The 61781-nt window shown below is 50.4% G+C and overlaps 2 protein-coding genes across 2 annotated transcripts in view; one reads left to right on the top strand and one right to left on the bottom strand.

Annotated features, from left to right (window-relative positions):
* Window positions 1–2075: 2075 nt before the first annotated feature.
* LOC143693231 (uncharacterized) lies at window positions 2076–47574 on the top strand (the record flags this gene model as incomplete). The annotated part of the gene is given in 21 exon segments (XM_077173220.1): window positions 2076–2163; window positions 2166–2252; window positions 5462–5625; window positions 7883–8028; window positions 13154–13164; window positions 14268–14503; window positions 21861–22034; window positions 22036–22072; window positions 25661–25875; window positions 27102–27399; window positions 28725–28816; window positions 28818–28888; window positions 30513–30705; window positions 33104–33274; window positions 34854–34984; window positions 37530–37647; window positions 41658–42058; window positions 42123–43273; window positions 43305–43915; window positions 44150–44659; window positions 44728–47574. Coding segments are annotated over 21 exon segments (7752 nt in total), but the record flags the coding sequence as incomplete, so codon positions are not given.
* Window positions 47575–55769: 8195 nt separating this feature from the next.
* The window catches only part of LOC143693230 (lipolysis-stimulated lipoprotein receptor-like), a gene marked incomplete at its 5' end in the record, with an annotated part of 8181 nt that continues 2169 nt past the window's right edge, over window positions 55770–61781 (bottom strand). The window contains 3 exons of the mRNA XM_077173219.1: window positions 55770–55828; window positions 55956–56036; window positions 57371–57517. Coding sequence (XP_077029334.1) covers window positions 55770–55828; window positions 55956–56036; window positions 57371–57517 — 287 coding nt within the window. The remainder of the gene's footprint in view (window positions 55829–55955; window positions 56037–57370; window positions 57518–61781) is intronic.

Below are 61781 nucleotides of genomic sequence, written 5' to 3'. Positions count from 1 at the left end.
AAATTCCCCCAAAATTCACCTGGAACGCATCCGAAATTCACCCAAATTCCCCCAAATTAAACCCGAAATTCACCCAAAATTCCCCCCCAAATTAAACCGAAATTCCCCCAAAATTCACCCCAAATTCACCTGAAATTCCCCCAAAATTCACCCCAAATTCACCTGAAATTCCCCCAAAATTCACCCCAAATTCACCTGAAATTCCCCCCCAAATCCCATTTCTTGGGGTCCCAACCCCACAAATTTTGGTCTCCTGATCTCAGTTTTTGGGGGGTCCCCATCCCAAATTTCAGCCCAAGACCCCCAAATTTCAGCCCTAACCCCAAATTTGGGTGTTTTAACCCCAAATTTTGAGGTCCTGATCCTGAATTTGGGTATTTTAACCCCAAATTGGGGGTCCTGATCCCATTTCTTGGGGTCCCAATCCTAAATTTCAGCCCCTTACCCCAAATTTTGGGCTCCTGATCCCGAATTTGGGTTTTTTAACCCCAAATTTGGGTGTTTTAACCCTGAATTTTGGGGGCTCCTGATCCCGAATTTGAGTGTTTTTAACCCGAATTTGGGTGTTTTAACCCTGAATTTTGGGGGTCCAGATCCCATTTCTTGGGCTCCCGATCCCAAATTTGGGTGTTTTAACCCCAAAATTTTGGGCTCCTGATCCTGGATTTGGGTGTTTTAACCCCAAATTTTGGGGTCCTGATCCCAAATTTTGGTGCTTTGAACCCTGAATTTGGGTGTTTTAAACCCCACATTTTGGGGGTCCCGATCCCGAATTTCAGCGTTTTAACCCCAAATTTTGGGGTCCCGATCCCAAATTTGAGGGTCCCAATCCCAAATTTCAGCCCCAAGACCCCCAAATTTCAGCCCCAAGACCCCCAAATTTCAGCCCCTAACCCCAAATTTGGGGGTCCCGATCCCATTTCTTGGGGTCCCGATCCCGAATTTGGGTCTTTTAACCCCAAATTTGGGGTGTTTTAACCCCTGAATTTTGGGGGTCCCGATCCCATTTCTTGGGTTCCAATCGCGAATTTGGGTGTTTTAACCCTGAATTTGGTGTTTTAACCCCAAATTTTGGGGGTCCCGATCCCGAATTCAGCGTTTTAACCCAAATTTTGTGGTCCTGATCCTGAATTTGGGTATTTTAACCCCAAAATTGGGGGTCCTGATCCATTTCTTGGGGTCCCAACCCTCTAAATTTTGGTCTCCTGATCTCAATTTTGGGGTCCCAATCCCAAATTTCAGCCCCTAACTCCAAATTTTGGGGGTCCTGATCCCATTTCTTGGGCTCCCGATCCCGAATTTGGGTTTTTTAACCCCGAATTTGGGTGTTTTAACCCCAAATTTGGGGGTCCCGATCCCATTTCTTGGGCTCCGATCCCAAATTTCAGGGGTTTTAACCCCGAATTTTGGGCTCCCGATCCCGAATTTGGGGGTCCTGATCCCAAATTTGAGGGTCCCAATCCCGAATTTCAGCCCCAAGACCCCCAAATTTCAGCCCCTAATCCCAAATTTGGGGGTCCCAATCCCAAATTTTGGGGTCTCGATCCCAAATTTGAGGGTCTCAATCCCAAATTTGAGGGTCTCAATCCCAAATTTCAGCCCCAAGACCCCCAAATTTCAGCCCCAAGACCCCCAAATTTCAGCCCCTAACCCCAAATTTGGGGGTCCCGATCCCATTTTTTGGGCTCCCGATCCGAATTTGGGTGTTTTAACCCCAAATTTTGGGTGTTTTAACCCTGAATTTTGGGGGTCCAGATCCCATTTCTTGGGGTCTCAACCCCGAATTTGGGTCTTTTAACCCCAAATTTGGGGGTCCCAATCCCATTTCTTGGGCTCCGATCCCAAATTTCAGGGGTTTTAACCCCGAATTTTGGGCTCCCGATCCCGAATTTGGGGGTCCTGATCCCAAATTTGAGGGTCCCAATCCCAAATTTCAGCCCCAAGATCCCGAAATTTCAGCCCCAAGACACCCAAATTTCAGCCCCTGACCCCCAAATTTCAGCCCCTGACCCCAAATTTTGAGGTCCTGATCCCCAAATTTGGGTGTTTTAACCCCGAATTTGGGTTTCTCCCCCTTGCAGGCCCCGCAGGTGCCGGCCCTGGCCGGGCACTCGCTGACCCCAGGGGGGTCCCGGGGGGTTTTTCTGGTCGGGGGCTTCTCCCCCAGGACGGCTTCAACACCGAAGTTCTCATCTTCAACCCGGCCTCGGAAACCTGGGCAGCGGCAGCCACCTCGGGGACACCCCCCACAGGTCAGGGGGGGAAATTTGGGGGAAATTTGGGGGGAAATATTGGCAAATATTGGGGGAAAATCGGGGGAAAATTGGGAGGGAAATTTGGGGAGAGATCGGGGGAAAATCGGGGAAAAATTGGGGGGAAATTGAGGGAAATTGGGGGAAAATTGGGGAAAATCGGGGGAAATTGGGGGAAATTTGGGGAAAGATCGGGGGAAAATCGGGGAAAAATTGGGGGGAAATTGAGGGAAATTGGGGGAAATTTGGGGAAAATTGGGGGAAAATTGGGGAAAAATTGGGGAAAGATCGGGGGAAAATCGGGGAAAAATTGGGGAAATATTGGGGGGAAATTGGGGAAAAATTGGGGAAAAATTGGGGGTAAATGGGGAAAAAATGGGGAAAGTATCGGGGAAATATTGGGGAAAAATATTGGGGAAAAATCGGGGGAAAATTGGGGGGAAATTGGGGAAATAAATTGGGGGAAAATTGGGAAAAGAATGGGAAACAAAGGAGGTAAAATGGGAGGAAATTGGGCTGTGGCAGCCACCTCGGGGACACCCCCCACAGGTCAGAGGGGGAAATTGGGGGGGGAAAATGGGGGAAAATACGGAAAAAATTGGGGAAAATCGGGGGAAAATTGGGGGAAATATCGGTAAAAAATCGGGATAACATTGGGGGAAAGTTGGGAAGAATTGGGGAAAATTGGGGGAAAGATCGGGGGAAAAATCGGGGAAAAATTGGGGGGAAATTGAGGGAAATTGGGGGAAAGATTGGGGGAAATTGGGGGGAAAGTGGGGAAAAAATGGGGGGAAATTGGGGAAAATCGAGGGAAAATTGGGGGGAAATCAGGGGAAAAATTGGGGAAAAATCGGGGGAAAATTGGGGAATATTGGGGAATAATTGGGGGAAAAGCGGGGGAAAATTGGGGGAAAGTGAGGAAAAAATATAGAAATTATCGGGGAAATATTGGGGAAAAATCAGGGGAAAATTGGGGGAAAATCGGGGGAAAATTGGGGGGGAAAGCAGGGAAAAATTGGGGAAGAATTGAGGAAAAGAGGGGGAAAATTGGGGGAAAAAATTGGGGGAAAATTGGGGGGAAAGCGGGGAAAAATTGGGGGAAAAGCGGGGGAAAATTGGGGGAAAAAATTGGGGGGAAATTGGGGAAGAATTGGGGGGAAAATCAGGGGGAAAATGGGGGAAATTGAGGGAAATTGGGGAAAAGATTGGGGGGAAAGTGGGGAAATTATCGGGGAAATATTGGGGAAAAATCAGGGGAAAATTGGGAAAAAATCAGGGGAAAATTGTGGGGAAATTGGGGGAAATCGGGCGGAAATCGGGCGAAAATTGGGGACCCAAAATATCCCCAAATCCTCCAAATTCACCCCAAAATGACCCCAAACCTCCCTGAGATGACCCCGAACCTCCCTGAGGCGATCTTGAACCCCCACCTAAAATGGCGCCAAATCCTCCAAAAATCACCAAAAATCACCAAAAAATCACCTAAAATAACCCAAAATGACCCAAAATCCCAAATTCACCCCAAAATCACTCAAATTCCCCAAAACTCACCCCAAAATGACCCCAAATCTGCCTGAAATGACCCCAAACCTTCCTGAGGTGACCCCAAACCTCCCTGAGGCGATCTTGAACCCCCACCTAAAATGGCCGCCAAACCCTTCAAAAAACGACCGGAAATGCCCCAAAATCAACCGGAAATGCTCAAAATTGACTGGAAATGCCCCAAAATCCTCCAAATTCACCCCAAAATCACTCAAATTCCCCAAAACTCACCCCAAAATAACCCCAAATCTGCCTGAAATGACCCCACACTTCCTGAGGTGATCCCAAACCTCCCCTGAGGCGATCCTGAACCCCCCCAAAATGGCCGCCAAATCCTCCAAAAAATCACCAAAAATCCCCAAAAAATCACCAAAAAATGCCCCAAAAACGCCGGAATTGAGCCCAATTTTTTTCCCCCCAGGTCTGTACGGGCACTCGGCGTCGCTGCACGAGGCCTCGGGGTCGCTGTTCGTGTTTGGGGGGCAGAGGGTTCCACGTGGAGCCCCCTCCCAAAATCCCCCTAAAACCTCCTCAGGATCACCCAAAATGAGCCAAAATTCACCCAAAATGACCCCAAATCCCCTCAATCACCCCAAATGACCCAAATTCCCAAACTCACCCCAAAATGACCCCAAATCTGCCTGAAATGAACCCAAACCTCCCTGAGATGATCCCAAACCTCCCTGAGATGACCCCAAACCTCCCTGAGGCGATCCTGAACCCCCACCTAAAATGGCCGCCAAACCCTTCAAAAAACGACCGGAAATGCCCAAAATTGACTGGAAATGCCTCAAAATTGACTGGAAATGCCCCAAAATCCTCCAAATTCACCCCAAAATCACTCAAATTCCCCAAAACTCACCCCAAAAATGACCCCAAACCTGTCTGAAATGACCCCAAACCTCCCTGAGGCGATCTTGAACCCCCACCTAAAATGGCCGCCAAATCCTCCAAAAACAACCCAAAAATGACCCAAAATCCCCTCAAATCACCCCAAAATCACCCTAAATGTCCCAAATTCCTCCAAATTCACCCCAAAATGACCCCAAACCTCCCCAAATGATCAGAAATCCACAAAATTTACCACAAACCTTCCTGAGATGATCCCAAACCTCCCTGAGGCGATCTTGAACCCCCACCTAAAATGGCCGCCAAATCCTCCAAAAAACAACCCAAAAATGACCCAAAATCCCCTCAAATCACCCCAAAATCACCCTAAATGTCCCAAATTCCTCCAAATTCACCCCAAAATGACCCCAAACCTCCCCAAAATGATCAGAAATCCACAAAATTTACCACAAACCTTCCTGAGATGATCCCAAACCTCCCTGAGGCGATCTTGAACCCCCACCTAAAATGGCCGCCAAATCCTCCAAAAAACAACCCAAAAATGACCCAAAATCACCCTAAATGACCCAAATTCCTCCAAATTCACCCCAAAATGACCCCAAACCTCCCCAAAATGATCAGAAATCCACAAAATTCACCACAAACCTTCCTGAGATGACCCCAAACCTCCCTGAGATGACCCCAAACCTCCCTGAGGCGATCCTGAACCCCCCCCAAAATGGCCGCCAAATCCTCCAAAAAATCACCAAAAATCCCCAAAAAATCACCAAAAAATGCCCCAAAAACGCCGGAATTGAGCCCAGATTTTTTCCCCCCAGGTCTGTACGGGCACTCGGCGTCGCTGCACGAGGCCTCGGGGTCGCTGTTCGTTTTTGGGGGGCAGAGGTTCCACGTGGAGCGCGTGGGCCCCAGCGCGGAGCTCTACAGCCTCAGCCTGGCCCAGCTCCGCTGGAGCCTCCTGGCACCCGCCCGCGGCAGCAAGGTGGGAAACAAGGGGTTAATGGGGATTTTTGGGGATTTTTGGGAATTTTTGGGGATTTTTGAGATTTTTTGGGGAGTTTGGGGGGGTTTAAAGGGGATTTTTTTTGGGAATTTGGGGGGTTTAAATGGGATTTTTGGGGGGTTTTAAATGGGATTTTTGGTGGATTTAAATTGGATTTTGGTGGATTTAAATTGGATTTTTGGGGAATTTTTGGGGGTTCAGATAGGATTTTTTTGGGGAATTTGGGGGGTTTAAAGGGGATTTGGGGGGCAATTTTAAATTTTCGGGGTTTTTTGGGGAGGGGTCTCCTCAAATATGGGGGGGGTCTTGAGCATCTTTGGGTGAGTCTCTGGAGCCCTTTTTGGGGTCATTTAATGGGATTTTATTCCATTTTTTTCCAATTTTGGGCAGGTTTTTTTGAGTTTTTTCAGGGTTTTTTTGGGTCTGGGGTCTCAGGATTTTGGGGAGGGGTCTCTGTGGGGTCTCTCTAAATTTTGGGGTCATTTTTGGCTCATTTTTGTGTCATTTTGGGGTCATTTTGCGCTCATTTTGATTCATTTAATGGGATTTTTTTTCAATTTTTGGGGGTTTTTTCGGGGGTTTTTTGGGTCTGGGGTCTCGGGGATTTTGGGGAGGGGTCTCTGTGGGGTCTCTCTAAATTTTGGGGTCATTTTTGGGTCATTTTGGGGCTCATTTTGGCTCATTTTATTCAATTTTTTTGCAATTTTTTTGGGGTTTTTTTTTTTATTTTTTCGGGGTTTTTTGGCTCTGGGCTCTGGGGATTTTTTGGGGAGGGATCTCTCTAAATTTGGGGTCATTTTTGGCTCATTTTGGGGCTCATTTTGGGCTCATTTATTGAGATTTTCTTCCATTTTTTTGCAATTTTGGCCGGGTTTTTTGGGTTTTTTCGGGGTTTTTTGGGGCTGAGCTTTCAGGATTTTTTGGGGAGGGGTCTCTAAGGTTCCTCCCCTCCCCCCCCAGCCCCGCCCCCACCATTTCCACGCCGCCGCCGTCCTCGGGGACACCCTGGGGGTCCTGGGGCGGCTTTTTGGGGTCACTTCATGCGGTTTTGTGCCATTTTTGGGGTTTTTGGGGTTTTTTGGGTCTGGGGTCTCGGGAATTTTGGGGAGGGGTCTCTGGGGGGATCTCTAAATTTTGGGGTCATTTTGGCTCATTTTGGGGCTCATTTTGGGGTCATTTTTGGGTCATTTGGGCTCATTTTGGGGTCATTTTTGGGGTCATTTTTGGGTCATTTAATGGGATTTTATTCCATTTTTGGGGTTTTTTGGGTCTGGGGTCTTGGGGATTTTTTGGGGAGGGGTCTCTGGGGGCGTCTCTCTAAATTTTGGGGTCATTTTGGGCTCATTTTGGGGTCATTTTGGGGCTCATTTTTGGGTCATTTTGGGGTCATTTTTGGGGTCATTTTTGGGGTCATTTTGGGGTCATTTTATTCCATTTTTGGGGTTTTTTTTGGGGTTTTTTGGGTCTGGGCTCTCGGGGTTTTTTGGGGAGGGGTCTCTCTAAATTTTGGGGTCATTTTTGGCTCATTTTTGGGGTCATTTTTGGCTCATTTTTGGGCTCATTTAATGGGATTTTATTCCTTTTTTTGTGGGTGTTTTTTTGTTTTTTTGGGTCTGGGGTCTCGGGGATTTTGGGGAGGGTTCTCTCTAAATTTTGGGCTCATTTTTGGCTCATTTTGGGCTCATTTTGGGCTCATTTTTGACTCATTTAATGGGATTTTTTTTAATTTTTGGGGGATTTTTCGGTGTTTTTTGGCTCTGGGCTCTCGGGGATTTTTGGGGAGGGGTCTCTCTAAATTTTGGGCTCATTTTTGGCTCTTTTTGGGGCAATTTTGGGCTCATTTTTTGACTCATTTAATGGGATTTTTTTTCAATTTTGGGGGGTTTTTTTCGGGGTTTTTGGGTCTGGGGTCTTGGGGATTTTGGGGAGGGTTCTCTCTAAATTTTGGGCTCATTTTTGACTCATTTAATGAGATTTTCTTCCATTTTTTTGCAATTTTTGGGGTTTTTTTTGGGGTTCTTGGGTCTGGGGTCTCGGGGATTTTGGGGAGGGGTCTCTGGGGGGATCTCTCCAAATTTGGGCTCATTTTTGCCTCATTTTTGAGCCATTTAATGAGATTTTCTTCCATTTTTTTTCCAATTTTGGGCGGGTTTTTTGGGTTTTTTGGGGTTTTTTGGGGCTGAGCTTTCGGGATTTTTTGGGGAGGGGTCTCTAAGGTTCCTCCCCTCCCCCCCAGCCCCGCCCCCACTATTTCCACGCCGCCGCCGTCCTCGGGGACACCCTGGTGGTGGTCGGGGGCCGCAGCGACCGCAGCGATTTCAGCAACGAGGTCCTGCTCTACCAGATCCGCTGCAACACCTGGATCCTGCCCCCCCCACAGCGGTGAGATTTGGGGTCCCCCCAATTCGGGGAGGGGGTCCCACGGGTCGGGGGGGGTCGGAAATGGGGGGGTGGGCGAAAATTGGGGGAAAATCGGGCGAAATTTGGGTGAAAATCGGGGGAAAATTGGGTGAAAAATGAGGGAAAATGGGGAAATTGAGGCAAGAAATGGGGCTGGGGGATTGGGGGAGGGAGGATTTGGGGTGCCCCCGATTTGGGGAGGGGTCTCAGGGATTGGGGGGTCCCAAAATGGGGGGTGGGCGAAAATTGGGGGAAAATTGGGCAAAATTTGTGGGAAAATCGGGCAAAATTTGGGTGAAAAATGAGGAAAAATGGGAAAATAAGGGGGGAAATGGGGCTGGGGGCTTTGAGGGTGAGGATTGGGGTCCCCCCAATTTGGGGAGGGGTCTCAGGGATTGGGGGGGGTCGGAAATGGGGAGTGGGAGAAAATTGGGGGAAAATTGGGGGAAATTTGGGTGAAATTTGGGCGAAATTTGGGGTGAAAAATGAGGGAAAATGGGGAAATTGAGGCAAGAAATGGGGCTGGGGGCTTCAGGCCTGGGCAAGATTTGGGGTCCCGAAATTGAGGAGGGGTCTGTGGAAATCAGGGGGTTAAAAATGGGGGGTGGGAGAAAATTGGTGGAAATTTGGGTGAAAAATGAGGAAAAATGGGAAAATAAAGGGGGGAAATAAGGGGGGAAATGGGGCTGGGGGATTGGGGGAGGGGAGGGGTTTGGGGTCCCCCCAATTTGGGGAGGGGTCTCAGGGAAATTTGGGGGTTCCAAAATGGGAAGTGGGCGAAATTTGGTGAAAATTGGGTGAAAATCGGGGGAAAATTTGGGTGAAAAATGAGGGAAAAATGGGGAAATAAGGGGGAATATGGGGGCTGGGGGATTGGGGGAGGGAGGGGTTTGGGGTTCCCCCAATTTGGGGAGGGGTCTGTGGAAATCAGGGGGTAAAAATGGGGTGTGGGCGAAAATTGGGTGAAAATTTGGTGAAAATTGGCGGAATTTGGGTGAAAAATGAGGAAAAATGGGAAAATAAGGGGGGAAATGGGGCTGGGGGCTTGAGGGAGGGAGGGGATTTGGGGTCCCCCCAATTTGGGGAGGGGTCTCACAGAAATTTGGGGGTTCCAAAATGGGGAGTGGGAGAAATTGGGGGAAAATTGGGCAAAAATTTGGGTGAAAAATGAGGAAAAATGGGGAAAATAGGGGGGGAAATGGGCTGGGGGATTGAGGGAGGGGAGGGGTTTGGGGTCCCCGAAATTTGGGGAGGGGTCTCAGGGAAATTTGGGGGTTCCAAAATGGGGGTGGGCGAAATTTGGGTGAAAATTGGGTGAAAATTGGGTGAAATTTGGGTGAAATTTGGGTGAAATTTGGTGTGAAAAATGAGGAAAAATGGGAAAATTAGGGAGGAAAATAAGGGGGAAATTTTGGGGTTTTTTGAAGGGGATTTGGGGGAATTTTGAGGGGATTTTGGGGGAATTTTGGGGGATTTTTAGGGGGAATTTTGAGGTTTTTTTAGGGGATTTTGGGTTTTTTTGAGGGAATTATTAGGGGATTTTTAGGGATTTTGGGAGAATTTTGGGGGAATTTTGAGACGATTTTGGGGGATTTTTAGGGCGATTTTGTGGGAATTTTGAGGGGATTTTTAGGAAGATTTTGGGGGGGATTTTAGGGGGATTTTTAGGGAGAATTTTGGGGTTTTTTGAGGGGGATTTTTAGGGGAATTTTAGGGGAATTTTGGGGGGATTTTGGGGGAATTTTGAGACGATTTTGGGGGGATTTTGGGGGAATTTTAGGGGGATTTTTAGGGGGAATTTTGAGGCGATTTTAGGAGGGATTTTTAGGGTTTTTTTAGGGAATTTTTAGGGGAATTTAGGGGGATTTTTAGGGGAATTTTGCGGGAATTTTGAGACGATTTTAGGGGATTTTGGGGGGATTTTGAGGCGATTTTAGGGGAATTTTTTTGTGGAATTTTACGCCCAATTTTTGGTGGAATTTTAGGGGGATTTTGGGTTTTTTTAGGGCGATTTTGGGGGGATTTTTTGGAATTTTAGGGGAATTTTTTGTGGAATTTAGGGCAATTTTTGGTGCAATTTTAGGGGAATTTTGAGTCGATTTTAGGGGGGATTTGGTGCAATCCTAGGGGAATTTTGGCGGAATTTTATGGAATTTTTGGTGCCATTTTAGGGAATTCTGGAGGAATTTTGGGGGGATTTTTAGGGGATTTTGGGGGAATTTTGAGGCGATTTTGGGGGATTTTTTGAGAAGAATTTTTGGAATCTTAGGGGAATTTTGGCAAAATTTTATGGGAATTTTAGGGCAATTTTGGTGGATTTTTAGGGGAATTTTTGGTGGAATTTTGGGGGAATTTTGGGGGGAATTTTGGGGGGATTTTTGGGGAACTTTGAGGGGATTCTGGGGTTTTTTGGGGGGATTTTTAGGGCAATTTTGGGGGGATTTTTAGGGCGATTTTGGGAGAATTTTCAGGCGATTTTAGGGAGAATTTTTGGTGCCATTTGAGGGAATTTTGAGACGATTTTGGGGGGATTTTTAGGGGATTTTGGGGGGATTTTTAGGGGAATTTAGGGGTATTTTTTGGGGTTTTTTAGGGGAATTTTGAGACGATTTTGGGGGGATTTTGAGGCGATTTTAGGGGAATTTTTTGCGGAATTTTAGGGCAATTTTCGGCGTAATTTTATGGGAATTTTAGGGCAATTTTTGGTGGAGTTTTGGGGGGATTTTGAGACGATTTTGGGGGATTTTTTGAGGACAATTTTTAGACTCTTAGGGAAAATTTGGCAGAATTTTTGGGCAATTCTTGGCTGAATTTTAGGGGAATTTTGAGGCGATTTTGGGGGAATTTTAGGGGATTTTTAGGGGGAAATTTGAGGCGATTTTAGGGGGATTTTTAGGGAATTTTAGGGGACTTTTGAGGGGATTTTGGGGGAATTTTGGGGCAGTTTTGAGACGATTTTAGGCGGAATTTTGAGGGGATTTGGGGGGAATTTTGAGGCGATTTTAGAGGGATTTTTAGGGATTTTGGTGGAATTTTAGGGGAATTTTTGGCTGAATTTTAGCGGAACTTTGGGGGATTTTGGGGGATTTTAGGGGGAATTTTGAGGCGATTTTGAGGAATTTTTGGGCAGAATTTTTGGAATCTTAGGGGAATTTTGTCAGAATTTTATGGGAATTTTTGGTGGAATTTTAGGGGAATTTTTGGTGGAATTTTAGTGCAATTTTTGTCTGAATTTTAGGGCAATTTTGGTGGAATTTTGGGGGAGTTTTGGGGGGAATTTTGGGGGATTTTTGGGGAACTTTGAGGGGATTTTGGGGTTTTTTGGGGGGATTTTTAGGGCAATTTTTGGGGATTTTTAGGGGGATTTTGGGAGAATTTTGAGGCGATTTTAGGGAGATTTTTGGGGTTTTTTTAGGGCAATTTTGGGGGGATTTTTTGGGGAATTTTGAGGCAATTTTAAGGGATTTTGAGGGAATTTTGGGGAGATTTTGAGGCGCTTTTGAAGGAATTTTGGGGGAATTTTGGGGGGATTTTGAGGCAATTTTAGGGGATTTTTTGGGGGAGAATTTTTAGAATCTTAGGGAAATTCTATGGGAATTTTGGCGAAATTTTATGGGAATTTTATGGGAATTTTTGGCTGAATTTTAGGGCAATTTTGGGCGGATTTTTGGGGAGATTTGAGGGAATTTTGACGGAATTTTGGGGGGATTTTTAGGGCAATTTTTGGGGGATTTTTAGGGGGATTTTGGGAGAATTTTGAGGCGATTTTGGGAGAATTTTGAGGTGATTTTAGGGAGCATTTTGAGGTGATTTTAGGGAGAATTTTTGGTGGAATTTTGAGGGAATTTTGGGGGGATTTTTTGGGAGGATTTTTAGGGAATTTTGGGAGGATTTTGGGGGAATTTTGAGGCGATTTTAGGGGGGATTTTTAGGGGATTTTGGGAGAATTTTGAGGCGATTTTGGGGGGATTTTGAGGGGATTTTGGGTTTTTTAGGGGAATTTCAGGGGGATTTTTAGGGGGATTTGGGGGGAATTTTAGGGGGGACTTTGAGGTGATTTTAGGGGGATTTTGAGGCGATTTTGGGGGATTTCTTGGGGGGATTTGGTGGAATCTTAGAGGAATTTTGGCAGAATTTTGGGGGAATTTTTGGTGGGAATTTTAGGGGAATTTTTGAGGGATTTGGGGGGGATTTTAGGGGGGATTTCGAGGGAATTTTTGGGGGATTTTTAGGGTGATTTTGTGTGAAAATTCGAGTGGATTTTGGGGGGAATTTTGAGACGATTTTGGGGGATTTTTAGGGGAGAATTTTTGGAATCTTAGGGGAATTTTGGCAGAATTTTGGCTGAATTTTATGGGAATTTTTTGTCTGAATTTTATGGGAATTTTTGGTGGAATTTTAGGGCAATTTTGGGGGGAATTTTAGCATTTTTTTACTCACCAAAAATCCTCTTTTTTTCCCCCCAGACCCATCAGTGCTGGGCCCCCCATGCCGGGCTCCATTGGCCACGCCCTGGCCGAGCTCGGGGGGTCCTGGGGGGGCTCTGGGGGTCCCCAATGCCCTGGGGGGATTTGGAGGCGATTTTGGGGCAATTTTAGGGGGATTTTGAGGGAATTTTGAGGTGATTTTGAAGGAATTTTGGGGGAATTTTAGGGGGATTTTGGGGGAATTTTGAGGTGATTTTAGGGGGAATTTTGAGACGATTTTGGGGGAATTTTGAGGCGATTTTAGGAGGGATTTTTAGGATATTTTGGGGGAATTTTGAGGCGATTTTAGGGGGGATTTTGAGGCGATTTTAGGAGGGATTTTTAGGGGATTTTGGGGGAATTTTGAGGCAATTTTAGGAGGGATTTTTAGGATATTTTGGGGGAATTTTGAGGCGATTTTAGGAGGGATTTTTAGGGGATTTTAGGGGGATTTTGGGGGGATTTTGGGAGGGATTTTTAGGGGATTTTGGGAGGACTTTTAGGGGATTTTGGGGGAATTTTAGTGCAATTTTTGTCTGAATTTTATGGGAATTTTTGGTGCCATTTTAGGGCAATTTTAGGGCAATTTTGGGGGAATTTAGGGCATTTTTTACTCACCAAAATCCGATTTTTCTCCCCAGATCCATCAGTGGTGGGCCCCCCCATGCCGGGTTCCATTGGCCACGCCCTGGCCGAGCTCGGGGGGTCCTGGGGGGGCTCTGGGGTCCCCAATGCCCTGGGGGGATTTGAGGCGATTTTGGGGCAATTTTAGGGGAATTTTGAGGAATTTTGAGGCGATTTTGAAGGAATTTTGGGGGAATTTTGGGGGGATTTGAAGGTGATTTTAGGGGGGATTTTTAGCGGGATTTGGGGGGAATTTTGAGACAATTTTGGGGGATTTTGAGGCGATTTTAGGGAAATTTTGAGGCGATTTTGAAGAAATTTTGGGGGATTTTTAGGGGAATTTTGAGACGATTTTGGGGGAATTTTGAGGCAATTTTAGCAGGGATTTTTAGGGGAATTTAGGGGGAATTTTTAGGGGATTTTGGGGGGATTTTTAGGGGAATTTTTGGCGAATTTGAGACGATTTTAGGGGGAATTTTTTGTGGAATTTTAGGGCAATTTTTGGTGGGATTTTATGGGAATTTTTGGCTGAATTTCATGGGAATTTTTGGTGGAATTTTGAGGGAATTTTGGGGGGATTTTTAGCGGGAATTTAGGAGAATTTTGGGGGAATTTTGAGTCGATTTTAGGGGAATTTTTTGGGAGATTTTGTGGGAATTTTGAGGCGATTTTAGGAGAATTTTGAGACGATTTTGGGGGAATTTTGAGGCGATTTTAGGGAGAATTTTGAGACGATTTTGGGGGGATTTTGAGGCAATTTTAGGGAAATTTTGAGGCGATTTTGAAGAAATTTTGGGGATTTTTAGGGAAATTTTGAGACGATTTTGGGGGAATTTTGAGGCGATTTTGGGAGAATTTTGAGATGATTTTGGGGGAATTTTGAGGCGATTTTAGGAGGGATTTTTAGGGGATTTTTGGGAGGATTTTGGGGGAATTTTGAGGCGATTTTAGGAGGGATTTTTAGCGGATTTTGGGGAATTTTGAGACTATTTTAGGGGATTTTGAGGCGATTTTAGGGGAATTTTTTGCGGAATTTTAGTGCAATTTTTGGCTGAATTTTATGGGACTTTTATGGGATTTTGGGGGGATTTTTGTCATATTTTACTCACCAAAACTCTGATTTTTCCCCAGACCCATCAGTGGTGGGCCCCCCCATGCCGGGCTCCGTTGGCCACGCCCTGGCCGAGCTCGGGGGTCTCCTCTTCATCTCCGGGGGCTTCAACGGCGCCGCCCTGGGGGGGCTCTGGGTGCTGCGGGTGCCCCCCGAGCCCTGCGGGGCCCTGCCCGACCCCCAGCGCTGCAACGGCTCCGGGGCCGCCTGTGCCTGGTGTGGGGGGGCAGTGCCGGGGGGCCAGGGAGGCAGAGAGGTGAGGAATGGGGAGAAAAATGGTGAAAAATGGGGATTTGGGAAAAAACGGGGATTTTTGGGGAAAAATACGGTGAAAATTGGGTGAAAATTGGGGATTTTGGGGGGGGTTTAAAGGGGCCGCCTGTTGCCTGGTGTGGGGGCAATGCAGGGGGGCCAGGGAGGCAGAGAGGTGAGGAATGGGGGGAAAAAAGGGTGAAAAATGGGATTTGGGGGAAAAAATCCCATTAAAAATGGGGATTTGGGGAGAAAATCCGGTGAAAATTGGGTGAAAATTGGGGATTTTGGGGCTGTTTAAAGGGGGCACTGCTGGGGGGCCAGGGAGGGAGAGAGGTGAGGAATGGGGGGGAAAAATGGGGATTTGGGGAAAAAATGGGGATTTAGGGAGAAAATCCGGTGAAAATTGGGGATTTTGGGGGGATTTTGGGGGGGTTTTAAAGGGGCTGCCTGCGCCTGGTGTGGGGGCAGTGCCGGGGGCCAGGGAGGCAGAGAGGTGAGGATTGGGGGAAAAAACGGGGATTTGGGGAAAAAATGGGGTAAAAATGGGGATTTGGGGAGAAAATCCCATTAAAAATGGGGATTTGGGGAGAAAATCCAGTGAAAATTGGGGATTTTGGGGGGGGTTTTAAAGGGCGGCACCTGCGCCTGGTGTGGGGGGCCCTGGAGGCCCAGAGGTGAGGATTGGGGAGAAAAACGGGGATTTGGGGAAAAAATGGGGATTTGGGGAAAAAATGGGGATTTTGGGAAAAAATGGGGATTTTTGGGGAAAAATCGGGGATTTTTGGGGAAAAATCCAGTGAAAATCGGGTGAAAATTGGGGATTTTGGGGGCGTTTAAAGGGGGCGCCTGCGCCTGGTGTGGGGGGCAGTGCCGGGGGGCCAGGGAGGCAGAGAGGTGAGGATTGGGGGGAAAAATGGGGGGAAAATGGGGATTTGGAGAAAAAATGGGGAAAAATGGGGATTTGGGGAAAAAATCCTGTTAAAAATGGGGATTTGGGGGAAAAATCCGGTGAAAATCCAGTGAAAAACGGGGATTTTGGAATAAAAAAATGGGGTAAAATGAGCATTTTGGGAAAAAATCCCGTGAAAATCCGGTGAAAATTGGGGATTTTGGGGAAAAATGGGGTGAAAAATGGGGATTTTGGGAAAAAAAAATGGGGATTTTTGGGAAAAAATCCGGTGAAAAATGGGGACTTTGGGAAAAAATGGGGATTTGGGGGAAAAAATGGGGATTTGAAGAAAAAATCCGGTGAAAATCGGGGATTTTGGGGCGTTTAAAGGGGATTTTGGGGGGGTTTAAAGGCGGCGCCTGTGCCTGGTGTGGGGGGCAGTGCCGGGGGGCCAGGGAGGCAGAGAGGTGAGGAATGGGGGGAAAAATGGGGATTTGGGGAAAAAATGGGGTGAAAAATGGGATTTGGGGAGAAAATCCGGTGAAAATCCGGTGAAAACTGGGGGATTTTGGGGAAAAAAATGGGAATTTTTGGGGAAAAAATGGTGAAAAACAGGGATTTTGGGAAAAAATCCCATTAAAAATGGGGTGAAAATTGGGGATTTTGGGAAAAAATGGGGATTTGGGGAAAAAATCCGGTGAAAAATGATGATTTTGGGGGTGTTAAATGGGGATTTTGGGCAAAAAAAAGGGGGGGAAAAAGGGGATTTTGGGAAAAAATCCGGTGAAAATCGGGGATTTTGAGAAAAAAATGGGGATTTTGGGAAAAATGGGGTGAAAATCTGGTGAAAAATGGGATTTGGGGAAAAAATGGGTGAAAATGGGGATTTTGGGGAAAAATGGGGATTTTTGGGGAAAAATGGGGATTTTGGGAAAAAATCCGGTGAAAATCGGGGATTTTGGGGAAAAATGGGGTAAAAAATGGGGATTTTGGGAAAAAAATCGGTGAAAAAGGGGATTTTGGGAAAAATGGGGGGAAAAATGGGGATTTTGGGAAAAATGGGATTTGGGGAAAAAATCCGGTGAAAATTGGGGATTTTGGGAAAAAAATGGGGATTTTTTGGAAAAAATGGGGTGAAAAATGAGGATTTTGGGAAAAAATGGGGATTTTGGGGGTTAAATGGGGTTAAAGGGGATTTAAAGTGGATTTGGGGATTTAAAGGGGATTTGGGGGCTTCAAAGGGGATTTAAAGGGGATTTAAAGGGGATTTGGGGGATTTAAAGGGGATTTAAAGGGGATTTGGGGATTTAAAGGGGATTTAAAGGATTTAAAGGGATTTAAAGGAAATTTGGGGGATTTAAAGGGGATTTAAAGGGGATTTGGGAGATTTAAAGGGATTTAAGGGGATTTAAAGTGGATTTAAAGGGGATTTGGGGGCTTTAAAGGGGATTTGGGGGATTTAAAGGGGATTTAAAAGGGATTTGGGGGGATTGGGAGGGATTTGGGGGCGATTTTAGGGAGAAATTGGATTTTGGGGGGATTTGGGGAGAAATTTGAGGGTCCCTGGGGGGGGGGTTTAAAGAGGATTTTGGGGAGGTTTTGACAGAATTTGGGGCAGATTTTATTTGGGGTGGGGTGGGGTTTTTTTGGGGGCGCTAATGAGATGCAAATGAGATGCAAATGAGATGCAAATGAGATGCAAATGCCGCCTGCAGGCTGGGGTGCTCCCCCATCCCCTCCCCTTGCGCCCCCTCCCCACGGGACCCCCTCGAGTGCCGGCGCCTCCGGAGCTGCAGCGAATGCTTGGCCCAGCACCCGCTGGGGGACCCGGTGAGACCCCAAAAACAGCCCAAAAAACAGCACAAAAATAGCCCAAAAACAGCCCAAAAAACAGCCCAAAACCAGCCCAAAAACAGCCCCAAAATAGCATAAAAATAGCTCAAAAATAGCCAAAAAATCCCACCTAAAATAACCCCAAAAACAGCCCAAAGCCAGCCCCAAAATAGCCCAAAACCAGCCCCAAAATAGCCCCAAAATGTCCAAAAAAAACCCCCCAAAAACAGCCCCAAAACAGCTCAAAAATAGCTCAAAAACAGCCCAAAAACAGCCCAAAACCAGCCCAAAAATAGCCCCAAAATAGCCCCAATATAGCACAAAACCGCCCCAAAAACAGCCCAAAAAACAGCTCAAAAATAGCCCCAAAATAGCCCCCAAAACAGCCCCAAAATACCCCAAAAACAGCCCCAGAAACGCCCAAAAAACAGCTCAAAAATAGCCCAAAAACAGCCCCAAAATAGCACAAAACCAGCCCCAAAATAGCCCCAAAATGTCCAAAAAAACCCCCCAAAACCAGCCCAAAAATAGCTCAAAAATAGCCCCAAAACCAGCCCAAAACCAGCCCCAAAATGTCCAAAACCAGCCCCAAAACCAGCCCCAAAATAGCCCAAAAATGTCCAAAAAAACCCCCAAAAACAGCCCAAAACCAGCCCCAAAATAGCACAAAAACAGCCCAAAAACCCCCCATAACAAGCCCAAAACCAGCCCCAAAATAGCTCAAAACCAGCCCTAAAATAGCCCAAAAATAGCCCAAAACCAGCCCCAAAATGGCCCTGAAATGTCCAAAAAATCCCACCCAAAATATACCCCAAAAACAGCCCAAAACCAGCCCCAAAATAGCCCCGAAATATCCAAAAAATCCCACCTAAAATAGCCCCAAAAATAGCCCAAAAAATCTAAAAAATCACAACTAAAATAGGTCCAAAATACCCCAAAACCAGACCAAAATAGCCCAAAAATATCCAAAAAATCCCACCTAAAATAACCCCAAAAATAGCCCCAAAATAGCCTAAAACCAGCCCAAAAATAGCCCCAAAATATCAAAAAAATCCCGCCTAAAATAGCCCAAAAATACCCCAAAATTATCCCCAAAATATCCCAAATCAGCCCCAAAACCACCCCAAAACTGGCCCAAAATTATCCCCAAAATAACCCAAAAATACCCAATAAACACCCCAAAATCCCCATTTTTGTTCCCAAAATCCCCATTTTCCACCAAAAATGCCCATTTTTCCACGGAAAATCCCAATTTTTTCACCAAAAACCCCCTAAAATCTGATTTATTTCCCATTCTTCCCCCAGTTTTTCCCAAAATCCCCATTTTTCCACCCAAAACTCCCTTTAGTCCCAATTTTAGAAACCCAAGAGCCTGTGAGACCCCAAAACCTCCACAGAAAATCCCCATTTCTCCACAGAAAATCACCGTTTTTTCACCAAAAATCCCATTTTTTTACCCAAAATCCCCATTTTTCCACAGAAAATCCCACAGAAAATCCCCATTTCTCCACAGAAAATCCCCGGGTTTTTTACCCAAAATCCCCATTTTTCCACCCAAAACTCCCTTTAACCTCAATCTCAGAAACCCAAGAGCCTGTGAGACCCCAAAACCTCCACAGAAAATCACCATTTCTCCACAGAAAATCCCACAGAAAATCCCCACTTTCTCCACAGAAAATCACCGTTTTTTCACCAAAAATCCCCATTTTTTTTACCCAAAATCCAATATTTTCACCCAAAACTCCTTTAACCACAATCTTAGAAACCCAAGACCCTTTGAGATCCCAAAACCTCCACAGAAAATCCACAGAAATCCCATTTCTCCACAGAAAATCCCACAGAAAAACCCCATTTCTCCACAGAAAATCGCCATTTTTCCACCGATTTTCGCCGTTTTTTCACCGAATTTCGCCGTTTTTTCACCGAATTTCACCGTTTTTTCCCCCAAACCTCGTTCCGCAGGGTCCCCCTCGGTGCAAGTGGTGCACGAACTGCCCGGAGGGGGCGTGCATCGCGGCGGGCTCCAGCTGCCGCCGGGAGAACGAGCCCGGAGACCCCCAAAACCTCCCCAAAATCCCCATTTTTCCACCCAAAATCCCCACTTTTTCCACAGAAAATCGCTGGTTTTCCACCCAAAATCCCCGTTTTTCCACCCAAAGACTCCCTTTAATCCCAATCTTAGAAACCTAAGACCCTGTGAGACCTTCCTGAGACCCCCTAAAACCTCCTCCAAAATCGCCGTTTATTCCACAAAAAATCCCCGGGTTTTTTACCCAAAATCCCCATTTTTCCACCCAAAACTCCCTTTACCCTCAATCTCAGAAACCCAAGAGCCTGTGAGACCCCAAAACCTCCACAGAAAATCCCCATTTCTCCACAGAAAATCCCACAGAAAATCCCCATTTCTCCACAGAAAATCGCCATTTTCCACCGATTTTCGCCATTTTTTCACCGAATTTCGCCGTTTTTTCCCCCAAACCTCGTTCCGCAGGGTCCCCCTCGGTGCAAGTGGTGCACGAACTGCCCGGAGGGGGCGTGCATCGCGGCGGGCTCCAGCTGCCGCCGGGAGAACGAGCCGGAGACCCCAAAACCTCCCCAAAATCCCCATTTTTCCACCCAAAACTCCCTTTACCCTCAATCTCAGAAACCCAAGAGCCTGTGAGACCCCAAAACCTCCACAGAAAATCCCCATTTTTCCACAGATAATCCCCATTTCTCCACACAAAATCGCCACTTTCTCCACAGAAAATCGACGGTTTTTCACCAAATTTCACCGGGTTTTTTTTCATCAAAACACCAGTATTTTCACCCAAAACCCACTTTAACCTCAATCTCAGAAACCCAAGAGCCTGTGAGACCCCAGAACCTCCACAGAAAATCCCCATTTCTCCACAGAAAATCCCACAGAAAATCGCCATTTTTTCACCGATTTTCGCCGTTTTTTCAACCGAATTTCACCGGTTTTTTTTCCCGAACTCCTTCCGCAGGGTCCCCCTCGGTGCAAGTGGTGCACGAACTGCCCGGAGGGGGCGTGCATCGCGGCGGGCTCCAGCTGCCGCCGGGAGAACGAGCCCGGAGACCCCCAAAACCTCCCCAAAATCCCCATTTTTCCACCCAAAATCCCCATTTTTCCACCCAAAACCCACTTTAACCTCAATCTTAGAAACCCAAGAGCCTGTGAGACCCCAAAACCTCCACAGAAAATCTCCATTTTTCCACAGAAAATCCCCATTTCTCCACCGAATTTCGCCGTTTTTTCACCAAATTTCAGGGGTTTTTTTTTCCCAAAACTCCAATATTTTCACTCAAAATTCCTGTTAACCTCAATCTTAGTAACCCAAGACCCTGTGAGACCCCAAAACCTCCACAGAAAATCCCCATTTCTCCACAGAAAATCCCACAGAAAATCCCATTTCTCCACAGAAAATCGCCATTTTTTCACCGATTTTCGCCATTTTTTCACCGATTTTCGCCGTTTTTTCACCGAATTTCACCGTTTTTTTTCCCGAACTCCTTCCGCAGGGTCCCCCTCGGTGCAAGTGGTGCACGAACTGCCCGGAGGGGGCGTGCATCGCGGCGGGCTCCAGCTGCCGCCGGGAGAACGAGCCCGGGACCCCAAAACCTCCCCAAAATCCCCATTTTCCCACCCAAAATCCCCATTTTTCCACCCAAAACTCCCTTTAACCTCAATCTTAGTAACCCAAGACCCTGTGAGACCCCAAAACCTCCACAGAAAATCACCATTTCTCACAGAAAATCCCACAGAAAATCGCCATTTTTTTCACCGATTTTCGCCGTTTTTTTCACCGATTTTCGCCGTTTTTTCACCGAATTTCACCGTTTTTTCACCGAATTTCGCCGTTTTTTCCCCCAAACCTCGTTCCGCAGGGTCCCCCTCGGTGCAAGTGGTGCACGAACTGCCCGGAGGGGGCGTGCATCGCGGCGGGCTCCAGCTGCCGCCGGGAGGACGAGCCCGGGACCCCAAAACCGCCCTGACACCCCTAAACCTCCCCAAAATCCCCATTTTTCCACCCAAAATCCCCATTTTTTCACCCAAAACTCCCTTTAACCTCAATCTTAGAAACCCAAGAGCCTGTGAGACCCCAAAACCTCCACAGAAAATCCCCATTTCTCCACAGAAAATCCCACAGAAAATCCCCATTTCTCCACAGAAAATCGCCATTTTCCCACCGATTTTCGCCGTTTTTTCACCGAATTTCACCGTTTTTTCCCCCAAACCTCGTTCCGCAGGGTCCCCCTCGGTGCAAGTGGTGCACGAACTGCCCGGAGGGGGCGTGCATCGCGGCGGGCTCCAGCTGCCGCCGGGAGAACGAGCCCGGAGACCCCAAAACCGCCCTGACACCCCTAAACCTCCCCAAAATCCCCATTTTTCCACCCAAAATCCCCATTTTTCCACCCAAAACTCCCTTTACCCTATATCTCAGAAACCCAAGAGCCTGTGAGACCCCAAAACCTCCACAGAAAATCGCCATTTCTCCACAGAAAATCCCACAGAAAATCCCCATTTCTCCACAGAAAATCGCCATTTTCCCACCGATTTTCGCCGTTTTTTCACCGAATTTCGCCGTTTTTTCACCGAATTTCACCGTTTTTTCCCCCAAACCTCGTTCCGCAGGGTCCCCCTCGGTGCAAGTGGTGCACGAACTGCCCGGAGGGGGCGTGCATCGCGGCGGGCTCCAGCTGCCGCCGGGAGAACGATTGCCGCATCAACCAGCGCGAGGTGCGCGCGGCCCAGAACTGCAGCGAGGCCGCGTGCGGGGCCCCCGACTGCCCGCGCTGCGCACAGCGCCGGGCGCTGCATGTGGACGCGGCAGTTCAAGAGGACGGGTGAGGGAAATTGCTGGAAAAATCGGGATTTTGGGTGGATTTTATGGGGGGAATTTTATGGGGATTTTTAGGGGATTTTTTAACGGGTTTTTTGGGGGGTTTTTGTGGATTTTTTTGGGGTTTTTTTTAAAATTTTTCTTAAAATATTGAGCATTTTGTGTAGGATTTTCGGGGATTTTTAGGGGATTTGGGGGGGGGATTTCTTGCATATTTTTGGGGGATTTTTGGGGGATGTTTTGGAGTTTTTTGGGGGGGATTTTCTGTGATTTTTTGGAGGTTTTTTTTTGTAGCATTTTGCGGATCTTTTGGGATTTTTGCAGATTTTTTGGGGTTTTTTTGGGGGGGATTTTTTGGGGATTTTCCGTGCTGCATGTGGACGCGGCAGTTCAAGAGGACGGGTGAGGGAAATTGCTGGAAAAATCGGGATTTTGGGCAATTTTGGGCGGGATTTTGGGCAATTTTGGGCGGGATTTTGGGTGTTTTTGTGGGGGGATTTTTTGGGAATTTTTGGGATTTTTTACGGGGTTTTTTGAGGATTTTTTGCGGATTTTTTTGAGGTTTTTTTGAGGATTTTTTTCAGATTTTTATTTAAATTTTGTGGATTTTTGGAGGGGATTTTTTGGGGCGTTTGTTGGGATTTTTTGGGGGAATTTTATGTGGATTTTTTACAGGATTTTTGGGGGGATTTTTTTGGGATACTTTGCAGATTTTTTTTGGGATACTTTGCAGATTTTTGGGGGATTTTTCACGATTTTTTGGGGGATTTTTTACGGTTTTTTTTTGGGGAATATTTGAGGGATTTTCCACACTGCATGTGGACGCGGCAGTTCAAGAGGACGGGTGAGGGAAATTGCTGGAAAAATCGGGATTTTGGGAGATTTTGGGTGGATTTTATGGGGGGAATTTTATGGGGATTTTTAGGGGATTTTTTACGGGTTTTTTGGGGGGTTTTTGTGGATTTTTTTTGGGTTTTTTTTTAAATTTTTCTTAAAATATTGAGCATTTTTTGTAGGATTTTCGGGGATTTTTAGGGGATTTTGGGGGGGGATTTCTTGCATATTTTTGGGGGATTTTTTACGGTTTTTTTTGGGGAATATTTGAGGGATTTTCCACACTGCATGTGGACGCGGCAGTTCAAGAGGACGGGTGAGGGAAATTGCTGGAAAAATCGGGATTTTGGGAGATTTTGGGTGGATTTTATGGGGGGAATTTTATGGGGATTTTTAGGGGATTTTTTACGGGTTTTTTGGGGGGGTTTTTGTGGATTTTTTTGGGGTTTTTTTTTAATTTTTCTTAAAATATTGAGCATTTTTTGTAGGATTTTCGGGGATTTTTAGGGGATTTGGGGGGGGATTTCTTGCATATTTTTGGGGGATTTTTTGGGGATGTTTTGGAGTTTTTTGGGGGGGATTTTCTGTGATTTTTTGGAGGTTTTTTTTTGTAGCATTTTGCGGATCTTTTGGGATTTTTGCAGATTTTTTGGGGTTTTTTTTGGGGGGGATTTTTTGGGGATTTTCCGTGCTGCATGTGGACGCGGCAGTTCAAGAGGACGGGTGAGGGAAATTGCTGGAAAAATCGGGATTTTGGGAGATTTTGGGCGGGATTTTGGAAAATTTTGGGCAAGTTTGGGGGTATTTGTGGGGGGGATTTTAGGGGATTTTTTGGGGATATTTTGGAGGGTGTTTTCGCGAATTTTTTAAATTTTTTTTCTAATTTTGAGCATTTTTTTCGACGATTTTTTGTGATTTTTTGGGGATTTTTTGAGGGATTTTTAGGATTTTTTGGGGCATTTTGAGGGGGATTTTTGGGGTTTTTTGGGGGGGGGATTTTTTGCAGATTTTTGGGGGATTTTTAGGGGATTCTTTGGGATTTTTTAGGGATTTTTCAGGATTTTTTTCCGGATTTTTGGGGGATTTGTTGAGGGATTTTTTACAGATTTTTTTGGGCGGGATTTTTGAGGGGATTTTTTGGGGGGGATTTTTGGGGCGATTTTCCTGGAATTTTTTTTGATTTTTGGGGGATTTTTTTCGGGATTTTTTGCGGATTTCTTTTGGGTTTTTTTGGGGGATTTTTTGGGGGCATTTTTTAGGAGATTTTTTGGGGTGATTTATTTTGGGATTTTTTGAGGGATTTTTTTGGGAATTTTTAGAGGGATTTTGGGGATTTTTGGGCCGATTTTCCTGGAATTTTTGCCATTTTTTCGGGATTTTTTTTCAGGATTTTTGGGGATTTTTGGGGGGGGGATTTTATGGGGATTTTTCACGATATTTTTGAGATTTTTTTTGTAAATTTTGAGCATTTTTGGTAGGATTTTATGGGGATTTTTTGGGGATTTTTTGGGCCGATTTTCCTGGAATTTTTTTATTTTTCGGGCATTTTTCCGGGATTTTTTTTTTATTTTTTTGCCCGATTTTCGTAGATTTTTTTATTTTATTTTTTTGGCGGATTTCTTTCGGGATTTTTGGGGGATTTTTTGGGCTATTTTGGCAGCATTTTTGCCATTTTTGGGGGATTTCTTTCGGGATTTTTTGGGGGATTTTTTGCGCTATTTTGACAGATTTTTTTTTTTGGGGGGGATTTTTTTTCGGGATTTTTTGGGGATTTCTTTGGGCGATTTTGCCGGAATTTTTGGCATTTTTTGGGGATTTTTGGAGGGATTTTTGGGGTTTCTTTTGAGATTTTTTTTGAGATTTTTTTTCTAATTTTGAGCATTTTTTGTAGAATTTTTGGGGATTTTTTTGGAATTTTTTGGGATTTTTTGAGGGATTTTTATGGGAATTCTTTGGGGAGATTTTTAGGGGATTTTGGGGGGGATTTTATAGGATTTTTTGGGGGATTTTTTTTATTTTTTTTGGGGATTTTGGGGGGGGATTTTTTTATTTTTTTGGGGATATTTTGGGGATTTTTTTATTTTGGGGAATATTTGGGGGGATTTTTTGGGGGGGATTTTATAGGATTTTTTGGGGGATTTTTCGCAATTTTTCTTGGATTTTTTGGGGATTTTTCGCAATTTTTGGGGGATTTTTTTCAGGATTTTTTTCGGGATTTTTTGGCCCGATTTTCCTGGATTTTTTTTTATTTTTTCGGCATTTTTTCGGGATTCTTTTGGGGATTTTTGGGGCGATTTTCCTGGAATTTTTTTGATTTTTTCGGGATTTTTTTCAACATTTTTGGGGGATTTTGGGGGGGGATTTTTTGGGGGGATTTTATACGATTTTTGGGGGGATTTTTTTATTGTGTGGGATTTTTGGGGGGGATTTTTTTTTTATTTTTTGGGATTTGTTGGGTGATTTTTTTTCTATTTTTGAGGGATTTTTTTTTTGTAGATTTTGGGGGATTTTTCGCAAATTTTCTTGGATTTTTTGGGGATTTTTCGCAATTTTTCTTGGATTTTTGGGGGATTTTTTGGGGGGATTTTTTGTGGATTTTTGGAATTTTTCGCAATTTTTCTGGGATTTTTTGGGGATTTTTTGGGGATTTTTCGCAATTTTTTGTGGATTTTTTGGGGGATTTTTTAGGGGATTTTTGGTGGGATTTTATGTGATTTTTCGGGGGATTTTTCGGGAATTTCTTCCTCACTCCCTACAGGCGAGACGCGGCGCATCCTGAGCGTGCAGCCCAGCTACGACTGGACGTGTTTCAGCCACTCCCTGCTCAACGTGTCCCCCATGCCCGTGGAGTCGGCGCCGCCGCTGCCGTGCCCCAGCCCGTGCCACGCCCAGCGCTCGTGCCCCGCCTGCCTCAGCTCGCCCGGCGCTGACGGGGGGTGGCAGCACTGCCTGTGGAGCCTGGCCCTCGGCGAGGTCGGTACACGCGTTGCGTTGTCTTTCCTTTCCCGCCTTTTTCCGGTTTAATTTCCAGTTTTTTCTGGTTTTATTTTGATTTTTTTTCTTATTTTGTTTCGGGTTTTGTCGGGGTTTTTTTCCTGATTTTTTCCGGATTTTATTTCGATTTTTTTCCGATTTTATTTCGATTTATTTTCACTTTTTCTGATTTTATTTTGATTATTTTTTTATTTTTTTCTGATTTTTTTCGGATTTTTTTCCAATTTTATTTCGATTTTTTTTCTGATTTTTTCGGATTTTATTTCGATTTATTTAGATTTTTTTCTGATTTTAATTCGATTTTTTTCCAATTTATTTCGATTTTTTTTCTCAGTTTTTTCTGATTTTTTTCTGATTTTATTTCGATTTTTTTCCGATTTTATTTCGATTTTTTTCCGATTTTATTTCGATTTTATTTCGATTTTTTTCTCATTTTTTTCGATTTTATTTCGATTTTTTTCTCATTTTTTTCGATTTTTTTTCTCAGTTTTTTCTGATTTTTTTCTGATTTTATTTCGATTTTTTCCCGATTTTTTTCGATTTTTTTCTGATTTTTTTCCAAATTTATTTCGATTTTTTCGATTTTTTTCTGATTTTTTCTGATTTTTTTTCTGATTTTTTTGATTTTTTCCAATTTTATTTCGATTTTTTTTCTCATTCTTTTCTGATTTTATTTCGATTTTTTCCGATTTTTTTTCGATTTTTTTCTCATTTTTTTCCAAATTTATTTCGATTTATTTAGATTTTTTTCTGATTTTATTTCAATTTTTTCCGATTTTTTCGATTTTTTTCTGATTTTATTTCGATTTTTTTCTGATTTCTTTCTGATTTATTTTCGAATTTTTTCTCATTTTTTGTGATATTTTTCTCATGTTTTTCGATTTTTTTCTGATTTTTTTCTGATTTTTTTTCTGATTTTATTTCGATTTTTTCTGATTTTTTTCTGATATTTCCTCATTTTTCCCGAATTTTTTCTCCTTTTTTTCGATTTTTTTTCGATTTTTCCTGATTATTTGAAGATTATTCGAGGGCTTTTCAGGGATATTTTGGGGGGATTTTTTAGGGATTTTTTTGAGGATTATTTGAGGGTTTTTTGGGGCAGTTTTTAAGGACTTTCAGGGATTTTTTTTGAGGACATTTTGGGTGAATTCCAGGCCATTCCAGCCCATTCCTAACCCCTCCCGTTTTAACCCTTTCCTCCCCAGTGCCTCAGCCCCACCTTCGCCCCTTTGCGCTGCCTGGCCGGAAGTTGCGGCCGCCTCCTCCGGGGGGGTTCGGGAGCTTCTGGAACCTTCGGGGGGCTCCCCCCACCTTCCCTGAGTGGGGGAGGGGTCCCCCCCGGCGGTGGGGGAGGGGTCGCCGAGCGCTGCCCTCCCCCGGAATGCGCGGGAGCCTCGCAGTGCTCGGAGTGCCTGAGGCGGCCCCGCTGCGGATGGTGCGCCCGGGCGGGGCACAACGGAGGCGGCCGCTGCCTCGAGGGAGGGCTCAGCGGGCCCCGGCACGGTAAGGAGGGAAAATTGGGGATTTCAGGAATTTTTGGGAATTTTTGGGGAATTTTTAGGGTCGGTTTGGGGGCGTTTAAAAGGGGTTTTAGGGGGCCTCAGGTCGGCCCGGCGGGGACAAAATGGCGGCCGCCGCTGCCTTGAGGCGGGGCTCAGCGGGCCCCAGGTGGGCCTGGCGGGGACAAAATGGCGGCCGCCGCTGCCTCGAGGCGGGAGCTCAGCGGGCCCCGGCACTGGGAGAATTGGGGAAATTAGGGATTTGAGGAATTTTTGGGATTTTTAGGGTCGGTTTTGAGGGGTTTTGGGGTATTTAAAAGGGATTTCAGGAGGGTTTGGGGCGTTTAAAAGAGTTTTTTGGGGGCCTCAGGTGGGCCCGGCGGGGACAAAATGGCGGCCGCCGCTCCCTCAAGGCGGGGCTCAGCGGGCCCCAGCACGGGGAGAATTGGGAAAATTTGGGGATTTGAGGAATTTTTTGGGAATTTTTGAGCGGGATTTGGGACGACTGAAGGGAGTTTTGGGGGTTTTAAAAGGAATTTCGGGAGGGTTTTGGGGGGCCTCAGGTGGGCCCGGTGGGGACAAAATGGCGGCGGCCGCTGCCTCGAGGCGGGGGCTCAGCGGGCCCCGGCACGGGGAGAATTGGGAAAATTGGGGATTTCAGGAATTTTTGGGGAGTTTTTGAGGTGGTTTTGGGGCGATTGAAGGGAGTTTTTGGGGCATTTAAAAGGGATTTTGGGGGGCCTCAGGTGGGCCCGGCGGGGACAAAATGGCGGCCGCCACTGCCTCGAGGCAGGAGCTCAGCGGGCCCCGGCAAATGAGAATTGGGAAAATTGGGGATTTGAGGAATTATTGGGAATTTTTTTTTATTTTTTAGGTGGTTTTGGGGGGATTTGGGGCAATTGAAGGGAGTTTTGGGGGTTTTAAAAGGGAATTTTGGGGCCCTCAGGTGGGCCCGGTGGGGACAAAATGGCGGCCGCCGCTGCCTAGAGGCGGCACCTCAGCGGGCCCCGGCAAATGAGAATTGGGAAAATTGGGGATTTGAGGAATTTTTGGGAATTTTTTTTTTATGTTTTAGGGTCGGTTTGGGGGGGATTTGGGGCGATTAAAGGGAGTTTTTGGGGGGTTTAAAAGGGATTTTGGGGGGCCTCAGGTGGGCCCGGCAGGGACAAAATGGCGGCGGCCGCTGCCTCGAGGGGGGGTGAGAACTGGGAAAATTGGGGATTTGAGGAATTTTTGGGAATTTCTTGGGAATTTTTGAGGGGGGTTTTGGGGGTATTTTGGGAATTCTGGGATAATTCCGGCCTCACTTCCAGGTTTACCTGTCCCCAGGTGTGACCCAGGCGTGCGGGGCCGGCGGAATTTGGGCTTTCCTGACCTGCCCCCCCGAGGACGAGTGCGAGAACGGGCACCACACCTGCGGCCCCCAGCCAGGTGTGCCAGGACCTACCTGAGGGCTTCACCTGCACCTGCAGGGCCGGCTACACCCTGGACAGGTGAGGGACACACCTGGGTGGGTGAGGGACACACCTGGATAAGGCTGGGACACACCTGGATAGGGCTGGGACACACCTGGGTAGGGCAGGGACACACCTGGATAAGGCTGGGACACACCTGGATAAGGCTGGGACACACCTGGACAGGTAAGGGACACACCTGGATGGGACAGGGACACACCTGGATAGGGCTGGGACACACCTGGATAAGGCTGGGACACACCTGGATAGGTGAGGGACACACCTGGATATGGCAGGGACACACCTGGATATGGCAGGGACACACCTGGGCAGGTGAGGGACACACCTGGATAAGGCTGGGACACACCTGGGTAAGGCTGGGACACACCTGGACAGGTAAGGGACACACCAGGGTGGGACAGGGACACACCAGGGTGGGACAGGGACACACCTGGATGGGGCAGGGACACACCTGGGCAGGTGAGGGACACACCTGGGTGGGACAGGGACAGATCCCAGGTTTATCTCAGGTGTCTCCCAGGTGTGTCTCAGGTGTATCTCAGCTACCCCAGGTGTATCTTATCTACCCCCGGTGTATCCCAGGTGTGTCCCCCTAACCCAGGTGTCCCCAGGTGTATCTCATCTATCCCAGGTATCTCAGGTGTGTCCCCCTAACCCAGGTGTAACCCAGGTGTATCCCAGGTGTATCTCAGCTATCCCAGGTGTTCCCCAGGTGTAACCCAGGAGTATCTCAGCTACCCCAGGTGTGTCCCCCAGGTGTATCCCAGGTGTCCGCAGGTGTATCCCAGGTGTCCCCCCCTAACCCACGTGTCTCTCACAGCCGCACAGGTGAGTGCCGCCCCGTGTGCCCCAGGTGTGTCCCCCTAACCCAGCTGTCCCCCAGGTGTATCCGAGGTGTTCCCCAGGTGTAACCCAGGTGTATCTCAGGTGTGTTCCCCTAACCCAGGTGTCCCCAGCTGTTCCCCAGGTGTAACCCAGGTGTGTCTCTCGCAGCCGTACAGGTGAGTGCCGCCCCGTGTGCCCCAGGTGTATCCCAGGTGTCCCCCAGGTGTATCCCAGCTGTATCCCCCCTACCCCAGGTGTCCCCAGGTGTATCCCAGGTGTCCCCCAGGTGTATCCCAGCTGTCTCAGGTGTATCCCAGGTGTATCCCAGGTGTATCCCAGGTGTATCCCAGGTGTATCTCAGCTACCCCAGGTGTAACCCAGGTGTGTTTTGCAGCTGCACAGGTGAGTGCTGCCCCGTGTGCCCCAGGTGTATCCCAGGTGTCCCCCAGGTGTATCCCAGCTGTCTGAGGTGTATCTCAGGTGTATCCCAGGTGTATCCCAGCTGTCTCAGGTGTATCTCAGGTGTATCCCAGGTGTATCCCCCTAACCCAGGTGTATCCCAGGTGTATCTCAGGTGTATCCCAGGTGTCCCCAGCTGTTCCCCAGGTGTAACCCAGGTGTGTCTCTCGCAGCCGCACAGGTGAGTGCCGCCCCGTGTGCCCCAGGTGTATCCCAGGTGTCCCCCAGGTGTATCCCAGCTGTCTCAGGTGTATCTCAGGTGTATCCCAGGTGTATCCCAGCTGTCTCAGGTGTATCTCAGGTGTATCCCAGGTGTATCCCAGCTACCCCAGGTGTAACCCAGGTGTGTCTCTCGCAGCCGCACAGGTGAGTGCCGCCCCGTGTGCCGCCAGGGCTGCGCCAATGGCACCTGCCTGGAGCCCGACAGGTGCCGCTGCCACTTCGGCTTCGTGGGCGGGGACTGCGCCACGCCCTGCGCCTGCAACGGCCACAGCGACTGCGCCGGCCCCACCCACCGGGACACCTGCCTCAGGTGCATGAACAACACCCAGGTGAGCTGGGGGGGGGGCCTCAGGTGCATGAACAACACCCAGGTGAGCTGGGGGGGGCTCAGGTGAGGTTACCTGGGCTCCAATTGGGGTTACTTGGGCTCCAGGTGGGCTCAGGTGGGCTCAGGGGAGGGCCTCAGGTGCATGAACAACACCCAGGTGAGCTGGGGGGGGCTCAGGTGGGGTTACCTGGGCTCCAGTTGGGGTTACCTGGGCTCAGGTGAGCTCCAGGTGGGCTCAGGTGGGGTTACCTGGGCTCCAGATGGGCTCAGGGGGGCTCAGGTGGGGTTACCTGGGCTCCAGATGGGCTCAGGGGGGCTCAGGTGGGGTTACCTGGGCTCCAGGTGAGCTCAGGTGGGCTCAGGTGGGGTTACCTGGGCTCCAATTGGGGTTACCTGGGATCCAGGTGGGCTCCAGGTGAGCTCAGGGGCCTTAGGTGCATAAAGAACACCCAGATGAGCTCAGGTGGGGTTACCTGGGCACCTGGGGGGGTTACCTGGGCTCCAGGTGTGCACCAGGTGGGCTCAGGTGGGGTTTCCTGGGCTCCAGGTGGGCTCAGGGGGGCTCTGGTGGGGTTACCTGGGCTCCTGGGGGCGTTACCTGGACTCCAGGTGGGCTCAGATGGGGTTACCTGGGCACCTGTGAGCTCAGGTGGGGTTACCTGGGCTCCAGGTGAGCTTGGGGGGGCTCCAGATGGGGTTACCTGGGTTCCAGGTGAGCACCAGGTGAGCTCAGGTGGGGTTACCTGGGCTCCAGGTGGGGTTACCTGGGCTCCATCTGGGGTTACCTGCCTCACCTGTCCTCACTTGTTCTCACCTGTATCTCACGTGTCCCCACCTGTGCAGGGCCCGCAGTGCGAGCGGTGCCGGCCGCTGTTCGTGGGCTCGGCCCTCGGGGGCGGTTCCTGCCTCCCCTGTAACACACCTGTGACACACACGTGACACACCTGTAACACACCTGTGCTCACCTGTCTCTCACCTGTGCAGGGCCCGCAGTGCGAGCGGTGCCGGCCGCTGTTCGTGGGCTCGGCCCTCGGGGGCGGTTCCTGCCTCCCCTGTAACACACCTGTAAGACACACCTGTAACACACCTGTCCCCACCTGCACAGGGCCCGCAGTGCGAGCGGTGCCGGCCGCTGTTCGTGGGCTCGGCCCTCGGGGGCGGCTCCTGCCTCCCCTGTAACACACACATGTAACACACCTGTGCTCACCTGTAACACACATGTAGCACATGTTCTCACCTGTGCTCACCTGTGCAGGGCCCGCAGTGCGAGCGGTGCCGGCCGCTGTTCGTGGGCTCGGCCCTCGGGGGTGGCTCCTGCCTCCCCTGTAACACACCTGGAACACACCTGTGACACACACCTGTGACACACACATGTAACACACCTGTGACACACACATGTGACACACCTGTTCTCACCTGTCCCCACCTGTGCAGGGCCCGCAGTGCGAGCGGTGCCGGCCGCTGTTTGTGGGCTCGGCCCTCGGGGGTGGCTCCTGCCTCCCCTGTAACACACCTGGAACACACCTGGAACACACACCTGTAACACACCTGTAGCACACACATGTAACACACACCTGTAACACACACCTGTAACACACATATAGCACCTGTAACACACCTGTAACACACATGTAACACCTGTATCTCACCTGTCCCCACCTGCACAGGGCCCGCAGTGCGAGCGGTGCCGGCCGCTGTTCGTGGGCTCGGCCCTCGGGGGCGGCTCCTGCCTCCCCTGTAACACACACCTGTAACACACACATGTGACACACCTGTAACACACCTGTGACACACCTGTCCCTCACCTGTCTCTCACCTGTGCAGGGCCCGCGGTGCGAGCGGTGCCGGCCGCTGTTTGTGGGCTCAGCCCTCGGGGGTGGTTCCTGCCTCCCCTGTAACACACCTGGAACACACCTGTAACACATGTAACACACACCTGTGCTCACCTGTTCTCACCTGTGCTCACCTGTGCAGGGCCCGCAGTGCGAGCGGTGCCGGCCGCTGTTCGTGGGCTCCGCCCTGGCGGGGGGTTCCTGCCTCCCCTGTAACACACCTGTAACACACACCTGCAACACACCTGTGACACACACCTGTAACACACCTGTGACACACCTGTAACACACCTGGAACACACACCTGGAACACACCTGGAACACACACATATGACTCACCTGTCCCTCACCTGTCTCTCACCTGCGCAGGGCCCTCAGTGTGAGCGGTGCCGGCCGCTGTTCGTGGGCTCGGCCCTCGGGGGCGGCTCCTGCCTCACCTGTAACACACCTGTGACACACCTGTAACACACACATGTAACACACATAAAGCACCTGTAACACACCTGTAACACACCTGTAACACACACATGTAACGCACCTGTTCTCACCTGTCTCTCACCTGTGCAGGGCCCGCAGTGCGAGCGGTGCCGGCCGCTGTTCGTGGGCTCGGCCCTGGGGGGCGGCTCCTGCCTCCCCTGCCGCTCCTTCTGCCGGCACCGCGCCGACGTCTGCGTCAGCCGCGCCCAACTGGAGCAGCACCGCCGGGAGCCCGACAGGTACCCCCTGGAGCCACACCTGGTGAGAGCCCGGGGACGGATGGGAACACACCTGGGGACACACCTGGGGACACAGCTGGGGACACAGCTGGGCATGGGAACACAGCTGGGCATGGGAACACACCAGGGGAAAGATGGGGACACACCTGGGGACAGATGGGGACACACCTGGGGACAGATGGGGACACAGCTGGGCATGGCTGGGACACACCTGGGGACAGATGGGGACACACCTGGGCATGGGGACACACTTGGGGACAGATGGGGACACACCTGGGGTGGGTGGGGACACACCTGGGGACACACCTGGGGGCAGCTGAGGACAGCTGAGGACACACCTGGGGACAGCTGGGCACAGGTGGGGGCACCTGGGCATGGCTGGGGGCACATGGGAACACAGCTGGGGACACCTGGGGGACTTGGGACACACCTTAGAGCACGTGGGACACACCTGGGGGCAGCTGGGTACACCTGGGGGGACCTGGGGACACAGCTGGGGGGACCTGGGACACACCTGGAGATACCTGGGTACAGCTGGGAACACACCTGGGGACACATGGGACACACCCGGGCACACACCTGGGGACACCTGGGCATGGCTGGGGGCACCTGAAGAGGGACAGACACACCTGGGACACACCTGGGGGCACCTGGAAACACAGCTGGGCATGGCTGGGGGCACATGGGAACACAGCTGGGGGGACCTGGGCCCATCTGGGGACACACCTGGGGGGACCTGAGGGCACCTGGGGACACACCTGGGCACACTTGGGAGGGAGAAAATGGGGAGAAAATCGATGGAAATTTGGGGTTTTGGAGGGGAAGTTGGGAATCTGGACACACCTGGGCACAACTGAGGGGACCTGGGGGATACCTGGGGCACACCTGGGAGGGAGAAAATGGGGGAAATTTGGTGAAAATTTGGGGTTTTGGAGGGGAAGTTGGGAATTTGGGCACACCTGGGGATACCTGGGACACACCTGGGCACACCTGGGCGGGGGAAATTTGGTGAAAATCGATGGAAATTTGGTGTTTTGGAGGGGAAATTGGGAATTTGGGCACACCTGGGCACACCTGAGGGCACCTGGGAGGACCTGGGCACACCTGGGACACATCTGGGCACACCTGGGATACACCTGGGGGGACTTGGGAGCACCTGGGACACACCTTGGGACACCTGGACACACCTGGGAGGGAGAAAATGGGGGGAAGTTTGGTGAAAATTTGGTCAAAATTGGGTGAAAATCGATGGAAATTTGGGCACACCTGGGACACATCTGGGACACATCTGGGGATACCTGGGACATACCTGGACACACCTGGGGGCACCTGAGCACTCACCTGGGCACACCTGGGAGGGAGAAATTTGGTGAAAATCGATGGAAATTTGGGGTTTTGGAGGGGAAATTGGGAATTTGGGCACAGCTGGGGGTACCTGGGGGTACCTGGGGGCAGCTGGGTACACCTGGGAGGGAGAAAATGGGGGAAAATTGGGTGAAAATCGATGGAAATTTGGGGTTTTGGAGGGGAAGTTGGGAATCTGGGCACACCTGGGCCACATCTGGGGATACCTGGGACACACCTGTGCCCTCACCTGGCAGATCCACACGTGGGTGTCCGAGGGCCCCAGCGAGGCGCAGGCCGTGTGCGTGAACTGCCAGAACAACAGCGTGGGGGACAGGTGTGACACCTGCAGGACAGGGTACTTCATGCTGGATGGCACCTGCACCAGGTGAGACACACACCTGGGAGGGAAATTGGGGAAAATCAGTGAAAATTTGGGAAAAATCGGTGAAAATTTGAGGAAAATCGGTGAAAATTTGAGGAAAATTGGTGAAAAATTGAGAATTTGGGGACACCTGGGGACACCTGGGAAGGGGACAGGTGTGGAGACACCTGGGACCCACCTGGGACAGGTGTGGGGACACCTGGGAGGGAAAAATTGGGGAAAAATCTGTGAAAATTTGAGGAAAATTGGTGAAAATTTAGGAAAATCGGTGAAAATTTGAGGAAAATGGGTGAAAAATTGAGAATTTGGGGACATCTGGGGAGGGGACAGGTGTGACACCTGCAGGACAGGTGACTTCATGCTGGATGGCACCTGCACCAGGTGAGACACACACCTGGGGGGAAAATTGGGGAAAAATTGGGAAAAATCGGTGGAAATTTGAGGAAAATCGGTGAAAATTTGAGAATTTGGGGACACCGGGGGACACCTGGGAAGGGGACAGGTGTGACACCTGGGACAGGTATGGGGACACCTGGGACAGGTATGGGGACACCTGGGACACACCTGGGGAGGAAATTGGTGAAAAATTGGGGGAAAATTGGTGAAAATTTGGGAAAAATCGGTGAAAAATTGAGGAAAATCGGTGAAAAATTGAGAATTTGGGGACACCTGGGGACACCTGGGGAGGGGACAGGTATGGGGACACCTGGGACAGGTGTGGGGACACCTGGGACACACCTGGGGGGGAAATTGAGGAAAATTTGGGAAAAATTTGGGAAAAATTGGGGAAAATTTGAGGAAAATCGGTGGAAATTTTAGGAAAATGGGTGAAAAATTGAGAATTTGGGGACATCTGGGGAGGGGACAGGTGTGACACCTGCAGGACAGGTGACTTCATGCTGGATGGCACCTGCACCAGGTGAGGGACACACCTGGGGGGGAAATTGGGGAAAATCAGAGAAAATTTGGGAAAAATCGGTGAAAATTTGAGGAAAATTGGTGAAAAATTGAGAATTTGGGGACACCTGGGAAGGGGACAGGTATGGGGACAGCTGGGACAGGTGTGGGAACACCTGGGACACAGGTGGGAAATGAAAATTTGAGGAAAATCAGGGAAAATTGGGGGAAAATTGGTGAAAATTTGAGGAAAATGGGTGAAAAATTGACAATTTGGGGATACCTGGGGATGGGACAGGTGTGATACCTGGGAGGTTAAAATCAGTGAAAATTTGAGAAAATTGGGGGAAAATTGGGGGAAAATGGGTGAAAAATTGAGAATTTGGGGACACCTGGGATGGGACAGATGAGACACCTGCAGGACACCTGGGACAGGTGTGGGGACACCTGGGAGGGGAAAATTGTGGAAAAATCTGTGAAAATTTGAGGAAAATCAGTGAAAAATTGAGGAAAGTTGGGGGGAAATTGAGAATTTGGGGACACCTGGGAAGGGGACAGGTGTGACACCTACAGGACAGGGTACTTCATGCTGGATGGCACCTGCACCAGGTGAGAAACACACCTGGGGGGGAAATTGGGGAAAATTTGGGAGAAAAATTGGAGAAAATTATGGGGAAAACAGGAGAAAAATGGGAGAAAAATCAGGGAAAAATTGGGAAAAAAATTGGAAAATATGGGAAAATTTAAGAAAAAATTGGGGGAAATTGGGGAAAAATTGGGGAAAAATGGGGAAAAAATTGGAAAAATTTTGGGAAATTGGGGGGAAAATGGGAGAAAAGTGGGAGAGAAATTGAGGGGAAATTTGAGAAAAAATTGGAAAAAATTTGCGAAAATTGGGGAAAATGTGGGAAAAAAAAAGGAAAAAATTGGGAAAATTTTGGGGAAAATTTTGCAAAAATTGGGGAAAATTTTGGAAAAAACTGGGGGGAAAATTCCGGGAAAATTCGGGGAAAAATGGGAAAAAAATTGAGAAAAAATTTGGGAAAAATTGTAGAAAAATTTGGGGAAAATGGGGACAATTTTGGGGGAAAATTGGGGAAATTTTGGGCAAAGTTTTTGAGGGGGTTTTGAGGTGTTTGAGGTGTGGGCAGGTGCCAGTGCAACGGCCACGCCGACACCTGCAATGAGCTGGACGGGTCTGCCAAAAATGGGGAAAATGGGAAAAATTGGGGAAAATTATGGGGAAATGGGGGAAAAATGGGAAAAAAAAAAGTGAAAAAATTGGGAAAAAATAGGAAAATTTGAGTGAAAACTGGGGAAAAAATGGGAAAAAAATGGGGAAAAATTGGGATAAAAATTGGGAAGAATCTGCGAAAATTGAGGGGAAATGCAAGAAAAATTGGGAGAAATGGGGAAAATTTGAGGAAAAAATTCGGAAAGATTTTGCAAAAATTGGGGAAAATTTGGGAAAATATTGAGGAAAAAAATGGAGAAAAAATTGGGAAAAATAGGAAAAAATTGAGAAAAAATTCCGGAAAAAATGGGAAAAATTGTGAAAAATGGTAGAAAAATTTGGGGAAAATTGGGGAAATTTTGGGAAAATTTTGGCCAACATTGGGCAAAGTTGTTGAGGTGTTTGAGGTGTGGGCAGGTGCCAGTGCAACGGCCACGCCGATACCTGCAATGAACTGGACGGCACCGGGTGCCCCTGCCAGAACAACACCGAGAGCGGAGCCTGCCCCGAGCGCAGGGAGTGCTACAGACACCAGGTAACACAGCTGGGCACACCTGGGCACACCTGGGGCACAGCTGGACACAGCTGGGGCACCTGGGAACAGCTGGGAGGGAGAAAATTGGGGGAAATTCAGTGAAAATCGATGGAAATTTGGGGTTTTGGAGGGGAATTGGGCACACCTGGAGGTACCCAGGGAGATGCTGAGGGGACCTGGGCACACCTGGGACATACATGGGCACAGCTGGGGCACAGCTGGGGCACCTGGGAGGGAGAAAATTGGGGGAAATTGGTGAAAATTTGGTAAAAATTGGGTGAAAATCGATGGAAATTTGGGGTTTTGGAGGGGAAATTGGGCACCCCTGGGCACGGCTGGGGGCACCTGGGAATACCTGGGCACACCTGGGGGTACCCAGGGAGATCCTGAGGACACCTGGGCACACCTGGGGGCACCTGGGCACAGCTGGGAGGGAGAAAATTGGGGGAAAATTGGTGAAAATTGGGTGAAAATCGATGGAAATTTGGGGTTTTGGAGGGGAAGTTGGGCACACCTGGGGGTACCCAGGGAGATCCTGAGGACACCTGGGGATACCTGGGGGCACCTGGGCACAGCTGGGAGGGAGAAAATTGGGGGAAATTTGGGGAAAATCGATGGAAATTTGGGGCTTTGGAGGGGAAATTGGGCACCCCTGGGGGGACCTTGGGAGATCCTGAGGACACCTGGGGATACTTGGGACGCACCTGGGGGCACCTTGGGGCACCTGAGCACTCACCTGGGCACAGCTGGGAGGGAGAAAATGGGGGGAAATTGGGTGAAAATCGATGGAAATTTGGGGTTTTGGAGGGAAGTTGGGCACCCCTGGGCACGGCTGGGGGCACCTGGGGACACCTGGAGGTACCCAGGGAGATCCTTGAGGACACCTGGGCACACCTGGGGGCACCTGGGGGCACGTGGGACACACCTGGGCACAGCTGGGGGCACCTGGGCACAGCTGGGAGGGAGAAAATGGGGGGAAATTGGTGAAAATTGGGTGAAAATCAATGGAAATTTGGGGTTTTGGAGGGGAAATTGGGCACCCCTGGGCATGGCTGGGGGCACCTGGGGGGACCTGGGGATACCTGGGCACACCTGAGGGCACAGCTGGGGGCACCTGGGCAGAGCTGGGAGGGAGAAAATTGGGGGAAATTTGGTGAAAATTTGGGGAAAATCGATGGAAATTTGGGGTTTTGGAGGGGAAATTGGGCAAAGCTTGGGGCAACTGGGGGCACCCAGGGAGATCCTGAGGACACCTGGGGATACCTGGGGGCACCTGAGCACTCACCTGGGCACACCTGGGCACAGCTGGGGGCAGCTGGGCACAGCTGGGAGGGAGAAAATTGGGGGGAAATGGGGGAAAATTTGGGGAAAATCGATGGAAATTTGGGGGTTTTGGAGGGGAAATTTGGGCGCACCTGGGCACGGCTGGGGGCACCTGGGGGGACCTGGGCACACCTGGGGGCACCTGGGCACGACTGAGAGGGAGAAAATTGGGTGAAAATCGATGGAAATTTGGGGGTTTTGGAGGGGAAGTTGGGCACACCTGGAGGTACCCAGGGAGATCCTGAGGGCACCTGGGGGGACCTGGGCACACCTGGGACATACATGGGCACAGCTGGGGCACAGCTGGGGCACCTGGGGGGGAGAAAATTGGGGGAAATTTGGGGAAAATTCGGTCAAAATTGGGTGAAAATCGATGGAAATTTGGGGTTTTGGAGGGGAAATTGGGGATACCTGGGCACACCTGGAGGTACCCAGGGAGATCCTTGAGGACACCTGGGCACACCTGGGGCACAGCTGGGGGCACCTGGGAGGGAGAAAATTGGGGGGAAATTGGTGAAAATTTGGGGAAAATTTGGGGAAAATTGATGGAAATTTGGGGTTTTGGAGGGGAAATTTGGGGGCACCTGGGGGCACCCAGGGAGATCTTGGGGGCACCTGGGGGCACCTTGGGGCACCTGAGCACTCACCTGGGCACAGGTGGGAGGGAGAAAATTGGGGGGAAATTGGTGAAAATTGGGTGAAAATCGATGGAAATTTGGGGTTTTGGAGGGGAAGTTGGGCCCCCCTGGGCACAGCTGGGAGCACCTGGGGACAGCCAAAATAGACCTGGGCACACCTGGGCACACCTGGAGGCACCCAGGGAGATCCTGGGGGCACCTGGGCACAGGTGGGAGGGAGAAAATTGGGGGGAAATTGGGGAAAATTCGGTGAAAATTGGGTGAAAATCGATGGAAATTTGGGGTTTTGGAGGGGAAATTGGGCACACCTGGGTACAGCTGGGGGCACCTGGGCACACCTGGGCACACCTGGAGGCACCCAGGGAGATCCTGAGGACACCTGGGCACACCTGGGAGGGAGAAAATGGGGGGAAATCGGGGAAAATTTGGGGAAAATCGATGGAAATTTGGGGTTTTGGAGGGGAAGTTGGGCAAAGCTTGGGGCACCTGGGGGCACCCAGGGAGATCCTGAGGACACCTGGGGGCACCTTGGGGCACCTGAGCACTCACCTGGGCACAGCTGGGCACAGCTGGGGGCAGCTGGGCACAGCTGGGAGGCAGAAAATGGGGGGAAATTCAGTGAAAATTGGGTGAAAATCGATGGAAATTTGGGGTTTTGGAGGGGAAATTGGGAAGTTGGGCACAGCTGGGGGCACCTGGGGACACCTGAGCTCAACCATGGCACCGTCGCTGTCCCCACAGTGCTCCAAGGGCCAGAACCTTCTCCAGGGGGTTCTGGTGGGGACGTAGGGATGGAACCCACCAGGTTCCTCAAGGTTCTGCTGCCACCAGGGTGCTCTAAAGTGAACTTAAATCATCTCCATGATCTCCATCACCTCAACTACGTCATTCTTGATGTCCCCACAGTGCTCCAAGTACCAGAACCTTCCCCAGGGTGTTCTGGTAGGGACGTAGGGATGGAACCCACCATGGTTCCTCAAGGTTCTGCTGCCACCAGGGTGCTTTGATCTCAATCCCAATGACCTCCACGACCCTGACCACGACATTTTCCATGTCCCCACAATCCTCCAAGGGCCAGAACCTTCCCCAGGGTTTTGTGGTGGGGACGTAGGGATGGAACCCACCAGGTTCCTCGAGGTTCTTCTGCCCCCAGGGTGCTTTAAAGTGAACTTCAATCATTTCCATGACCTCAACCTCGACATTTTTGATGTCCCCACAGTGCTCCCAATGCCAAAACCTTCTCAAAGATGTTCTGGTGGGGACGTAGGGATGGAACCCACCATGGTTCCTCAAGGTTCTTCTGCCACCAGGGTGCTCTGATCTCAATCCCAATGACTTCAGTGACCTCCATGACCTCAACAATGACACTTTGACATCTCCTGGGTGTCCTCAAATGCCAGAACCTTCTCTAAGATGTTCTGGTGGGGACGTAGGGATGGAACCCACCATGGTTCCTCAGCGTTCTTCTGCCATCAGGGTGCTCTAAAGTGAACTTCAATCATCTCCATGACCTCCATGACCTCAACCATGACATTTTTGATGTCCCCACTGTGCTCCAAGGGCCAGAACTTTCTCTAAGATGTTCTGGTGGGGACATAGGGATGGAACCCACAAAGGTTCCTTGAGGTTCTGCTGCCACTAGGGTGCTCTAAAGTGAACTTCAATCATCTCCATGACCTCCATCACCTCAACCATGTCATTCTTGATGTCCCCACAGTGCTCCAAGTGCCGCGACTCCTTCCAGGGCCACCCTGGTGGGGACGTAGGGATGGAACCCACCATGGTTCCTCAAGGTTCTTCTGCCCCCAGGGTGCTTTAAAGTGAACTTCAATCATCCCCATGACCTCCATGACCCTGACCATGACATTTTGACATCTCCTGGGTGTCCTCAAATGCCAGACGCTTCTCCAGGGTTTTGTGGTGGGGACGTAGGGATGGAACCCACCAGGTTCCTCGAGGTTCTGCTGCCACCAGCATGGCCTGAGCTCCATCTCAGTGATTTCCATGACCTCCATGACCTCAACCATGTCATTTTTGGTGTCCCCACAGTGCTCCAAGTGCCGCGACTCCTTCCAGGGCCACCCGGTTGGTGGCCAGCAGTGCTACCGCCTGCTGTCGGTGGAGCAGGAGTACTGCCTGGACCCCGTGTCCCAGAGCCACTGCTTCCCACCGCCCCAGCGCCGCCCGCTGCCCCCCGGCCGCTCGGTGCCCTTCGCCGTCCAGCCCAAGTTCACCAACGTGGACATCCGCGTCACCCTGGACGTCACCTTCGGCGCCGTCGACCTCTACGTGGCCACCGCCTACGACACCTTCGCCGTGGACGTGGAGCCGGGCACGGGGCGCCACCCGCGTGCGGGTGCAGGCGCCCGGGGCCGCCTCGGGGACCTTCGGGACCGGTGGTGGTGGTGGTGGTGGTGGTGGTGGCACCTTGAGGTCCTCAGGAGGTGGTGGTGACACCTTTGGGACCAGTGGTGGCACCTTTGGGACCAGTGGTGGCACCTTTGGGACCTTCAGTGGTGGTGGTGGTGGTGGTGGCACGTTGAGGTCCTCAGGAGGTGGTGGTGACACCTTTGGGACCAGTGGTGGCACCTTTGGGACCTTCAGTGGTGGTGGTGGTGGTGGTGGCACCTTGAGGTCTTCAGGAGGTGATGGTGACACTTTTGGGACCAGTGGTGGCACCTTTGGGACTTTCAGTGGTGGCCATCAAGGAGGGGTTGGTGCTGGTGGTGGTGGCACCTTCAGATCTTCAGGAACTGCTGGTGGTGACACCTTTGGGACCTTTGGTGGTGGTGGTGGCACCTTGAGGTCCTCAGGAGCTGGTGGTGACACTTTTGGGACCAGCGGTGGCACCTTTGGGACCTTCAGTGGTGGTGGTGGTGGTGGTGGCACCTTGAGGTCCTCAGGAGGTGGTGGTGACACCTTTGGGACCTTCGGTGGTGATCATCAAGGTGGTGGTGGTGGTGGCACCTTGAGGTCTTCGGGAACTGGTGGTGACACCTTGAGGTCTTCAGGAGGTGATGGTGACACCTTTGGGACCTTTGGTGGTGGTGGCACCTTTGGGACCTTCGGTGGTGGCACCTTGAGGTCCTCAGGAACTGCTGGTGACACCTTGAGGTCTTCAGGAGGTGATGGTGACACCTTTGGGACCTTTGGTGGTGGTGGCACCTTTGGGACCTTCAGTGGTGGCCATCAAGGAGGGGTTGGTGCTGGTGGTGGTGGCACCTTCAGATCTTCAGGAACTGCTGGTGGTGACACCTTTGGGACCTTTGGTGCTGGTGGTGGCACCTCTGGGACCTCAGGAATTGGTGGTGACACCTTTGGGACCTTCGGTGGTGGTGGTGGCACCTTGAGGTCCTCAGGAGGTGGTGGTGACACCTTTGGGACCTCAGGAATTGGTGGTGACACCTTTGGAGGGGGCGGTGGCACCTTTGGGACCAGTGGTGACACCTTTGGGACCTTTGGTGGTGGTGGTGGTGGTGGCACCTTCAGATCTTCAGGAACTGCTGGTGACACCTTTGGGACTGGTGGGATTGGTGGTGGCACCTTTGGGACCTCAGGAATTGGTGGTGGCACCTTTGGGACCTTTGGTGGCACTGGAACCAACGATGGTGGCACCTTTGGGACCTTTGGTGGCCCCTTTGGGACCTTTGGTGGCCCTGCTGATGGTGGGGCTGCTCCCACCGGTGACCCCGGAAGTTCCAGAGGTCCTGGAGCTGCTCCCGGTGGCCAAACTGGGCAAACTGGAGGTCCCAGAGGTGACTTTGGTGGCCAAACTGGTCACACTGGTCACACTGGTCAAGGTGATGACCCCAGAGCTTTTGGTGGTCCAGGAGCCAATCCCAGTGGCCAAAGTGGTCATGGTGGTCACTCCAATGACCCCAGAACCTTTGGTGGCCCTCAAAGCCACTTGGGTGGCCAAACCGGTCATACTGGTCACACTGGTCAAGGTGATGACCCCAGAACCTTTGGTGGCCCCCAGACCCACCTGGGTGGCCATACTGGTCATACTGGTCACGATGGTCAAGGTGATGACCCCAGAACCTTTGGTGGCCAAACTGGTCATGGTGGTCACTCGGATGACCCCAGAAGTTTTGGTGGCCCCCAAAGCCACCTTGGAGGTCACACTGGTCCCTCTGGTCACTCTGATGACCCCAGAACCTTTGGTGGCCCCAGAGGTGATTTCGGTGACCAAACTGGTCACACTGGTCACACTGGTCAAGCTGATGACCCCAGAGCCTTTGGTAGCCCCCAGACCCACCTGGGTGGCCAAACTGGTCAAGGTGTTCATGATGGTCAGGATGGTCAAGGTGATGACCCCAGAACCTTTGGTAGCCCCCAGACCCACCTGGGTGGCCAGACTGGTCATACTGGTTTTACTGGTCACTCAGATGACCCCAGAGCCCTCGGTGGCCCCCAAACCCACCTGAGTGGCCAAAGTGGTCACACTGGTCACACTGGTCAAGCTGATGACCCCAGAACCTTTGGTAGCCCCCAGACCCACCTGGGTGGCCAAACTGGTCATACTGGTTTTACTGGTCAAGCTGATGACCCCAGAACCTTTGGTGGCCCCAGAGGTGATTTTGGTGGCCAAACTGGTCATGATGGTCACTCCAATGACCCCAGAACCTTTGGTGGCCCTCAAAGCCACTTGGGTGGCCAAACTGGTCATACTGGTTTTACTGGTCAAGGTGATGACCCCAGAGCCCTTGGTAGCCCCCAAAGCCACCTCGGTGGTCACACTGGTCAAGGTGGTCACACTGGTCAAGCTGATGACCCCAGAGCCCTTGGTAGCCCCAGAGGTGATTTCAGTGGCCAAACTGGTCATGGTGGTCACTCCGGTCCCTCTGGTCACTCGGATGACCCCAGAGTCCTTGGTGGCCCCAGAGGTGATTTTGGTGGCCAAACTGGTCATGGTGGTCATGAGGGTCAAGCTGATGACCCCAGAGCTTTTGGTGGCCCCCAAACCCACCTGGGTGGCCAAACTGGTCAAGGTGTTCATGATGGTCAGGATGGTCAAGCTGATGACCCCAGAGCCCTTGGTAGCCCCAGAGGTGATTTTGGTGGCCACACCGGTCATCATGGTCAAGGTGATGACCCCAGAACCTTTGGTGGCCCCCAGACCCACCTGAGTGGTCATACTGGTCAAGGTGGTCACACTGGTCAAGGTGATGACCCCAGAACCTTTGGTGGCCCCAGAGGTGATTTCGGTGGTCACTCCGGTCACTCCAATGACCCCAGAGCCCTTGGTAGCCCCAGAGGTGATTTTGGTGGCCAAACTGGTTTTGGTGGTCACTCAGATGACCCCAGAGGCCTCGGTAGCCCCCAGCCCGCCCTGGTTGTCCCCACGCCCCACCCCAGACCCCCGGAGGGCCCCTCCCCGAGCCCCGGCGCCCCCGCTCTCCTGGAGGAACGCGCCCAGGGCCTGGTGACCTACCTGACCATCTCCCACCCCGTGCCCGCCCTGGTGGTGCGCGGCGTCCGCGACCGCCTGGTCCTCACCTACCCCCACCAGGGCCACCCCCTCAAGTCCACCAGGTTCTACCTGCTGGTGCTGGGCGGCCCGGAACCTTCTCAGGGCCTCCTCTTCTTCCGGCAGGACCAGGCGCACATCGACCTCTTTGTCTTCTTCTCGGTCTTCTTCTCGTGCTTCTTCCTCTTCCTGGCCGTCTGCGTGCTGCTCTGGAAGGCCAAGCAGGGCCTGGACGCGCGGCACGAGCGGCGCCGCCACCGGCAGGAGATGTCCAAGATGGCGGCCAGGCCCTTCGCCAGGGTCACTGTCTGCTTCCAGCCCTGCTGGGGCCACCACCAGGGCCGGCCGGAGGAGGTGGGAGCCAGGAGCGCCGGGAACCAGGGCCAGGGAGGTGGACACCAGGGTTATGGAGGTGGACACCAGAGTTATGGAGGACATCAAAGTTCTAGAGGTGGACATCAAAGTTATGGAGGACATCAGAGTTATGGAGGTGGACACCAGAGTTATGGAGGTGGACACCAGAGTTATGGAGGTGGACACCAGAGTTATGGAGGTGGACACCAGAGTTATGGAGGACATCAGAGTTATGGAGGTGGACATCAAAATTTTGGAGGTGGACATCAAAATTATGGAGGTTACCAAAGTTCTGGAGGTGGAAATCAAAATTATGGAGGTGGAGATCAAAGTTATGGAGGACATCAAAGTTATGGAGGTGGACATCAGAATTTTGGAGGTTACCAAGGTTCTGGGGGTGGAAATCAAAGTTCTGGAGGTGGACATCAAAGTTATGGGGGTGGACATCAAAATTATGGAGGACATCAAAATTTTGGAGGTGGACATCCAAGTTATGGAGATGGAGATCAAAGTTCTGGGGGTTACCAAGGTTCTGGAGGTGGAAATCAAAGTTACGGAGGTGGACATCAAAGTTCTGGAGGTCATCAGAATTTTGGGGGTTACCAAGGTTCTGGAGGTGGAAATCAAAGTTCTGGAGGTGGACATCAAAGTTATGGAAGTGGAGATCAAAGTTATGGGGGTCATCAAAATTTTGGAGGTGGAGATCAAAATTTTGGGGGTTATCAAAATTTGGGTGGTGGAAATCAAAGTTCTGGAGGTGGACATCAAAATTTGGGTGGTCATCAAGGTTCTCGAGGTGGACATCAAAATTTTGGAGGTGGAGATCAAAATTATGGAGGTGGAAATCAAAGTTTTGGAGGTTATCAAAATTTGGGTGGTGGAAATCAAAGTTCTGGAGGTGGACATCAAAGTCATGGAGGTGGAGATCCAAATTTTGGGGGTCATCAAAATTTTGGGGGTTACCAAAGTTCTGGAGGTGGAAATCAAAATTCCAGGGGCGGAAATCAAAATTTTGGGGCTTACCAAAATTTGGAGGGCGGAAATCAAAATTTTGGGGGTGGAAATCAAAATTTTGGGGGTGGAAATCAAAATTTTGGGGGTTTCCAAGGTTCTGGAGGTGGACATCAAAGTTCTGGGGTCGGGGAGAGGAATTTGGGGCCGGGCACCCAAAATTCGAGGTTTGGCCGCCAAGATTTGGAGCTGGGCCCCCAAAATTCGCCCGTGGAGCCCCAAAATTGCCAAAATCTTCCCCCAAATTGTCAAGCCCAACCTCGGAACCCCCAAAATCCTCTCCGGGAGCCCCAAAATTCCAATTTGGAGCCCCAAAATCTTCGTTTCCGCCAAACTTCACCTCTGGACCCCAAAATTTCACCTTTGGACCCCAAAATTTCACCTTTGGACCCCCAAATTCCTCTCCGGGACCCCAAAATTTCACCTCTGGACCCCCAAAATCCTCTCCGGGACCCCAAAATTTCACCTCTGGACCCCCAAAATCCTCTCCGGGACCCCAAAATTTCACCTCTGGACCCCCAAAATTCTCGTTTTGGCCACCAAGCGTCAACTCTGGACCCCAAAATTTCCCCTTTGGACCCCCAAAATCCTGTCCGGGACCCCAAAATTTCCTGTTTGGACCCCAAAATTTCCCCTTTGGACCCCAAAATTTCCTCTTTGGACCCCAAAATTTCCCCTTCCGACCCCCAAAATCCCCTCGGGGCCCCCCAAAATCCCCACTTCAACCCCCAAACCTCCCCTTCGGACCCCCAAAATCCCCGCTCCTCCCACCAGAACCCCCCGAAAACTCTGCCGGGACCCCTCAAATCCGGGGCGGGGCTACCCAGGAGGGGGGCGGGGTTACCCAGGTGGGGGGCGGGGCCAGGCAGGGCGTGGCCGGGGGCGGGGCCGGTGACGTTGGAGCCGACCGAGGACGGCGTGGCCGCGGTGGCGACGCTGCTGCTGCAGCTGCCGGGGGGGCCCGGGGGTCCCCCCAGGGCCGCGCTGGGCTCGGCGCTCGTCACCCTCAGGATGGGCGAGGGTGGGGGCGGGGGCGCAGAGATGGGGGGCAGGGGGGGCGCGGGGGGAGGGGCGGCGGCCAGGAAAGGGGGGGGAGGGGCGGCCATGGAGCTCACATCCATGGGAATCTGAAATCAGGGGAAAATTGGGATTTTTTCTGTATTTTTTTGCGATTTTTCTTGATTTTATTTCGATTTTTTTGTATATTCTTAGTGATTTTGGGGGGATTTTTTCTGTATTTTTGATGGATTTTTTCTGTATTTTTTGGGATTTTTTTCGTGATTTTTTGGGATTTTTTTCCGTTTTTTGGGGGGATTTTTTGGGATTTTTTTCCGGTTTTTTGGGGATTTTTTTCATATTTTTTGGGGATTTTTTTTGGAATTTTTCTGTATTTTTTGTGGATTTTTTTCCATATTTTTGGGGGATTTTTTTCTTGATTTTTTGGGGAATTTTTCGGGATTTTTTGGGGATTTTTTGGAATTTTTTTCACGATTTTTTCGGGAATTTTTCGTGATTTTTTGGGGATTTTTTGGGATTTTTTCATGATTTTTGGGGAATTTTTCTGTATTTTATGGGGATTTCTAGGATTTTTTTCTGTATTTTTGGGGATTTTTTTGGGATTTTTTTCATGATTTTTCGGGGATTTTTTTTCCATATTTTTTCGAGAATTTTTCGGATTTTTTTTCCGTGATTTTTTTCCGTATTTTTGGTGATTTTTTTCGGGATTTTTGGTGATTTTTTCAGGGAAATTTTCCAGGATTTTTCAGGGATTGTTCCCGGGATTTTGGGGCGGTTCCGGGGGTCCCCCCAGGGCCGCGCTGGGCTCGGCGCTCGTCACCCTCAGGATGGGCGAGGGTGGGGGCGGGGGCGCAGAGATGGGGGGCAGGGGGGGGCGCGGGGGGAGGGGCGGCGGCCAGGAAAGGGGGGGGAGGGGCGGCCATGGAGCTCACATCCATGGGAATCTGAAAATGGGGGAAAATCGGGCGAAAATTGGATTTTTTTCTGTATTTTTTGCTATTTTATTTCGATTTTTTTCGCGATTTTTCTTGATTTTATTTTGATTTTTTTGTATATTTTTTAGTGTTTTTTGGGGATTTTTTGGGGGATTTTTAGAGATTTTTTGGGATTTTTTTGGGATTTTTTTCTGTATTTTTTAGGGGTTTTTGGGGGATTTTTTTCGGGATTTTTGGGATTTTTTTCACGATTTTTTGCGATTTTTTCGTAATTTTTGGGGATTTTTTTCTGTATTTTTTAGGGATTTTTGGGATTTTTTTGGGATTTTTTTTCTGTATTTTTTCGGGATTTTTCGGAATTTTTTTGAATTTTTTTCACAATTTTTTGGTGATTTTTTCGGGACTTTTTGGGATTTTTTTCTGTATTTTTCGGGATTTTTGGGGGATTTTTTAGGGTTTTTTGGGGATTTTTTCGGGACTTTTTGGGATTTTCTGTGTTTTGGAGGGGTTTTTTGGGATTTTTTTTCACGATTTTTTGGGATTTTGGGAGAATTTTTTGGGGAATTTTTCGTGATTTTTTGGGGAATTTTTGGGGGATTTTTCGGAATTTTTTTGGATTTTTTTCATGATTTTTTGGGATTTTTGGGGGAATTTTTGGGGTTTTTTCCCGTATTTTTTGGGATTTTTTTCCGTATTTTTGGTGAATTTTTTCGGGATTTTTTGATGATTTTTTCAGGGAAATTTTCCAGGATTTTTCAGGGAATGTTCCCGGGATTTTGGGGCGGTTCCGGTGCCCGGGGGTCCCCCCAGGGCCGCGCTGGGCTCGGCGCTCGTCACCCTCAGGATGGGCGAGGGTGGGGGCGGGGCCGCAGAGATGGGGGGCAGGGGGGGCGCGGGGGGAGGGGCGGCGGCCAGGAAAGGGGGGGGAGGGGCGGCCATGGAGCTCACATCCATGGGAATCTGAAATCCGGGAAAATTGGGAAAAAATGGGAAAAAAAATGGATTTTTTTGCGATTTTATTTCGATTTTTTGGGCAATTTTTCTTGATTTTATTTTGATTTTTTTGTGGATTTTTTAGGGATATTTTCGGGATTTTTTGGGATTTTTTTTCGGGATTTTTTTGGATTTTTTTGGGGATTTTTTTCTGTATTTTTTAGGGATTTTGGGGGATTTTTCGGGATTTTTTCTGTATTTTTTGCGAATTTTTTCGTTATTTTGGGGGATTTTTTCCCTATTTTTTAGGGATTTGGGGAGGATTTTTCGGGATTTTTTCGGGATTTTTGGGGATTTTTTTTGGAATTTTTTCGGGATTTTTGGGGATTGTTTTCATGATTTTTTGGATTTTTTTTCTGTATTTTTGGAGGATTTTTTGGGATTTTTTTCACGACTTTTTGGGATTTTTTGGGGAATTTTTCATGATTTTTTGGGGATTTTTCGGGATATTTTCCCGATTTTTGGGAAATTTTTCTGGGTTTTTTGGGATTTTTTGGGATTTTTTTCTGTATTATTTCGGGATTTTTTTCATGATTTTTTGAGGGTTTTGGGGATTTTTTCGGGATTTTTTGGGGAATTTTTCGGGATTTTTGGGGAATTTTTGGGGATTTTTTTCTGTATTTTTGTAGGATTTTTTTTTTTGATGTTTTAGGGGATTTTGGGGGGATTTTTTCTCGATTTTTCGCGTTATTTTGGGATTTTTTCTGAAATTTTTCTCTATTTTTTTCGGGATTTTTTGGGGATTTTTTCGGCATTTTTTGGGGAATTCCTTCTTGATTTGTAGGGATTTTTTCGGGAATTATTTGGGAATTTTTTCAGGAATTTTTAGGTATTTTTTTCTCGATTTTGGGAGATTTTTTCTGGGGATTTTTGGGATTTTTTCCAGATTTTTTTCAGGACTTCTTCGGAATTTTTGGGGATCTTTTCCGGGATTTTTGGGGATTTTATTTTTCCTGGATTTTATTTCGATTGTTCCTGTACTTTTCTTAGGACATTTTTGGGGTTTTTTTGTTCTGAATTTTATCAGAATTTTTTTTTAACTTATTTATTGAATTTTTTAGGATATTTTGGGGAAATTTTGGGAGAAATTCGGGGAAATTTTGGCGCCAAACCCCACAGCAATGAATCAATTAATGAATGAATCAATTAATGAATGAATCAATTAATGAATGAATCAATTAATTAATCCCGGCTTTGTTAATTGGGGGGGGTCCCGGGTCCTTTCCCCTCCCCCACCTTCAATAAACGCTGCTGCCCCTCCCCCACCCCCCTGCGCGTCTTTTTTGGGGTGAAAAATCCCGAATTTGGGTCATTCATGAGCGGGGTTCATTAGGGGAGGGGGGGGTTCATTAGGGTGATGGGAATGAGGGGAAAAGTTGCCCAAAAGGGGGAAAATTGACCCAAAACCCCTCAAAATTCACCCGAAATCCCCAAAACCACTCAGGACCCCCCAAATCCCCACCAGGACCCCCCCAAAATCCCTCAAAATTCCCCAAAATCCCTCAAAATTCACCCAAAATCCATCAAAATTCACCCAAAATCCCTCAAAATTCATCCAAAATCCCCAAAACCACTCAGGACCCCCCAAATCCCCACCAGGACCCCTCAAAATCCCTCAAATTCTACAAAATTCCCCAAAATCCTGGAAAATTCCAAAAATCCTGGAAAATTCTCTCAGAATTCCCCCCCCCCCCCCCAAATCCTTCTAAATTCCCCCATAATCTTTCAGGATTCCTCAAGATTTCCCAAAATCCCCAAATTTGCCCTAAAAATTCCCTCAAATTCCTAAAAATCCCCTAAAAATTCCCAAAAACAATCCCCTGAAAATTCCCCAAAAAAATTCCCTCAAAATTCCCCAAAATGCCTCAAAATTTCCGAAAATTTCCCTCCAAATTCCCTGAAATTCCACAAAATCCCTCAAAATTCCTCCAACTTCCCCAAATTCCCTCAAAATTCCCTCAAAATCCCCAAAATTCCCTGAAAATTCCCCCGAAATTCGCCACGTCCCTCCCTGATGACGTCACGGGCGCGTCGATGACGTCACAACCCGGAAGTTCTGTAAAATTCTTTATTTGGCCCCAAATCTCAGCCTGGCGGGGGCAGACCCCCGATTTTTAATTAAAAAAAGACAAAAAAATACAAATTTAAGGCACCGAAAAAGCCCCAAAATGGCCCCAAAAATGAACTGGGCTGGGATTTGAGGAAAATTCCGGGATTTTGGGGAAAGTTCTGGAATTTTTGGGAAAATTCCGGGATTTTGGGGGTCCCGGTCACACCACGAGGCTCTCGCGGCTCAAGGCGTCGTTCTGGGGGGGAGAGGGGAAAAAATGACCCAAATTATCCCCAAATTAACCCAAATTAACCCGAATTGTAAAAAATCATCGTTGATTCAAATGAACCCAAAATAGCCCAAATTCCTCCCCCAAAATACCCAAAAATGAACCTGAAATGTCCAAATTTATCCCACAGTACCCGAAATGAACCCCAAAAAAACCCAAATGATCCAAATTAACCCCAAACCCTCCACCCAAAATACCCGAAATTACTGGAAATGATCCCAAATTCAGCTCAAATTCACCCAAATTCAACCCAGAACCTCCCAGGTTATCTCAGGATTGCCCAAAATCCACAAAATTCCCCCAAAATCCCCAAATCCCTCCCAGATGTCCCAGAATTCCCAGATTTCCCCAAATTCCCACCCGGGTCCCCCCATATTCCCCCAAATTTCCCCAAAATCCAACCCAACATCTCCAAAATTCCCTCAAAATTCCCCAAAATCCCACCCAGGACCCCCAAAATTCCTCAAATTTCCCCCAAATTATCCCCAGAATTTCCCCCAAAATTTCCCCCAAATTCCCACCCAGGACCCCCCAAAATTCCCCCCAAATTCCCTCCCAAGACCCCCGAATTTACCTCAAATTTCCCCCAAAATTTCCCCCAATTTCCCCCCAAAATTCCTCAAAATTTCCCCCAAATTTTCCCCCAAAATTCCTCAAATTTCCCCCAAATTCCCACCCAGTACCCCCCAAATTTCCCCCAAAATTTCACCCCAAATTTCCACAGATTTTCCCCAAAATTTCCCTCAAATTCCCACCCAGGACCCCCCAAATTTCCCTCAAGGTTTCACCCAAATTGCCCCCAAAATTTCTCAAATTTCCCCAAAAATTTTCCCCCAATTTTTCCCCAAAATTCCTCAAATTTCCCCCAAATTTCCCCAAATTTTCCCCCAAAATTTCCCCAAAAATTTCCCCCAAAAATTTCCCCCAAAATTTCCCCCAAATTCCCCCAACACCCTCCCACCAAAATCCCACCCAGGACCTGCAAAATCCCTCAAATTTCCCCCAAAATCCCTCAAATTTCCCCCAAAATCCCACCCAGGACCCCCAAATTTCTCCTCAAATTTCCCCCAAATTTCCTCAAAATTTCTCCAAATTTTCCCCCAAAATTCCTCAAAATTTTCCCCAAATTTCCCCAAATTTTCCCCAAAATTCCCCAAATTTCCCCTCCCCCACCTTCCGCAGCCTCCGGGGGCTCCGGGCGGGTTCCGGGGGGGTGGGGGAGGGTCAGGGACCCCCCTCGGGGCCGCCCCTCCCCCCCCGCCCCTCCCCCCCCCCTCCAGGGCCGCCCCTCCCCCAAAATCTCGGCCGAGCGCGAGCGGGGAGGAGGGGGGGGAGGGGTCCAGGAGGGCTCGTGCAGGGAGGTGACGTCACTGGGGGCGGGGTCTAAAGAGGGGAGAGGGGGAGGGGTCAGTGTGGGGGGGGAGGGGCCGGGTAAACCCAAACCCCGCCCTCCCCCTCAAATTCAACTCAGGAGCTCCAAAATCGCCCAAAATTGCCCCAAAATTCCACCCAAACCCCGCCCCCAAACTCCCCAAAATTATCCCAGGAACCCCAAAAATCCCCCAAAAAATCCCTCCAGGACCCACCCCAAAATCACCCCCAGGACCCCCCAAAATCTCCCAAATTCCACCCAAAATTACCGCCAGGACCCCCCAAAATCCCCCCCAAAATTACCCCCAGGACCTCCCCCAAAATCCCCCAAATTCCACCCAAAATTCCCCCCCAGGGACCCCCCAAAATCCCCCCCAAAATTACCCCAGGATCCCCCCCCCAAAATCCCCAAAATTCCACCCAAAATTACCCCCAGGATCCCCCCAAAATTTTCCCAAGAGATCCCCAAAATCCCCCAAAAAATCTCCCTAAAAATCCCTCCAAGACCCCCCAAAATCCCCCCCAATTCCCCCCCCCCAGAATTTCCCCCAAAACGCCCCAAAACCCCCTCAAATTCCCCCCAAAATTCCCCCTCAGGACCCCCAAAACCCGTCAAGAATCTCCCTAAAATTCCCAAAATTCCCCAAAAATCCCCCAAAAATCTCCCAAAAAATCCCAAAACCCCCCAAAAATCCCCCAAAAATTCCCCCCAAAATTCCCTCCAAAAATCACCAAATCCACCTCAGGAGCCCCCAAAATTCCCCCCAAATCCCCCAAAATTAACCCAGGACCCCTAAAATTTTCCCAAAATCCCCAAAATCTTTCCCAAGGACCCCCCAAACCCTCCCAAAATCCCCCCCAAAATCAGCCCAGGACCCCAAAAACTTCTCAAAAATCCCCCAAAATCCCCCCAAAAATCCCCCTAAATCCCACCCAGGACCCCCCAAAAATCCCCAAATTATCCAGGGGACCCCTAAAATCCCCTCAGGACCCCCAAAAACCCCAAAAATCCCCCCAAAAATTCCCAAATTGCTCCCCAAAACCCCCAAATCTCCCCCAACCCCCCCCCAAAATCCCCAAAAATCCCCCAAAAATTCCAAAAATCCCAAAAATCCCAAAATCCCCTCCCCCCCTCACCTGGTGACCACGCCCTGGCCCCGCCCCCTCCCCAGGGCTGCTGCAGCTGCTGCTCCAGGAACCGCAGGCCAAGGGCGGGGAACTGTGGGACCAGAATAAACCAGTATAGACCAGTATAAACCAGTACGGACCAGTATAAACCAGTATGGACCAGTACGGACCAGAATAAACCAGTATAAACCAGTATGGACCAGTATGGACCAGTACGGACCAATGTAAACCAGTATGGACCAGTATAAACCAGTATGGACCGGTACGGACCAGTACGGACCAGTATAAACCAGTATGGACCAGTATGGACCAGTACGGACCAGAATAAACCAGTATAAACCAGTATGGACCAGTATGGACCAGTATGGGCCAGTATAGACCAGTATGGACCAGTATAAACCCATATAAATCAATGAAAACCAGTATAAACCAGTACAGACTGGTATAAACCAGTATGGACCAGTATAAACCAGTATGGACCAGTACGGACCAGTACGGACCAGTATGGACCGGTATGGACCAGTAAGGACCGGTACGGACCAGTATAGACCAGTACGGACCAGTATAGACTGGTATAGACTGGTATAAACCAGTATAGACCAGTATGGACCGGTATGGACCAGTATGGACCAGTACGGACCAGTATGGACCAGTATAAACCAGTACAAACCACTACAAACCCATATACATAAATAAAAACCAGTATGGACCAACACAAACCAGTCCAAACCAGTACGGACCAGTATGGACCAGTATGGAGCAGTATGGAGCAGTATAAACCAGTACAAACCAGTACGGACCAGTACAAACCAGTCCAAACCAGTATAAATAAATAGAAACCAATACAAACCAGTATGGACCAGTATAAACCAGTAAGGACCAATACAAACGAGCATAAACCACTCCCCCCCGTTCAGGCCATGATTGACAGCTGTCAATCACCCGTCTCACCTGTGCTGCTTGCGCCCACTCCCCCCCCCGCTCAGGCCATGATTGATTGACAGCTGTCAATCACCCATCTCACCTGTGCTGCTCTCACCCACTCCCCCCTGCTCAGGCCATGATTGATTGACAGCTGTCAATCACCCGTCTCACCCACTCCCCACCCCCAGGCCATGATTGACAGCTGTCAATCACCCGTCTCACCTGTGCTGCTCTCACCCACCCCCCCATTCAGGCCATGATTGATTGACAGCTGTCAATCACCCCCATCTCACCTGTGCTGCTCTCACCCACCCCCCATTCAGGCCATGATTGATTGACAGCTGTCAATCACTCGTCTCACCTGTGCTGCTCTCACCCACTCCCCCCCGCTCAGGCCATGATTGATTGACAGCTGTCAATCACTCGTCTCACCTGTGCTGCTCTCACCACTCCCCGCCCCCAGGCCATGATTGACAGCTGTCAATCACCCCCCCTCTCACCTGTGCTGCTCTCACCCACTCCCCGCCCCCAGGCCATGATTGACAGCTGTCAATCACCCGTCTCACCCACTCCCCCCATTCAGGCCATGATTGATTGACAGCTGTCAATCACCCCCGTCTCACCCTGTGCTGCTGTCGCTGTCCCTCAGCAGCGGCACCTGAGAGCTCTGGGAGCTACCTGGGCATGGGGGGGGAGGGGCCAGGTGAGACCCGACCCGGGGTCACCTGAGGTCACCCGGGGTCACCTGAGGTCACCCGGGGTCACCTGGGGTCACGCGGGGTCACGGAGCCCCTCCCCCACTCACCGAGGAGCTGCAGGGGCAGCGCTGGGGTGGGGGCGGGGCCAAAGGCTCCGCCCGCTGTGGCTGCTTTGCCGGCCAGGTAAACTGGGGGGGGGAGGGGAGAGGGTGAGGGCACAACGGGGGCACAGCCCAGGGGGCACAGGTGTGCACAGGTACCCCCAGGTACAGCCCAGGGGGGGTGCCCAGGTGTGCCCAGGTACAGCCCAGGGGTGCCCAGAACGGGGGCACAGGCACAGCCCAGGTGTGCCCAGGTGTGCCCAGGTGTGCCCAGGTGTGCCCAGAACGGGGGCACAGTACAGGCCAGGTGTGCCCAGGTGTGCCCAGGTACCCCAGGTGTGCCCAGGGGGTGCCCAGAACCCACCCAGGTGTGCCCAGAACCCACTCAGGTGTACCCAGGTGTGCCCAGGTACAGCCCAGGTGTGCCCAGAACAGAGCCCCAGATACCGCCCAGGTGTGTCCAGAACCCACCCAGGTGTGCCCAGGTCCAACCCAGGTGTGCCCAGGTGTGCCCAGAACCCACTCAGGTGTACCAGGTGTGCCCAGGTACAGCCCAGGTGTGCCCAGGTGTGCCCAGGTATGCGCAGAACAGAGCCCCAAGTACCCCCCAGGTGTGCCCAGAACCTACCCAGGTGCCCCCAGGTGTATCCCAGGTGTGCCCAGGTGCCCCCAGGTGTATTTTGGTGCCCCCCAGGTGCCCCCAGGTGTGTTTTGTTCCCCCCCAGGTGTGCCCAGGTGCCCCCAGGTGTATCTCAGGTGCCCCCAGGTGCCCCCAGGTGTGCCCAGGTGGGTTTGGTGCCCCCCAGGTGTGCCCAGAACCCACCCAGTTGCCCCCAGGTGTATCCCAGGTGTGTCCTGGTGTGCCCAGGTGTATTTTGGTCCCCCCCAGGTGTGCCCAGGTGCCCCCAGGTGCCCCCAGGTGTGTTTTGATGCCCCCAGGTGCCCCCAGGTGTATCTCAGGTGCCCCCAGGTGTGCCCAGGTGTATCCCAGGTGCCCCCAGGTGTGTTTTGATGCCCCCACAGGTGCCCCCAGGTGTGCCCAGAACCCCCAGGTGCCCCCAGGTGTGTTTTGATGCCCCCCCAGGTGCCCCCAGGTGTGTTTTGATGTCCCCAGCTGCCCCCCAGGTGTTCCCAGGTGCCCCAGGTGTGTTTTGGTCCCCCCCAGGTGCCCCCAGGTGTATCCCAGGTGCCCCCAGGTGTGTTTTGATGCCCCCAGGTGCCCCTAGGTGTGTTTTGGTCCCCCCCAGGTGCCCCCAGGTGCCCCCAGGTGCCCCCAGGTGTGTTTTGGTCCCCCCCAGGTGCCCCCAGGTGTGTTTTGGTGCCCCCCAGGTGTATCTCAGGTTCCCCCAGGTGTGTTTTGTCCCCCCCAGGTGTATCCCAGGTGTATCTCAGGTGTGTTTTGTCCCCCCCAGGTGACTCACGGGCCTCGGGGCAGCAGCAGGTGCGGGGGCAGCAGGGGCAGCGCAGGTAACAGCAGCAGGTGTGGGGGCAGCACTGGCACCAGCACAGCCCCGCCCCCAGCGCCACCAGCCCCGCCCCCAGCGCCACCAGCACCACGAACAGCCAGTCTGCAACGGGGACATTTGCATAAATTAGCATAAACTTGAGAAAATCATCCCGAACGGTCGCAGAGCTGCCCAAAATGCCCCAAAATGTCCAAAATCATCCCAAAGTTACCCCAGCCCTGCCCCACAAACTGCCGGTCTGGAAGGGGAAATTAGCATAATTAGCATAAATTAGCATGAATTAGCATTAAAAGTCATCACAGAATGTCCCAAAATGCCCCGAGGTTGTCCCAAAATGTCCCAAATTTATCCCAAAGTTATCCCAGCCCCGCCCCCAGCACCACCAACAGCCAGTCTGGAGTGGGGAGATTTGCATACATTAGCATAAATTAGCATACATTAGCATAGATCGGTGTGAAACAGTCAGGGAACGTCCCAAAATGTCCCAAAGTTACCCAAAGTTATCCCAGCCCCACCAAACAGCCAGAATGGGGGACATTAGCATAAATTAGCATACATTAGCATAAATTAGCATAGATGGTCGTAAAACTTCCTAAATGCCCCAAACTTGTCCCAAAATGTCCCAAATTTATCCCAAAATGTCCCAAATTCATCCCAGCCCCGCCCCCAGCGCCACCGACAGCCAATGTGGAAAGGGTTCAAATGTCCCAAATTAGCATAAATTAGCATATGTTTGCATGAGTTATCCCGAAATTACCCCTAATGTATCCCAAATATCCCCCCAAAATATTATCCCCACAAATGTCCCGTATTTCACCCTCAATTTGCATAAATTAGCATAAATTGTCTCCAAAGTCCCAATCCCCGCCCCTGCGCCAGTCCGTAAAGGGTTAAAATGTCATAATTAGCGTAAATTAGCATAAGTTTATCCCAGTGTTATCCCAGCTCCGCCCCCAACACCACCAACAGCCAGTCTGGGAAAGGTTAAATGCCTGGGTTTAGCATAAATTAGCATATATTAGCATAAGTCACTCCCCAAAATTACCCCTAAAATATCCCAAAAAATTATCCCAAGAAAAATCCCCAAAGTGACCCCAAAATAGCCAAATTCACCCCAAAAATGTCCAAAATGATCCCAAAAAAATCCCAAATTCATCCCTAAAATTTATCCCAAATTTATCCCAAATTCACCCCAAAATATCCCAAATTTACCCCAAAATATCCCAAAACCACCTGGCCCAAAATGGCCCCCAGTGCCCCAGGTGCCCCCAGGTGTATCCCAGGTGTGTTTTGGTGTCCCCCAGGTGCCCCCAGGTGCTCCAGGTGTGCCCAGGTTGATTTTGGGTGCCCCCAGGTCTATCCCAGTTGTGTTTCAGGTGCCCCCAGGTGTATTCTAGGTGTATCTCAGGTGTATTTTGGGTGCCCCCAGTGTCCCCAGGTGTGGGTTTGGGTGTCCCCAGGTGTATTTTGGGTGCCCCCAAGTGTCCCCAGGTGTCCCCAGGTGCATTTTGGGTGTCCCAGGTGCCCCAGGTCTATCCCAGTTGTGTTTTCAGGTGCCCCCAGGTGTATTCTAGGTGTATCTCAGGTGTATTTTGGGTGCCCCAGGTGTATCTCGGTGCCCCCAGGTGTATTTTGGGTGTCCCCAGGTGTGCCCAGGTTGTGTCTCAGGTGTGCCCAGGTGTATTCCAGGTGTGTCTCAGGTGTATTTTGGGTGTCCCCAGGTGTGCCCAGGTGTGTCTCAGGTGTGCCCAGGTGTATTCCAGGTGTGTCTCAGGTGTATTTTGGGTGTCCCCAGGTGTGCCCAGGTGCCCCCAGGTGTGGGTTTGGGTGTGCCCAGGTGTATCCCAGGTGTGCCCAGGTGCCCCCAGGTGTATTTTGGGTGCCCCCAGGTGCATTTTTGGGTGCCCCCAGGTGCCCCAGGTGTGCCCAGGTGTGCCCAGGTGTATTTTGGGTGCCCCCAGGTGTCCCCAGGTGTGGGTTTGGGTGTCCCCAGGTGTATTTTGGGTGCCCCCAAGTGTCCCCAGGTGTCCCCAAGGTGCATTTTGGGTGTCCCAGGTGCCCCAGGTGTATCCCAGGTGCCCCAGGTGCCCCCAGGTGTGCCCAGGTGTATTTTGGGTGTCCCCAGGTGTATCTCAGGTGTATTTTGGGTGCTCCCAGGTGTGCCCAGGTGCCCCCAGGTGTATTTTGGGTGCCCCCAGGTGTCCCCAGGTGTGCCCAGGTTGATTTTGGGTGCCCCCAGGTTGATTTTGGGTGCCCCCAGGTGTGTCCAGGTGTCCCCAGGTGTGCCCAGGTGTATTTTGGGTGTCCCAGGTTCCCCCAGGTGTCCCCAGGTGTCCCCAGGTGTGTCCCAGGTGTATCTCAGGTGTCCCCAGGTGTATTTTGGGTGCTCCCAGGTGTCCCCAGGTGTCCCCAGGTGTATCCCAGGTGCCCCCAGGTGTGGGTTTGGGTGCCCTCAGGTGTGCCCAGGTGTGCCCAGGTGCCCCCAGGTGTGCCCAGGTTTATTTTGGGTGCCCCCAGGTGTCCCCAGGTGCCCCAGGTGCATTTTGGGTGTCCCAGGTGCCCCAGGTGTGGGTTTGGGTGTCCCCAGGTGTATCTCAGGTGTCCCCAGGTGTCCCCAGGTGTATTTGGGTGTCCCCAGGTGTCCCCAGGTGCATTTTGGGTGTCCCAGGTGTGCCCAGGTGTGGGTTTGGGTGTCCCCAGGTGTATTTTGGGTGTCCCCAGGTTCCCCCAGGTGTCCCCAGTGTCCCCAGGTGTGTCCCAGGTGTATCTCAGGTGTCCCCAGGTGTATTTTGGGTGCTCCCAGGTGTCCCCAGGTGCCCCCAGGTGTGGGTTTGGGTGCCCTCAGGTGTGCCCAGGTGTGCCAGGTGCCCCCAGGTGTGCCCAGGTTTATTTTGGGTGCCCCCAGGTGTGCCCAGGTGTGCCCAGGTGCCCCCAGGTGTATTTTGGGTGTATCCCAGGTGTATCTCAGGTGTATTTTGGGTGTCCCCAGGTGCATTTTGGGTGCCCCCAGGTGTGCCCAGGTGCATTTTGGGTGCCCCCAGGTGTGCCCCAGGTGTGCCCAGGTGTGCCCAGGTGTCCCCAGGTGCATTTTGGGTGCCCCCAGGTGCCCCGAGGTGTATCTCAGGTGTCCCCAGGTGTATTTTGGGTGCTCCCAGGTGTCCCCAGGTGTCCCCAGGTGTATCCCAGGTGCCCCCAGGTGTGGGTTTGGGTGCCCTCAGGTGTGCCCAGGTGTGCCCAGGTGCCCCCAGGTGTGCCCAGGTGTGCCCAGGTGTGCCCAGGTGCCCCCAGGTGTATTTTGGGTGTATCCCAGGTGTATCTCAGGTGTATTTTGGGTGCCCCCAGGTGTGCCCAGGTGCCCCCAGGTGTCCCAGGTGCCCCAGGTGTGCCCAGGTGTGCCCAGGTGTATTTTGGGTGCTCTCAGGTGTGCCCAGGTGCCCCCAGGTGTCCCCAGGTGTATTTTGGGTGTATCTCAGGTGTATTTTGGGTGCCCCCAGGTGTGGGTTTGAGTGTCCCCAGGTGTATTTGGGTGCCCCCAAGTGTCCCAGATGTATCCCAGGTGTCCCCAGGTGTGCCCAGGTGTATCTCAGGTGTATTTTGGGTGTCCCAGGTGCCCCAGGTGTGGGTTTGGGTGTCTCCAGGTGTATTTTGGGTGCCCCCAGGTGTCCCCAGGTGCCCCAGGTGCATTTTGGGTGTCCCAGGTGCCCCAGGTGTGGGTTTGGGTGTCCCCAGGTGTATCTCAGGTGTCCCCAGGTGTCCCCAGGTGTATTTTGGGTGTCCCAGGTGTGCCCAGGTGTGCCCAGGTGTCCCCAGGTGTCCCCAGGTGCATTTTGGGTGCCCCAGGTGTGCCCCAGGTGTATCTCAGGTATATTTGGGTGTCCCCAGGTGTGCCCCAGGTGTGCCCGTACCTGGCAGGGTCCCCTCGGGCAGCAGCCGGAGCCCTCGGGAAGAGACCCTGGGGGGACACGGGGGGAGGGGCCCAGTGCCAACCAGTGACCCCCGAACCCCAAACCAGTACAAACCAGTGACCCCAAACCAGTACAAACCAGTGACCCCAAACCAGTATAAACCAGTAACCCCAAACCAGTACAAACCAGTGACCCCAAATCCAATCCCAGTATAAACCAGTGACCCCAAAACCCAAACCAGTGACCCCAAATCCCATCCAGTATAAACCAGTAACCACATAACCCCATCCCAGTATAAACCAGTGACCCCAAACCCAATCCCAGTATAAACCAGTGACCCCAAATCCAATCCCAGTATAAACCAGTGACCCCCAAACCCTCCCAGTGCGAACCAGTGACCCCCAACCGCCAAACCAGTGACCCCAAATCCCAAACCAGTACAAACCAGTGACCCCAAACCC

Source organism: Agelaius phoeniceus, unplaced genomic scaffold (assembly GCF_051311805.1).
Source record: "Agelaius phoeniceus isolate bAgePho1 unplaced genomic scaffold, bAgePho1.hap1 Scaffold_416, whole genome shotgun sequence".
In the NCBI taxonomy this organism is placed as follows: Eukaryota; Metazoa; Chordata; class Aves; order Passeriformes; family Icteridae; genus Agelaius; species Agelaius phoeniceus.
Note: the sequence above shows the minus strand (reverse complement) of the source record. Positions and strands in the feature narration are given on the sequence as shown.